Source organism: Bos indicus x Bos taurus, chromosome 6 (assembly GCF_003369695.1).
Source record: "Bos indicus x Bos taurus breed Angus x Brahman F1 hybrid chromosome 6, Bos_hybrid_MaternalHap_v2.0, whole genome shotgun sequence".
Taxonomy (NCBI): domain Eukaryota; kingdom Metazoa; phylum Chordata; class Mammalia; order Artiodactyla; family Bovidae; genus Bos; species Bos indicus x Bos taurus.
In genome coordinates this window covers 78146919-78219007 of record NC_040081.1, presented here as the reverse complement: position 1 = coordinate 78219007, position 72089 = coordinate 78146919, and positions in this window count along the sequence as shown.

Below are 72089 nucleotides of genomic sequence, written 5' to 3'. Positions count from 1 at the left end.
TGCAAATCTTTATCACATTTCTCAATCCCCTAACCCATTTCCACTCATTCACTTATTCATTAACTGATTCAAAATTCTGCATTAAGTTTCTACCATGGGGCTTCTGCCGTGGCTCAGATAGTAAAGAGCCTGCCTGCAATGTGGGAGACCTGGGTTCAATCCCTGGGTAGGGAAGATCCCCTGGAGAAGAAAATATCAATCCACTCCAGTATTCTTGCCTGGGGAATCCCATGGACTGTAGCCTGCCAGGCTCTTCTGTCCATGGGGTCACAAGAGTTGGACATGACTTAGAGACTAAACCACCACCATACACACATACATATATAGATTGTAGGTGCTCTGTTCTCTGTTCCCTGTTTCTTCTCATTCTGGAATGTAGGTTAAAAAGCAACCCCTACACTAATTATGCCTTTCTTATGGAAGAAGCATAGTCAAGAAGCAAAGACCCTCCATGAAATCACTTTTAATGCTTTAGCTTGCCAAACATTATGACTATCCATGTTCTTTTGGCCAATCAAGTCTCACTGCAAGTTTAGAATAAATGGAACAGGGAAATATTTTCTCCAATTGCAGGGGCTGGGGAAGGAGGAAAGAAGAAGTAAATATTTGTGAAATATAATGTATTAGCACAATTTAAGAGATCTGGGTTCTATCCTTGGGTTGGGAAGATGCCCTGGAGGAGGGCATGGCAACTCACTCCGGTATTCTTGCCTCAAGAATCCCCATGGACAGTGGAGCCTGGTGGGCTACAGTCCATGGGGTCACAAAGAGTTTCACATGACTGAGCGACTAAACAGCGCAGCACAGTACATCGTCTTAGTTACAAATATTCATTTCCTTTTCCCCTGCACAGAAAACACACCCCAAGGAAGACATCTTAAATGTCTTACCCAATTATGGCATCAGACTCTAAATCCATCATTTTGTGATAAATCTCTACTTTATCTCTAAATGATGGCACTCCTCCAGCTCACACATCCATCATAAAATGGTAGAATATCCACCAAAAAGCATTACTGTTTGAAAAGAGAGTAATGAGAGAGACACAGCAATCAATCACTGGTCCAACAATATCTGAAATTCAGCTAGACAAATACTACAGAAATCCCTCTTCTTGGTAGTTGAGCATGTTTCTCAATTAGTTTTTGGTTCTGTCCACTAGGAATTCTTCAGCTCATTTTTCTCCATGGGTCTAAACCTTGCCTTCTGGGAAGTTTCATTTTGATTAGTCTCCTTGGCAACATGTGATAAGAGTTTTCTGCAGCTTTCTTTCCAGTAGAAAGTGGAAGCCAAAATTCATTTTACATACTGAATAGTCACAAACTCTTCATATAAACTAGTAGTGATTTTAAGGTAAAAAATATCTCAAAAACGGGGTTGAATTATATTTTCTACCAATTTGATGCTAGTCGGCTTAATATTCTATTAGCCATAGAAACACCTATTGTGGAGACATGCTTTTCTTCTTATAGTAATTATAGATATTTTCAGTATACATGGTTTTCACTTGATCACACTCTTAGCTTAAAATTTTCTGAACTGTTTTACTCAGCCAAAAGGATTTATTAGAGGCCATGTAATAACCAGGGAGGCCCCATATAATAATAAATAAAATACATTAAAAATCTATTCTGAGACTTTTAACAAAGAACCACACTTATGACTTATATTTTCCCTTGAGCATGTGTCTCAATAGCTATGTCCATGATTTGTTCTTTGATCTGAAGATATATTCATGAGGTTTTGGGCCTCAAATCATTTCTCAATTTTGTATTTATTATTTATAGAAGAGAATCCTTTATATTTCTTAACTTTGCAAGTCTAAGATATTAAAAAAAAAAAAAAAAAACACACAAAACTCTAATTTTGCTCTTATCCTTTCTTGAAAGCAAGAAGACCCCCTACACACACACAACCTGGGCTCATTTCTTATTGGTATCACTTTATCCAGTGCAGCATAATACCTAGCCTTCATAATATTATTTAATTTCCAAAACCTATTGGTCAAAGCCATAGTTTTATTAGACACATTATCTGCCTTCCGAATTATCACAGTCGATTTTTTTTTCCCCTAACTACATAATATAGGGCAGTTTTAGTGTCTAATGATAGTTTGGGGGAGGAATTTTTTCTTCCTTCTACTGGTCCCAAAGCCAATATTAAATGCACTAATTCTTTGTTTTAGTAGAACAACCCTTATATGTGCCAATTAGTCAGCTTTGATAATCTATGTTGTGTAACAAACATACCCAAAGCCACATGGTTAACAGTGGAGGTTTATGTTTCACTCTTTTTGCATGTATTCTGAGGGGTGGCTGTTTCTCTGCTCTTATCTTTGGGTAACTTTGAGGTTTCTACATGTGTACTCCAATTCTGTAGGCTAGGGTGAAGGGACAGCTCCAATCTAGAACATGACTTTTCTTGTACCAGAGGGGAAAAGCAAGAGAAACTAAGCCAAAGCATGTTGTTGTTTTTAGCTCCTGCTCAGCTATGGCATATAGCAAATCTTCTCACACAATGTTGACACAAGTTAGTCACTTGGCCAATGGGATGAAAAGTTAAAATCATTCATTAGGAGGTTAGCAATAAAAAAGAAAAGGAGAATAAATATTTGTAAATGGTAGTAAAACTAACCACAGAGTGAATGTAAAAACAAACCAAGTTCCCAGGGCCTATAATAATTAGAATTCCGATAAACAAAGAAGAATCAAAGAGGAAGAATCAACTAGTGAGATAATAAGAGTATCAAGGAAATAATAAATTATGTGAACAAATAAGAAAGCAGTTAAATAAAAATCAAGCACCTAACTCTGACAAGAATAACTAAGAGGTTAGGGAAGTTGATGCCTAAAAGATATCTATGTGCTGAGGCAACATGATGACCATTGGTGAATCAGATATGAAAACTTTCAGTAGACTGAAGGAACTTTTGGCAGGTCAGAAATCTATGTTAAAGAATAAATAGGAGATTGTGAAGTTTTAGAGGATTGATAAATTATATTCTCTCTTCCCTACCAGTTTCAGAATCAAATGATACATATACATAAGAGTAAAGCTATTGAGATTAAAAAAAAAAAACACACACACAAATTTATAACTACTAAAGCTGAAAGTGTTTGTTGCTCAGTCATGCCCGACTCTTTGAGACCTCATGGATGGTAGGCCATAGGCTCCTCTGTCCATGGAATTCTCCAGGCAAGAATACTGGAGTGGGTATCCATTCCCTTCTCCAGAGGATCCTTATCCAGGGATGGAACACAGTCAGTAGCAGGAGCTCAGTAAACATGAGATTCCATCAGTAGCTTTGCCTATGATGGGAAGGACCAATTGCTGGCCTTGGCCAGTGCCCCCGGGGATCAGGTTGGTTTGAAGGGAAAAGCTGAGGCCCAAAAAGGAGGAGGGGGTGGCTGCATGCCAGCCTGACCTGTGCCACAGTGGGTAGGGTAGAGGGACCAGCTGGGCTGGGTGCCAGACAGAGACCAATTAATGAGCTTTAATGAGGTGGCATGCCTGGTCTCATGACCTCCATGAACTTCTGGTCAATCCACCATGGAGCAAAGGAGGAGAGGGATGCAAGTGCGAGCCAAGGGCTAACAGAGCTGATCAGGGGATCAGGGTTCAAGCCTTATCCCATGTGATGTTGAAGTCTCTGGAGCCTCTGTCTGTCAAATGGGTATAGCTGGGTTGAGGGCCAAGACTGAAGCTAGACCTGTGGCCAATATATGCTTCCTTACATTTTCCTTTTCCTTTGAAGTACAGTATAAATCCACAGGGTAGATTGAGTCTGAAGAACACGCTTCATTTATCTATCAAGGTATCAGGAGAAAAAAAAAAAGTTTCTCTCAGCCCTTTTAACCATTTCAAGTTAGTACATCGAGAAAGTCACTTTCAGGAGTCTTCAAATGGCAGATCTGGGACCTCAATCCCAACACATTTTCTACATAAAGAGCATAAACAGTGGAAGAATACATCTATCCTCTCAGTAGATGTGGTGGAGACTATTAATTTTCTCCAGTGTCACATTTCCCTTCATAACTTTAGAACTGTACCTCTTTCCAAGGAGAACAAGACAAATGGACATCTAGAGACCAAATTGCCCAGCCTTTCTTTCTTCTGGTATGGTTCAGATTAAGTGATAGAATGATATGAACAAATTCCAGGTCCCATTCTTAAAAAGAAAATATATTATCGTCTACTTCTCTTTCTCCCTATTTGGTTCAGAGAGATGGAAACAAGCAGAATATGAGAGATCTAAATTACATATCAATGATAACAGAGCCACTCCACCAGGCTGCATCTCTGGATCATCTTTAGGGTCAGCCATCTAACCACCACAGAAGCGTCATATCCCTCTGAACTTTTGCATGAAAGATAACTTAAATTTTCTCTTATTGATTGACTGTAATTTGGGGATTAATTGTTACATCCACTTATGATACACCACAATTAATGCATAACTTGGTACTTAATATCATACTCCATATAAAACTCTCAAATAAAGTATTGGCTTCTCAGGTGGGTTGTAAGCAGCAAGGACAAAAAAAGTTAGTTTTAAGACCTGGTAACCCTTATTATGTCATGACAAAATATTTGGTCAGCTGCAGCAGTGTGGAAGGCAAACCACATGCTTTCCAGACATATAAGTAGTTCAGAAATGGTAAGTGTGAGGTACTCTCTGACATAAACTTGTGCTTTTTATCAAGATCTTGAAAGACACTAATGGAGACAGGCAAGAATTAGCCAGGTTTCAAACAGAGGCCAAATGGAAGTTTTCTCCCAGAGGACATTTTCTCATCTTATGGTTTACAATTTGAATTAGCTATAAACTGGTAGTGTGAGTACCCAACAGCACTGAAAATACTAGTTTTCCTATAGTATTCTGTCTACTCAAAGCAGATAAAATTACTTTCCAGAGACTTTTTCTAACACATCTCCTTAGGATTTCTCATATATGCTGGCAAAGATCATTATAGTGTTTATTCCCAGCCAAACTATTTTTTTTCCTATTAAATAGCTTCATGCAACCTTAGTTACTTTGAGGAAGGAAGAATAGACATAGCAATGTAAAGAAATAAAAGCATGAATTATTATAAACAATCAATACACTCTAGACATAAAAAAAAGATCTTCAGAAGGCAAACCAAAAGCTTGGATAAACCAGTCAAGAACCAGATTCTAACCAAGGAACTTTTCCACCACCAACTGAGAAAGTCTTTATAATTCCTGCCCAAGTAGGAGTCCATCATTAGCATGAACTAGGAAGAGCTATGTGTTGCCTATTCTATCCAATTTCGAATGGCCAAAATAGCACTTTTATTGACTATATTCTCTTTCCATTATACTGTGTATTAGTGAGTTGTGTGTGCATGTGTGTGTGTTTGTGCTTGTTTGTGTGTGGACTAGGGACATTAATTTCTCTATCAGTGTATATGTTACCAAACCTTAAGGTTACTCTTTAAAGAGTAACATTCACACTCAATGGAGAGCATTCCATATTACCTGGAGATGGCAAACTTTGTGCAGAATGGAAATTTGTACTACCTTTAGGAGAAAAGTGTGGGAGACAATATGCATTAATACTTGAGTAACCAGAGGAGAAGAAACTGCTCATCACTCTTCACTACATATCCATCCACCTATTAATGACCTACCTCTCTCCTTGACTTTGAGCCAAAAAAGCTTAAATACAAAGAAAATTTCTGAGTTTCTCTTGTGGTTAAGTGGCCACAGTCTCAACTGAATTGAGAGTAGAGGAATATGTGCAACACAGGTGATATCTTGAAAAAAAAAAAAAGCTTCTTTCCTTCCATTTCCTCTTTTCTCTTTCCTGCTTGCTGGATAATGGTGACAACAAGAATAGACAAAGAAAATAGAGGTCCCTCAGCCAGAGTGCTTAACCCTTGAAATTTCTGCCAACCTCTAAGCCTAATTTTGAGAGTGAAATAAACCTCTGTTATTGATAGGTCCAATGAGTCTTTGCAGGTTTTTTGTTTTGTTTTTTACGTAAAGGACATTTCACTCATACTCTTAACTAATTCAAAAGCCATCTATGTATATTCAGTTCCGTTTCTCAAAATCACCAATAGCATATATCACTCATCTTAAATAGAAGATTGAGTGAGGGGGACTCAGTTCAGTTCAGTCACCAGCTGTGTCCTACTCTTTGCAACCCCATGAACTGCAGCACTCCAGGCCTCCCTGTCCATCACCAAATCCCGAACACTACCCAAACTCACATCCATTTAGTCGGTGATGCCATACAACCATCTCATCCTCTGTTGTCCCCTTCTCCACCTGCCCTCAATCTTTCCCAGGATCAGGGTCTTTTCAAATTAATCAGCTCTTTGCATCAGATGGCCAAAATATTGGAGTTTCAGCTTCGACATCAGTTTTCCAATGATCACCCAGGACTGATTTCCTTTTGGATGGACTGGTTGGATCTCCTTGCAGTCCAAGGGACTCTCAAGAGTCTTCTCCAACACCACAGTTCAAAAGCATCATTCTTCAGTGCTCAGCTTTCTTTATAGTCCAACTCTCACATCCATACATGACCACTGGAAAAACCATAGCCTTGACTAGACAGACCTTTGTTAGCAAAGTAACGTCTCAGCTTTTGAATATGCTGTCTAGGTTGGTCATAACTTTCCTTCCAAGGAGTAAGCATCTTTTAATTTCATGGCTGCAATCACCATGTGCTGTGATTTTTGAGCCCCCAAAATACAGTCAGCCACTGTTTCCACTGTTTCCCCATCTATTCACCATGAAATGATGGGACCAGATGCCATGATCTTAGTTTTCTGAATGTTGTGCTTTAAGCCAACTTTTTCACTCTCCTCTTTCACTTTCATCAAGAGACTCTTTAGTTCTTCACTATCTGCCATAAGAGTGGTGTCATCTGCATATCTAAGGTTATTGATATTTCTCCCAACAATCTTGATTCCAGCTGTGCATCATACAGCCCAGCATTTCTCATGATGTACTCTGAATATAAGTTAATTAAGCAGGGTGACAATATAGTACAATAAAAATTGTCTTCCATACAAAGTAGGAATATTATTCCTAGTTAGGTGTAGAAGTAGACAGTGGTTATACAATAGCTCTATCAAGAATTAGTGATGACAAGAGGAATACAGAAATGAGGCATATTTGGAGAAATTAGAAAGCTCTTTTAAATGAGGATAGGCTAGAACATATCTCTAGTGTTGCTATTTTATGAATTCTGATAGATTACACCATAGATCAGCAGATAAAATCATGAAAAACTAAAGATTTGATTATTTCACTTCAGATACACTGGCTTCCCAGGTGGTATTAGTGCTAAAGAACCTGCCTGCCAATGCAAGAGATGTTAAGAGACACAGGTTTGATCCCTGTGTCAGAAAGATCCCCTAGAGGGGGACATGGCAACCCAATCCAGTATTTATGCCTGGAGAATGCCATGGACAGAGGAACCTGGCAGGCTACGGTCCATAGGGTTGCAAAGAGCTGAACATGACTGAAGAGATTTAGCACAGCAGGTACACTAAGTCAGAGTTGTTTAGATTAAAGAAAGGGTCAAAAGTTAAAAAAAAAAGAAAAGATACAAAGTATGGTGCCAAACTGAAAGAAAAGTAACAAATTCTGGGACTCAGACATCCTGAATTTCAAAAATGAAATTTAAGTTTCACTAAAAAAGGAAGCCTTTGCTAATAGGCAGGAATGGCACCCCACTCCAGTACTCTTGCCTGGAAAATCCCATGGATGGAGGAGCCTGGAAGGCTGCAGTCCATGGGGTCGCTAAGAGTTGGACACAACTGACTGACTTCACTTTCACTTTTAAATTTCATGCATTGGAGAAGGAAATGGCAACCCACTCCAGTGTTCTTGCCTGGAGAATCCCAGGGACGGGGGAGCCTGGTGGGATGCTGTCTGTGGGGTCGCACAGAGTCAGACACGACTAAAGTGACTTAGCTTTAGCATTGAAATAACTGGCAAAACTTAAGCTGAGAAGGAACACAACACCCCTAATGCCAGGGTGAGTTTCAATCACCTGGGGACACAGTTGTTACCGGGCAAGAATCAAGTGGGCATAGCCAGAACCACTACCCTACCTTCCTCTCTCAAGTAAGTGAGGCTTTGCTTGGTTATTAGCTGCAGCTACAATACCAGTATGAAAATAAATGAGAATTGCATAAGCAAATGGTAGTGATAATTTGTGTTAGAACTATGTGTAGACATAATGATGTTTGGAATCATTGAGACATATCACAAGTGTTGCATGGATTTTTCTACATCTTTGAAACTTTTAAGAAAACCAAGCATATCTTTGATTTAATAAATTACTCAATTCATTAAAGTTTAAATACAAGAAGCACTGAGAGTTTTACCAAAAATAAATAAAAAATAGGCAGTATGCTGATGGCAACAAAGCTAGAATTATGATATGGTGGACAGATGGAAAATAGAAGAGATATGCCTTTACAAAGACAAGGAAGGACAAGGTCAGTCACATATATGGCAGATTTGGGCTTTGAGAAAGTGAGGTACTTTCTTGCCATCACTGTTTAGTGAAAATGAAGAAAATATGGTTGCAGCTACAGGTTGATTTATAAATTTGGTGATGGAAAGAATCCCATTGGACAGCTTTAGTTTTGTTAGTGAAATATGAGGTAAAGTCATTATTTTAAAAGGAAGAGGAGAGGAGGAGACATCAGTAAGTTAAGAAGAGAGAAAAATCATGGTCACAAGATGAACAAGCAAATTTTCTAGGTAAAATAGTTAGGTGTGCTGTAAGTATGAAGTTACCAATTGAATCTGTGTTTATCTAATTAAAATGAAATTATATAACCCTGTCTGTTAGTGTTCTCCTATAGCATTCAGCAGCATGAATGCAATTGTAACTAAATGAGACTTTTTCACTGAACCAAATGTATATTTCCCTCACCAGCCACACATGAGTGGAGTCTAAGGAGCCAAGTGTCTGACTTTATTTTGGGGGGCTCCAACACGATGACACATGGTGATTGCAACCATGAAATTAAAAGACACTTACTCTGTGAAGGAAAGTTATGAGCAACCTAGAGAGCATATTAAAAAGCAGAGACATCTCTTTGTCACAAATGTCCATCTAGTCAAGGCTATGGTTTTTCCTGTAGTAATGTATGGATATGATAGTTGGACTATAAAGAAAGGTGAGTGCTGAAGAATCGATGCTTTTGAACTGTGGTGTTGCAGAAGACTCTTGAGAGTCCCACAGACTACAAGAAGATCCAACCAGCCCATCCTAAAGAATATCAGTCCTGGGTGTTCATTGGAAAGACTGATGTCGAAGCTGAAACTCCAATATTTTGGCCACCTGATGCAAAGAGCAGACTCATTTGAAAGACTGAGGGTAGGTGGAGATGGGGACAATAGAGGTTGAGATGGCTGGATGGCATCACTGACTCAATGGACATGAGTTTAAGTAAACTCTGGAAGTTGGTGATGGACAAGGAGGCCTGGAGTGATTCGGTTCATGGGGTCACAAAGAGTCGGACACAACTGAGCAACTGAACTGAACTGAACTGAAGGAGCCAAGAAGTTAAGAGCACTTTCCAGGAACTGATCAGAAACTCATAGCAGGAACTCTCATGCTATGTGGTAAGATAGGATGTGAAGCAAGGAGGGGACTAATCGATGACGAAAAAGTCACAGAATCTGCAGACTGCAGATCTCGATGAGATTGAAAACAATGTATTATCACATGGTAGATAGAACTAGTCAATCTAATCACACTAGGACCACAGCCTTATGAAACTAAGCCATGCCCTGTGGGGCCACCCAAGACAGGTGGGTCATGATGGAGAGGTCTGACAGAATGTGGCCCACTGTAGAAGGGAATGGCAAACCACTTCAGTATTCTTGCCTTGAGAACCCCATGAACAGTATGAAAAGGCAAAATGATAGGATGCCGAAGGAGAAACTCCCCAGGTCAGTAGGTACCCAATATGATACTATAGACCACTGGAGAAATAACTCCAGAAAGAATGAAGGGATGGAGCCAAAGCAAAAACAATACCCAGTTGTGGATGTGACTGGTGATAGAAGCAAGATCCAATGCTGTAAAGAGCAATGTTGCAAAGGAACCTGGAAAGTCAGGTCCATGAATCAAGGCAAATTGGAAGTGGTCAAACAGGAGATGGCAAGAGTAAACATCGACATTCTAGGAATCAGCAAACTGAAATGGACTGGAATGGGTGAATTTAACTCAGATGACCATTATATCTACTACTGTGGGCAAGAATACCTTAGAAGAAATGGAGTAGCCATCATAGTCAATAAAAGAGTCCAAAATGCAGTACTTGGATGCAATCTCAAAAACAACAATAATCTCTGTTCGTTTCCAAGGCAAACCATTCAATATTACAGTAATCCAAGTCTATGCCCCAACCAGTAACGCTGAAGAACCTGAAGTTGAACAGTTCTATAAAGACCTACAAAACCTTTTAGAACTAACACCCAAAAAAAGATGTCCTTTTCATTATAGGGGACTGGAATGCAAAAGTAGGAAGTCAAGAAACCCCTGGGGTAACAGGCAAATTTGGCCTTGGAGTACACAATGAAGCAGGGCAAAAGCTAATAGAGTTTTGCCAAGAGAATGCACTGCTCATAAAAACACCCTCTTCCAACAACACAAGAGAAGACTCTACACATGGACATCACCAGATGGTCAACACCAAAATCAGATTCATTATATTCTTTGCAGCCAAAGATGGAGAAGCTCTCTACAGTCAACAAAAACAAGACCGGGAGCTGACTGTGGTTCATATCATGAGCTCCTTTTTGCCAAATTCAGACTTAAATTGAAGAAAGTAGGGAAAACCACTAGACCATTCAGGTATGACTTAAATCAAACCCCTTATGATTATACAGTGGAAGTGAGAAATAGATTTAAGGGACTAGATCTAATAGATAGAGTGCCTGATGAACTATGGAATGAGGTTTGTGACACTGTACAGGAGACAGGGGTCAAGACCATCCTCATGGAAAAGAAATGCAAAAAAGCAAAATGGCTGTCTGGGGAGGACTTATAAATAGCTGTGAAAAAAAAAAAAAAAAAACAAAGGAGAAAAGGAAAGATATAAGCATCTGAATGCAGAGTTCCAAAGAATAGCAAGGAGAGATAAGAAAGCCTTTCTCAGCGATCAATGCAAAGAAATAGAGGAAGACAACACAATGGGAAAGACTAAAGATTTCTTCAAGAAAATTAGAGATATCAAGGGAACATTTCATGCAAAGATGGGCTCAATAAAGGACAGAAATGGTATGGACCTAACAGAAGCAGAAGATATTAAGAAGAGGTGGCAAGAATACACAGAGAACTGTACAAAAAAGATCTTCATGACCCAGATAATCACGATGGTGTGATCACTGACCTAGAGCCAGACATCCTGGAATGTGAAGTCAAGTGTGCCTTAGAAAGTATCACTATGAACAAAGCTAGTGGAGGTGACAGAATTCCAGTTGAGCTATTTTAAATCCTGAAAGATGATGCTGTGAAAGTGCTGCACTCTATATGCCAGCAAATTTGGAAAACTCAGCAATGGCCACAGGACTGGAAAAGGTCCGTTTTCATTCCAATCCCAAAGAAAGGCAATGCCAAAGAATGCTCACACTACCACACAATTGCACTCATCTCACATGCTAGTAAAGTAATGCTCAAAATTCTCCAAGCCAGGATTCAGCAATATGTTAACCTTGAACTTCTAGATGTTCAAGCTGGTTTTAGAAAAGGCAGAGGAACCAAAGATCAAATTGCCAACATCCACTGGATCATAGAAAAAGCAAGAGTTCCAGAAATACATCTATTTCTGCTTTATTGACTATGCCAAAGTCTTTGACTATGTGGATCACAATAAACTGTGGAAAAGTCTGAAAGAGATGGAAATACCAGACCACCTGAGCAGCCTCTTGAGAAACCTATATGCAGGTCAGGAAGCAACAGTTAGAACTGAACATGGAACAACAGACTGGTTCCAAATAGGAAAAGGAGTACATCAGGGCTGTATATTGTCACCCTGCTTATTGCACTTCTATGCAGAATACATCATGAGAAATGCTGGGCTGGAAGAAGCACAAGGTGGAATCAAGATTGCCAGAAGAAATATCAATAAACCTCAGATATGCAGATGACACCACCCTTATGGCAGAAAGTGAAGAGGAACTAAAAAGCCTCTTGATGAAAGTGAAAGAGGAGAGTCAAAAAGTTGGCTTAAAGCTCAACATTCAGAAAACGAAGATCATGGCATCTGGTCCCATCACTTCATGGGAAATAGATGGAGAAACAGTGGAAACAGTGTCAGACTTTATTTTTCTGGGCTCCAAAATCACTCCAGATGGTGATTGCAGCCATGAAATTAAAAGACGCTTACTCCTTGGAAGAAAAGTTATGACCAACCTAGATAGCGTCTTGAAAAGCAGAGAAATTACTTTGCCAACAAAGGTCTGTCTGGTCAAGGCTATGGTTTTTCCAGTGGTCATGTATGGATGTGAGAGTTGGACTGTGAAGAAAGCTGAGTGCTGAAGAATTGATGGTTTTGAACTGTGGTGTTGGAGAAGATCTTGAGAGTCCCTTGGACTGCAAAGAGATCCAACCAGTCCATTCTAAAGGAGATTAGCCCTGGGTGTTCTTTGGAAGGAATTATGCTAAAGCTGAAACTCAGGTACTTTGGCCACCTCATGCGAAGAGTTGACTCATTGGAAAAAGCTCTGATGCTGGGAGGGATTGGGTCAGGAGGGAAAGAGGATGACAGAGGATGAGATGGCTTGATGGCATCACCGACTCTGTGGACATGAGTTTGAGTGAGCTCAGGGAGATGGCTATCGACAGGGAGGCCTGGAGTGCTGCGATTCATGGGGTCGCAAAGAGTTGGACATGACTGAGCGACTGAACTGAACTGAACTGAGATATAGTAGAAATACTAGCTCTTTCTCTCTCAGTGAGCATCCAATACCTCTTAATGATCCTCACTTTCAGTTGATGACCTTTATTTATATTCTTCTGGGGGGGAGGGGTAAGAATCAGAAGAGAAAGTTCACAAATCCACGACTATCACCATCCTATCTCCCAACTGATCTTGCTCCCTACTTATATTTTCCTCCTGTTGACAGGGATAAACTGTTCAAAATCCCACCCAAGTTCAAGTCCTTGACTTTGATACTGGATCCCATCACTGCTCTGATGCTTGTCCTTTCTCTCTTGCATCTTTGATTCTTTCTTGTGACTTAAAACATCAGCCAAAAACATATGCTCCTATTTCGCATTTAAAAAAAAAAGTTTTTGAAAATTTCAACCTCACATTCATTTCCAGTTACCAATGCATTTTCCTGCTTTCTGCTTAAGATAAAACTCTTTAAAAGTAACCTATGTACCCATAATTCTCAATTTGTCTCTTTTCTTTAACTCAGTCCAGTCACACTTTTATCCTGGCTACCCCAGATTAACTGTTATCTACAATGTCACCAATGGCCTCCAGGTTGCCAAAATCAATAGAAAATTCTTAATTCTCTTCCTAATTTATCAAGTGTAATGACACTCAATTTTTCAGCACAAACTCATACCTGTAATTTCTTCTCCCTTGATTTCTAAGGTACATGTCTATTTTAGTTTTCTTATTTCCTCAGAGTTAACTTTTCCATAGTCTTCTTTGCAGATGTCTCTTAGTCTTCCCAGCTTCTAAAATAGCGGCACTGTTTCAGACTCCACAACTCCTCGATCTACACTCACTTCCTTGCTTATCTCATTCAGCAGCATAACCTTAAATGATAATAACATGCTGACTAGACCTATACTTGTCTCTCCAACAAAATTTCCCTCATAAACCCAGATCTCATACTGGCCACTTGACATCTCCATGTTAATTTTACTCCCCTCACTCCACAAAAAAGAAAAACAACAACAAAAGAAACTTAGTTTTCTAACTCATTCTTTACCACTAGTGCCACCTGGGAAGCCCTTATAATTCAGTAACTGAAGGTTAAATATCTCAGAATCAACCTTGATTCTATTTTTTGACATCTCACTTGCATCAATATAACACCTCTCTTAACTTTAAAATGTGCATCGAATCTAATCACTTTTATATAACTCTTGTATTACAACAACCCTAGTCTAGTCTAACAACATCTTTCACTGAATAATCACAACAGATTTCTGTTTTCACTGTCTTTTGTTCTTAAACCTATATAGTATGTTCTCTGCTGCATATACTGCTGTTACTGCTAAGTCACTTCAGTAGTGTCCGACTCTATGCGACCCCATAGACGGCAGCCCACCAGGCTCCCCCATCCCTGGGATTCTCCAGGCAAGAACACTGGAGTGGGTTGCCATTTCTTTCTCCAATGCATGAAAGTGGAAAGTGAAAGGGAAGTCACTCAGTCGTGTCCGACCCTCAGCGACCCCATGGACTGCAGCGTTCCAGGCTCCTCCGTCCATGGGATTTTCTAGGCAAGAGTACTGCAGTGGGGTGCCATTTACCATTTTAAAATATGTTATATCCTGTAATTCCTGTGTTTTATCCTGTAAGACTCTTCAATAGTTTTCCATCTTAATCAAAGTAAGGCCCAAAGTCCTTACAGTTGACTACAGGCCCTGTATTATTGAGTCCCCTGACATCTCTCTGGACTCTGAAATACTCAGTAGTATAAGAAATTGTGCTTTGTTTCATATAGTCTTACTATCTTGCTCTGAAGCACTGGGCACAGTAGATATTTTGAGGTTGAATTTAATCATGCAAAATAGGATTTTTTTTTTTTCTCACTAGTAGCAAAAGATTTAATCTGCTTCTTTAGGAAAAATAAAATCATCAAGTACAATTTACTACAAGGATAATCTACAAGCATGATCCTACTGACACATCAAGCACATTATACCCTGGAGCCTGATCATCAGAACAAAACCTATGCTATCATTTTTCACAATAAAATAAATTTTTAAAATTTAATTCTCTTTCAGCTGCCAGAGTACTTCTCTGCTTTCTCTTTGTCTACTTCCTTTTTCTTTTTTTTTTCTTAACCTACTTTTATCTCCTTACTTCCCTTCTTGGAAGAAGATAAGATTTTTTTTGGATACCCTATTTCTGCTCAATGACAACACCTTCGTCTTTCTTCCTATTTCTTCAAAAGTATTACTCTGTCAAATAGCCCCATTTTACTCTGTGTATTCAATTTCTGTCACTCTTTTTTTTTTTTTTTCTCTTTTTTCAGCTGCTAAACATGCACAAGATTATTCCATCCTGAAAAAATAAAATTTTGTTGACACTTTTTACCCTGTATCTTTGCAATACCTTTCATTTTCTTTTTTCTACTAAGGTCCCTGAAAGATTACTGAGTCTTCTTTTTCTTACATCACATTCATTTCTTAAATGTTTTTGGTCCCCTAACATCTATTTCTGCCTTATTGACTATGCCAAAGCCTTTGACTGTGTGGATCACAATAAACTGTGGAAAATTCTTCAAGAGATGGGAATACCAGACCACCTGATCTGCCTCTTGAGATGCAGGTCAGGAAGCAACAGTTAGAACTGGATATGGAACAACAGACTAGTTCCAAATAGGAAAAGGAGTACATCAAGGCTGTATATTGTCACCCTGTTTATTTAACTAATATGCAGAGTACATCATGAGAAACGCTGGACTGGAAGAAACACAAGCTGGAATCAAGATTGCTGGGAGAAATATCAATAACCTCAGATATGCAGATGACACCACCCTTATGGCAGAAAATGAAGAGGAACTCAAAAGCCTCTTGATGAAAGTGAAAGTGGAGAGTGAAAAAGTTGGCTTAAAGCTCAACATTCAGAAAATGAAGATCATGGCATCTGGTCCCATCACTTCATGGGAAATAGATGGGGAAACAGTGGAAACAGTGTCAGACTTTATTTTTGTGGGCTCCAAAATCACTGCAGATGGTGACTGCAGCCATGAAATTAAAAGATGCTTACTCCTTGGAAGGAAGGTTATGACCAACCTAGATAGCATATTCAAAAGCAGAGACATTACTTTGCCAACAAAGGTTCATCTAGTCAACGCTATGGTTTTTCCAGTGGTCATGTATGGATGTGAGAGTTGGACTGAGACGAAGGCTGAGCACCGAAGAATTGATGCTTTTGAACTGTGGTGTTGGAGAAGACTCTTGAGAGTCCCTTGGACTGCAAGGAGATCCAACTAGTCCATTCTGAAGGAGATCAGCCCTGGGATTTCTTTAGAAGGAATGATGCTAAAGCTGAAACTCCAGTACTTTGGCCATCTCGTGAGAAGAGTTGATTCATTGGAAAAGACCCTGATGCTGGGAGGGATTGGGGGCAGGAGGAGAAGGGGACGACAGAGGATGAGATGGCTGGATGGCATCACTGACTCGATGGACATGAGTCTGAGTGAACTCCGGGAGTTGGTGATGGACAGGGAGGCCTGGTGTGCTGCAATTCATGGGGTCGAAAAGAGTCAGACACGACTGAGTGACTGATCTGAACACTTTACTAAAATCATTTTGGGAAAAGGTCACTAAGGATATCCTTATTGCTGAGTGCAACAGAAAATGTGCACTTCCATAACACTACCTTCTTCTCCTACTTTCTTCTGTTACTCTAACTTTCCTCTTAGTCTCCTGTGTCACTTCCACTCCTAGGACTCACTCAATTTAACTTTCTTGATCCCTTAAACCAAGGCATCCTGATGTTCACTCTTGACCTAACATACCACTGGAGCCTGGTAATAGAGTTTATCACCTCGATTTCACATGGCCTCCAGGTCAAACCTAACAACTCTATGATGGTGTTTCCAGACTACACTATCTAGCCAGATGGTGTACATGAGTTTTGGCAAATAGTCAATAGTTCTGAAGTTGGAGATCATTGTCAATCTCGAAACATTCATCAACAAACATTGTAGCAAATTAATCCTATTGGTCACAGACCAATAGGTCTGTTTTTGTTAGGAAAATGTGCCAACACACAATGGTGCCTCTGAGATCTCCAGGGCAAGTGAGAGGATTCTTGGAGGGTGAGATGTTGGTTGTCATGGAAACACTTTAGGTACATAGGAACAGAGAAAGCTATTTTCTATTTTGAAGGAGGCTTAAGAACTGCTTTCCTAATACAAAGAAAGACAATAAAACTATGATATGTCAGTTTTTCCTGGGTCTATGGAAGAGGGAGTGGTGCCCATATTCTAGACAAGTGCAAGTGAAAATTTAAATTTAAACTAATGAAATTTTACAAAAAGTGAAAGCACAGACAAACCTCTTCCATAGGACTTTCAGTTCAGTTCAGTTTAGTCGCTCAGTCAAGTCCAGCTCTTTGTGACCTCATGAATTGCAGCACGCCAGGCCTCCCTGTCCATCACCAACTCTCGGAATTCACACAGACTCACGTGCATCGACTTGGTGATGCCATCCAACCATCTCATCCTCTGTCATCCCCTTCTCCTCCTGCCCCCAATCCCTCCCAGCATCAGGGTCTTCTCTAATGAGCCAACTCTTCACATGACATGGCCAAAGTATTGGAGTTTCAGCCTCAGCATCAGTCCTTCCAATGAACACCCAGGACTGATCTCCTTTAGGATGGACTGGTTGGATCTCCTTCCAGTCCAAGGGACTCTCAAGAGTCTTCTCCAACACCACAGTTCAAAAGCATCAATTCTTCAGTGTTCAGCCTTCTTCACAGTCCAACTCTCACACCCATACATGACCACAGGAAAAACCATAGCCTTGACTAGATGGACCTTTGTTGGCAAAGTAATGTCTCTGCTTTTTAATATGCTATCTAGGTTGGTCATAACTTTCCTTCACCAAAAAAAATAAAAAACAGAATAACATTAGCAACAATAAATTTTCACACAGCCCTGATGGTGCCATCTTCCTCCTCAGACCTACCATGCAGGGGAGAGAGGCAGCCTTGAAAGTGTTCCTCTAACAGCCACCTGGTGGAGGACAACCCTTCCCTTCTTGCTCCAGCCTGCCATTCCCATCTTTTCACCAGCTATTTGCCATTGGAAATTTGTTCACCACAGATCCCTAGCTCTTTGTTGTTCCTGGAAAGTTGCCCACTTCCTGCAATGCTATCTCCATCTCCTCTCTGTTTAGAAGTATTTTCCTCATTCTTTAAGGATCCAATCAAATCTTCACTTCCTAGAAGACTTCCCCAACTACAATTGCTTTTGCTGGCATGGCTATATTCATAAAGTCTTGACAGTCTGCAAATACCATTTGACCTCAATAAAGATAGCCATGTATTTCTGCTTTTGTTTTTAATTTAAAAAATTTTTTTAAACTTATACTACTATCCTTCCCACTGCTGTTAGCTTCTTTGAAGGGTCAAAATGAGTCATGATCATCTTGGTCTCCACCTTAGTATGTAACACAAAGTAGATTCACAAGTCAATGCTTATTAAAGTCAGAATCATAAAATCACGTACTACAAATCACCAATGAGAAATATGATACAGTGAAATCACATTCTTTTCAGTAGAAATTTCTAGTTCTATAGATAATTCTCAAGGTTCAACTTACCATGGCTATTTGCAATTTACTTCTGATTCTATATAGTCTACCCAATATCCATAGTTTATGTGCTGCGTATTCACCTTTCATGTGAACATTTTCACCTGTGACCTCTTTTTACTTTTCTACAATAATCTGAAGATGTGCATCAAAGATAAATTTTAATAGGTGGAATAACTGGAGTGGCATGGATCCTGAAGGATTCAAAACACTTAAAATACATATGGAAAGTATCTAGCAAATATATAGTTTTCTTCAACTCTGCTTCTCTATAGTAATTCCCTTGGCTAAAATATAATACCTCTTATAGCAATATATAATCACTTGCTTTGAAAAATGTATGTTACAGAAATATTTATATTGAGACTATTACACATTTAAGGTATATTCTGTTTTCTGACCCCAATGGTTCTGTTACAGTTCAACCAGGGACCATTAGCACCTTAGCAAGCATGCACACAGCACATACCATTAATTTTCTTCCTACCCTCACCTTAATGTGGCCACCCTGAAAATTTAGAATTTCTGAGGATGTTTCAGAATCCCTAACGTGTTTCTTGATCATAGTGAATAAGTGTTTTACTGTCTTTGTTACGTTCAGCCAATGTTTAAAACTATGCCACTAGTTTAAAACAAAGTTAAAATTTTTCAGCCAAAAACATTTGAATAATAATTCTGATAGAAACTTTTCTGGGTGGTTCTTAAAGACAGAAAGAGATATACTAAGTGTTTACAGCTGGCTGAGAAAAATATCTATCAACAGACAGCCATTTTCATTTTTATGAAGACTATACTTATAGCTACATGCAATAAGAGTTTTTGAGTAGAGCAAATTCAAATTTAACAAAGCCAGCCTTGTACTTTTGACTATTAGTTGGATTTTACTGTTGCTGATATGAGATTTTTAGAAACAGCAAAAAAGAGTCAATTTTCACAGCTAATACAAATAATTTCAAAAATATATACAATATTACAAGAATCCAACAAATGATGACATCTATTTTCCCCTAAATATAAGGACGGAAAATCCAATATGTCATTCTGTTATATGAAAGGCTTTTGCTTAACCAGAGATGAGAAGAAAAAAGCTATTTCTATTGGTCTATAGATAAAAACAAACAGTATAATATTTAGTGAACCACATTGGTGAAAAGATAACTTACTGTATTAGAGAAGTGAAAGATATCTAGTGAGTAGATGAAAGTGAGTTAAGTTAGCAAGTTTAGAAAGAGTGTTTGCAGCAATGTGACCTTTGTGAAGAAAGCTGAGCGAGGAAGAATTGATGCTTTTGAACTGTGGTGTTGGAGAAGATTCTTGCGAGTCCCTTGGACTGCAAGGAGATCCAACCAGTCCTGGGTGTTCATTGGAAAGACTGATGCTGAGGCTGAAACTCCAATATTTTGGCCACCTCATGCAAAGAGTTGACTCATTGGAAAAGACCCTGATACTGGGAGGGATTGGGGGCAGGAGGAGAAGGGGATGACAGAGGATGCGATGGCTGGATGGCATCACCAACTCACTGCACATGAGTTTGGGTGAACTCCAGGAGTTGGTGATGGACAGCAAGGCCTGGCGTGCTGCTATTCATGGGGTCGCAAAGAGTCGGACACGACTGAGTCGGAATGAACTGAACTGACTGAACTGACTTTTGTGTGGTAAGAAAGAAAATAGGGAAAGAAACAGAATTGCATTATGTTTTAGAATGAAGAAGCGACTTCCCATGTGGCATTAGTGCTAAAGAACCCACCTGCCAGTGCAGGAGACCTAAGAGATGTGGGTTCGATCTATGGGTTGGGAAGATCCACTGGAGGAGGGCATGGCAACCCACTCTAGTATTCTTGCCTGGAGAATCTCATAGACAGAGAAACCTGGTAGGCTACAGTCCATGGGGTCACAAAGAGTTGGACATTACTGAAGCTACTGGGCACAGAATGAAGAAAGGGGAACCAAGAGCACAGCTGTTGGTTAAGTAGTAATCTAAAGTAGGATTATGGTTTCCATAATGCTTAATAGCACAGCATGGCTCCTTGGTGAATTGATAACAACCCCCCCCCCCACACACACACACATCATCTTATAGGAATTACAATGAAAAATATTCACAAATTAAGTAATTATTATTCATGTGAAAGATATACTTAGTTCTACCTTAGAAGAAAATCTCTCTAGGAAAAAATAGTTTTGAGACTTTTTTAATGTAGTGGCATACAAAAGAAATAATTTTTGCTTGCACACTGGGATAAATGGACAAGGTGGGCAATTAGCACAAGGCTCCCCAGGCCTTGCACAGCCTCTTTATGGGATGAGAAGATCAGCATTTCCAGGGGACCTTTAAACCCTACCTGCAGACCAGTATTCTCTGACTCATCTTCAGACATCTCTCATACATTGATATGTATGAGAGCAAAATTTGCCATCCTGAAATGTGTCACTTTGACATGAGGATTAATTTAGGCTGACTATGTTTAAAAAACCAAAGAGTCAGGAAATTTTTCTTGTTTCCTCCCCCTTAAATGCCTAAAAGAATTTAGATCAAGAGCCCGTCACTAATGTAAATTGGTCAAGCCATTTTGAATAAAAGTATGGAGGTTTCTTAAAAAACTAAAAAGAGAATTACCATATGATCCAGCAATCCCACTTTGGGGAATAAATCTGAAAAAGAAAATTCTAATTTTAAAAGATACATGGCCTTCAGTGTTCATAGCAGCACTATTTGCAATCACCAACACATGAAAACAACCTAAATGTTCATTGAGAGATGAATGGATAAAGAAAATATGGATGGACCTAGAGATTCTTATACTGAGTGAAGTAAGTCAGAGAAAGACAAATATCAAAAGATATCACTTATATGTGGAATCTTAAAAAATGATACCAGTGAATTTATTTACTAAACAGAAATAGACCCACAGGCATAGAAAACAAATTTACAGTTAGCAAAGGGAAAAGGGACAGGGATAGATAATAAATTAGGAGTTTGGGATTAGCAAATATAAACTACTATATATAAAATGGGCTTCCAGGTGGTGCTATGGTAAAGAATCTGCCTGCCAATGCAGCAGACATAAGAGACCCTGGACCAGTCCCTGGGTTGGGAAGTCCCTTGGAGAAGGAAATGGCAACCCACTCCCATATTCTTGCCTGGAGAATCCTGTGGACAGAGGAGCCTGGTGGGTTACAGTCCCTGGCGTGGCCAAGGGTCAGACACGACTGAAGCAAATTAGCACATGCTCACATATAAAATAGATAAACAAGGAGAATCTACTGTATAGCACAAGGAACTGTATTCAATATCTTGTAATCAACTATAGTGGAAAAGAATCTGGAAAAGAATATATGTGTGTGTATCTATCTATCTATATATGAATCACTTTGCTGTATACCAGACAACTAACACAACATTGTAAATCAACTATATTTCAATTCCAGGTTCAATGCACGATACTGGATGCTTGGGGCTAGTGCACTGGGACGACCTAGAGGGATGGTATGGGGAGGGAGGAGGGAGGAGGGTTCAGGATGGGGAGCACATGTATACCTGTGATAGATTCATTTTGATATTTGGCAAAACTAATACAATTATGTAAAGTTTAAAAATAAAATAAAATTTAAAAAAAATAAAAATAAAAAAAAATAAAAAGAGCTTGTTCCTAGAACAGAGCTATTACCAGATGTAACTGCAAAAATATGTGCTGGTTATGACAGGAGAAACTCAGCAGGGTTCAAAGACCAGAGTTCACTCTGTGTCCCATTTTCTCTATATGGGGCAGCAAACAATTGTCTACCAAATATTTGTTTTTCCTTCTCCATGTGAATTTCCTTCTTCCCTTCTGAAGTCCCAACCACAACCCTCAGCATCCTCTTTAGTCTTTAGCTGCAGTTGTTTTTTAAGGTGAGGGTTTCAGTCATTTGGGGGAGTTACTCAGTTTTCTTGGGTCTCTTTCATATTACTTTTTTTTTTCCTCCTGTTAATCTGTCTCAAGTAAATTCAATTCTTAGACTATCCAGAAGAACCAAGAAAGAAAATGTATTCCTCTATGATAGTATCAGTTAAGAAAGAATTTGTGTTTTGAATAAAAGGGTTAAATAAGGCTTGAGTACCTTGACTTTCTGGACCACACCTGTGGTATCTGCTGCCATTTTTGTTGCAAACAATTTGAATAAATTGAACAGTAGCACATGCACTTTACAAACTTGTCCAAATTACTGGCATTACCTATGGAATAGAATTTTGGATTGAAGAATAAGTCAACTTTCTGTGCATTTTGGCTGGTTGTTGCAGACACTGTAGCAGCTTGTTTCTTGTATTGATTTTCCTATAGTGTACTATCAGTCAAAAGGGTTTAGTTGGCTTAGAGTCCCAGAGGTACCAAAATCAAAATATAGTAGTTACATTTAAGTATTTGCTTTCATAGCTTTCCAATTTTTTTAAATATCATGGTTATCAATTCTTTTGAAAACCAACATACTATATTACTTTTGCTTCAATTTTAGGTAAAAGGTTAATGACTACACTTTGTAAATTACCTTTGCAATCTAATAAAGCACAGGTAAGTATATCTTAACTCAAAAATGAAAGCTAACACAGATCATAAATGTTAATCTATTGACAAATTTATAGATATGCAGAAGCCACAAATTCCTTTTTTATGGCAAAAAATGTCTTGAGATATGTTGCCTCAAGCTAAACCCTCTCACTGACAATCACAGTGCTTATAATGGAGTAGTTTTCTCTTTTGTACTGCTGGTACTGCTGCTGCTGCTGCTGCTAAGTCGCCTCAATTGTGTCCGACTCTGTGCGACCCTATAGATGGCAGCCCACCAGGTTCCCCAGTCCCTGGGATTCTCCAGGCAAGAACACTGCATATATAAAAAGATCAAGCAGTTGATAAGTAGCAAAATCGCTTCACCAGAGATCTTTAATTGTAATCAGTTATTTTTAAATCATCAAATAAATAAGACAGACATGGTCAAATTAGTGACCAGAAACGCATATAGTCATTATTTTACAAAGTCCAAAATGCACTTATCCTACCAAATGACAATGTGACAGTTTGTGCCTTTGATATTAAAAGCATAATCTATAATTCAGACACAGGATCTAGGGCATTTGTAGATTCATAATATAAAGGTGTATAGTTGGAATATGGCAGGGGTTGAAATGCATAAAGTGCTTTAGGGTTGTGTCACTTCCACCCTTGCATTGCTGTCCTACAATTTTTCTGACATTAAATTTGTTTTTCTCTCTCCCTTTTTTTACTTATTTTTTTGCCCCTCTAATTTAATATTGGTCTTTTAACTCTTTAAATTCTCCTTCTACCTTTTTTCTTTAAGTGGGTAAACTAGCTAGTATTCAATTATACAAAATAAATCCCTTTTGTATTATATAATTTATTTTACTTGGGGAAATGGAGGCATCATAAAGTTACCAAGGGTTAGGAAAGCCCGGACTAAAAAAGTAAGCATTTTCTATAGAAACAACATAAGAAAAAAAAATTCTCTTTGATAATTTAGCACAATTCTTGTAACAACTTTAAATCGGTAATGCTGCATCTTCATTAACAGTAAGTAATTTGTTTTCTGAGCTACCCTACAAATATCAAGAAAATAAATATACTCAGCTAATCCTATATGTGTTTATTTCAACTGTACTGTCAACAGTAACAAAAAGTGAATATCTGAATTGTCTGATATACAAATATAGATTGAAAATTGTATATAAGACAACAGAAAGATGTATTATAGACTGAGAGAGCCTTCCCAATTAGAAAAACAAAATACTAATTTTATTTTGTATTTAAAAGCTGGCCTGAAGAGGTCCATCAAGGGTTATAGAGAAAATCTTTGCTATAAAAACAGTGCAACTTTATATATACTGTTAGTAGTAATGATAGAACCAGAAATATTGACACACAATTGTAATAGAACAAATCATAAAATGAGCATAACAGTGGCTTTCTCTTGTTGAAAAAGAAAAGGGAAGAAAAGTAAGGTAAGGGACAAGAAGGTATGGGATGATATGACAGTTTTGAATATAATAAATTGGTTACAGAAAAATAATTAGAAGATGATGACAAATCGGTTTGAATCATTGTCAGTGTTTTTATGCTGTTAAAGTTTATGACAATTTGCTTCTCTTGCCATGCTTAAATTTTAGGGTATTTTCCACATGAATTGTATACATGTACACGTGGGAAGGTCAGGAAGCAACAGTTAGAACTGGACATGGAACAACAGACTGGTTCCAAATAGGAAAAGGAGTACATCAAGGCTGTATATTGTCACCCTGTTTATTTCACTTATATGCAGAGTACATCATGAGAAACGCTGGACTGGAAGAAACACAAGCTGGAATCAAGATTGCCAGGAGAAATCTCAATAAGCTCAGATATGCAGATGACACCACCCTTATGGCAGAAAGTGAAGAGGAACTAAAAAGCCTCTTGATGAAAGTGAAAGAGGAGAGTGAAAAAGTTGGCTTAAAGCTCAACATTCAGAAAACGAAGATCATGGCATCTGGTCCCATCACTTCATGGGAAACAGATGGGGAAACAGTGGAAACAGTGTCAGACTTTATTTTTCTGGGCTCCAAAATCACTGCAGATGGTGATTGCAGCCATGAAATTAAAAGACGCTTACTTCTTGGAAGGAAAGTTATGACCAACCTAGATAGCATATTCAAAAGCATAGACATTACTTTGCCAACAAAGGTTCATCTAGTCAAGGCTATGGTTTTTCCTGTGGTCATGTATGGATGTGAGAGTTGGACTGTGAAGAAGGCTGAGTGCCGAAGAATTGATGCTTTTGAACTGTGGTGCTGGAGAAGACTCTTGAGAATCCCTTGGACTGGAAGGAGATCCAACCAGTCCATTCTGAAGGAGATCAGCCCTGGGATTTCTTTGGAGGGAATGATGCTAAAGTTGAAACTCCAGTACTTTGGCCACCTCATGGGAAGAGCTGACTCATTGGAAATAACTCTGATGCTGGGAGGGATTGGGGGCAGGAGGAGAAGGGGATTACAGAGGATGAGATGGCTGGATGGCACCCCTGACTCGATGGACGTGAGTCTGAGTGAACTCCGGGAGTTTGTGATGGACAGGGAGGCCTGGTGTGCTGCGATTCATGGGGTCACCAAGAGTCAGACCCGACTGAGCGACTGAACTGACTGACTGACTGACATGTGGGAAAATACGTATCACAAACAAGAAAGTACACGTTTGATTTTTTAGGGCTTATTTGTATAATTTCTGAAATATTCTAGGAACAAAATATTTGCATTTTTAAGGATGTTAGCACAATGATTGTTGGATAGTATCACAAAAAAAAAAAAATCAATGCAATAGATTTATGACCTTTGCTTTTTTCAGTCTCTTTTAAAAAATAGCCATGCCTTTATAAAATCACAGTGACTGACTGAATATGACTTATATCTTATCTTAATTTTAAAAGAATGTTCTATATAATGTCCCTCAGTAGACTTTCTGCACAAAAATTAGTTAATAATTCTGCCACTACCTCATACAGTGCAAACTCTAACAAAAGCAATGTTTTCATGTTCTGATAAGATGTTCTAATAGTTGTGTGCATGAATAAAGTTTATTTAGTAAGTAACTGTTAATCGCTCAGTCGTGCCTGACTCTGCAACACCATGGACTGCAGCCCACCAGGCTCCTCTATCCACGAGATTTTCCAGGCTAGGATACTGGAGTGGATTGCCATTTCCTTCTCCAAAAGTTTATTTAAAACAATCTAAAATTTACTTCTAAATGTTCTTATTGTTTGAAACAAAGAAAGACTAAGGAACTATTGACTTTCTGATTTTTGACATCATTTTCTGCTGCCCCTAAAATGATATCATTTTAAAATATAATCCCCTAAACAGCAACATATTCTTTGCACATTTCTAAGGGATCTCTGCTTACTCAAAAAACACAAATGCAAAACTGTGAAGTGAGAAAAGTAGTGAAAACTCATGAATTTGAGTCCAAAGACTATATTTTTCAAGTTCACCAAAGAGGTTTAGTTTTATAGCACAGGGATACAATTACTTTTCATGGACAAATTTGTTTTCATTTTGGGTCTGCTCCACCTGGAGTATTATTGATACCTCTGGGTCCTTTACTCTATACTTTGAAATGCATATTCCTAATACAGTTTACTATTATAAAAAAAAATTGAAGCTTAATCACTTAATACTGTTATATAAATTCATATAATACTTGAGTGAGTATAAACTAAAACACAAATATGAGGGTTTTTTGAAACATAGCATACATCCATAATTAATAAAATTATTAAACTTTAGTAGAAAAGTATCTTGATTCACATTATATATTCACAATCTGAGATACGTATGTCACAAATGTATCATTCTGAGTCTTGCATCATAGAAAACAGACTTTTGAAAAATTAAAGAGGTATATCAAAAGGAGAATTCTTTCATATGCCACTCTTTTGCTGCCATGAGAACCTGCAACACCCAACCACATCCATGACTTCACACATCTTTGAAGCTGTACAAGCATGCATTATTCGCTTCTGAGGAGTTCTCCTTTAAGATGTCAGCCCCTGCCATAGCAGCTTATTAATTTTTAAAACTACAACCTGTAGTTTTCTCAAAAAACACATCCTTTTATGAGGTCAGTAGTTATATGCATTGTGTTACTTAACAAATGCAAGTATTCTTACACCAAAATTTCCCCCTGTTTTCAGTAGGGTCTATACTCCCCAGTTAGAATCAATCTTATGTTATAGGATATGGGATCTCCATAAAGACACTCAGTTGATAGCAGGCTCAAATTATTAATGGATTTATATAAGATTTATAAGGAACAGAACAAGCTATATAGATGTGGCTATAGGTCATGCAAGGATTTATTCAGAAAACGAAGATCATGGCACCTGGTCCCATCACTTCATGGCAAATAGATGGGGAAACAGTGGAAAGAGTGTCAGACTTTATTTTTTGGGGCTCCAAAATCACTGCAGATAGCGACTGCAGCCATGAAATTAAAAGACACTTACTCCTTGGAAGGGAAGTTATGACCAACCTAGATAACATATTCAAAAGCAGAGACATTACTTTGCCAACAAAGGTCCTTCTAGTCAAGGCTGTGGTTTTTCCTGTGGTCATGTATGGATGTGAGAGTTGGACTGTGAAGAAGGCTGAGTGCCGAAGAATTGATGCTTTTGAATTGTGGTGTTGGAGAAGACTCTTGAGAGTCCCATGGACTGCAAGGAGATCCAACCAGTCCATTCTGAAGGAGATTAGCCCTGGGTGTTCTTTGGAAGGAAGGATGCTAAAGCTGAAACTCCAGTACTTTGGCCACCTCATGCGAAGAGTTGACTCATTAGAAAAGACTGATGCTGGGAGGGATTGGGGGCAGGAGGAGAAGGGGATGACAGAGGATGAGATGGCTGGATGGCATCACTGACTCGATGGACATGAGTCTGAGTGAACTCCGGGAGTTTGTGATGGACAGGGAGGCCTGGCATGCTGCGATTCATGGGGTTGCAAAGAGTTGGACATGACTGAGCAACTGAACTGAACTGAACTGAATGACAAAATCTGAGGAAAAAGGAACTGTCTAAGAAGGGCAGGGTAGGGAATCTAAGGATATAGAGTGAGAATACTGAGAGAAAGAGGCAAGGAAAAGTGGAGAGGAGTGTGTTGAGGAGACTGGAGGACAGAATGGTATTATATTTAGTGAAAAAATAGATAACCTATAAATAAATGTCCATACCAATGTGATCATTCTGTTGAGACATTTGATGCAGAAAAGAAATGAATAATAGGCTGTTTTATATTCTTTTTAATACTGAAGTGAGAGAAATGATGGACCCCAGTTTGTCCTCAGTCGTCTCTTACTCTGTGTTCAACCAGTCTCCCCAGCTGCTGTCCTAACCAACAAAAATCAGCCTCAAATGCACCAACATAAGTTTGCCAGCATCTTCCACAGAGGTGGAAGTTTCCACAGATGTGGCCATGATCAACTTCTTTATGGTCTCCTTTGCATGGCTGATGATCTTACTTTCTCAGATATTCCCACAAGCTCTGCTTATCCTCTTGTCTACCCATACAAGTAACTTAGGCTGTTAGAATGAGTGAATACTCTGATCCTCCAGCTTCCTTTCCAGACTATCACTTCCTCAGTTCCTTCCACATTTGTATAAATTTGATCTCCATTAAACCTCTAACTTCCTGATGCCAAAGAAAGGAATAACCCTTGTGGCAAGCACACGTGATTCTGATAATTACAGGGAATGGATTCGATTTTGCCAACAGTCACATGAATTTAGGAAGTCATTATGTACTCAAAGATTCAGTTTCCTCATATTAAAAAAAAAATAAAGATAAATTCTATTTCATGGGACTTTTGTAAGATTTAAACAAGAAGATACATTTAAAGTAGGCTAATAAATATTCAGTTCAGTACAGTTCAGTAGCTCAGTCATGTGTGATTCATTGCGACCCCATGGACTGCAGCATGCCAGGCCTCCCTGTCCATCACCAACCCCTGGGGTTTACCCAAACTCATGTCCATTGAGTCATTTATGTCATCCAACCATTTCATCCTCTGTCATCCCCTTCTCCTCCTGCCCTCAATCTTTCCCAGCATCAGGGTCTTTTCAAATGAATCAGCTCTTTGCACGAGGTGGCCAAAGTACTGGAGTTTCAGCTTTAACATCAGTCCTTCCAGTAAACATCCAGGACTGATTTCCTTTAGGATGGATCGGTTGGATCTCCTTGCAGTCCAAGGGAATCTCAAGAGTCTTCTCCAACACCACAGTTCAGAAGCATCAATTCTTTGCTGCTCAGCTTTCTTTATAGTCCAACTCTCACATCCATACATGACTACTGGAAAAACCATAGCCTTGACTAGATGGACTATTGTTGGCGAAGCCATGTCTCTGTTCTTTAATATGCTGTCTAGGTTGGTCATAATTTTTCTTCCAAGGAGTAAGTGTCTTTTAATTTCATGGCTGCAATCACCATCTGCAGTGATTTTGAAGCTCCCAAAAATGAAGTCTGCCACTGTTTCCAGTGTTTCTCCATCAATTTGCCATGAAATGATAGAACCAGATGCCATGATCTGTGTTTTCTGAATGTTGAGCTTTAAGCCAACTTTTTCACTATCCTCTTTCACTTTTGTCAAGAGGCTCTTTAGCTCTTCTTAACTTTCTGCCATAACTGTGGTGTCATCTGCATATCTGATGTTATTGATATCTTTCCTGGCAATCTTTATTCCAGCTTGTCCTTTTCCAGCCCAGCATTTCTCATGATGTCCTCTGCATATAAGTTAAATAAGCAGGGTAAAAATATTCAGCCTTGACATACCCTTTTCCTATTGGGAACCAGTCTGTTGTTCCATGTCCGGTTCTAACTGTTGCTTCCTGGTAGCTATACAGGTTTCTCAAGGGGCAGGTCAGGTGGTCTGGTACTCCCATCTCTCTCAGAATTTTCCACAGTTTATTGTGATCCACACAGTCAAATGCTTTGACATATTCAATAAAGCAGAAATATATATATATATTTTTTCTGGAACTCTCTTGTTATTTTCAATGATCCAGCAACTTGGTCTCTGGTTCTTCTGCCTTTTATAGAACCAGATTGAACACCTGGAAGTTCCTGGTTCATGTATTTCTGAAGCCTTGCTTGGAGAATTTTGAGCATTACTTTGCTAGTGTATGACAAGAGTGCAATTGTACAGTAGTTTGGGCATTCTCTAGCACTGCCTTTCTTTGGGGTTGGAATGAAAACCGACCCTTTACAGTCCTGTAGCCACTGCTGAGTTTTCCAAATTTGCTGGCCTATTAAGTGCAGCACTTTAACATCATCATCTTTTAGGATTTGAAATAGCTCAACTGTAATTTCATCACCTCCACTAGCTTTGTTTGTAGTGATGTTTATAAGGCCCACTTGACTTCACAGTCCAGGATGTCTGGCTGTAGGTGTGTATCACATCATCGTGATTATCTGGGTCGTGAAGATCTTTTTGCACAGTTCTTCTGTGTATTTTTGCCACCTCTTCTTAATATCTTCTGCTTCTGTTAGGTCCATACCATTTCTGTCCTGTATTGAGCCCATCTTTGCATGAAATATTTCCTTAGTATCTCTATTTTTTGAAGAGATCTCTAGTCTTTCCCGTTCTATTGTTTTCCTCTATTTCTTTGCATTGATCACCGAGGAAGGCTTTCTTTTCTCTCCTTGCTATTCTTTGGAACTCTACATTCAAATGGGTGTATCTTTCCTTTTCTCTTTTGCTTTCCGCTTCTCTTCTTTTCATAGCTATTTGTATGGCTTCCTCAGAAAATCATTTTGCCTTTTTACAACTCTTTTTCTTGGGGATGATCCTCATCACTGCCTCCTGTACAACATTACGAATCTCCATCCATAATGCTTCAGACACTCTGTCTATCAGATCTAATCCCGTGAATCTATTTGTCACTTTCACTGTATGATCATATGGGATTTAATTTAGTTCATACTTGAATGGTCCAGGGGTTTGCCCTACTTTCTTCAGTTTAAGTCTGAATTTGACATTAAGGAGTTCATGATCTGAGCCACAGTCAGTTCCTGGTCTTGATTTTGCTGACTGTATAAAGCTTCTCCATCTTGGCTACAAAGAATATAATAAATCTGATTTCTGTATTGGCTATCTGGTGATGTCCATTTGTAGAGTTTTCTCTTGTGTTGTTGGAAGAGGGTTTTTGCTATGACCAGTGCATTCTCTTGACAAAACTCGATTAGCCTTTGCCCTGCTTCATTCTGTACTCCAAGGCCAAATTTGCCTGTCACTCCAGGTGTTTCTTGACCTCCTACTTTGGCATTCCTGTCCCCTATAATGAAAAGGACATCTTTTTTGGGTGTCAGTTCTAGAAGGTCTTATAGGTCTTCATAGAATTATTCAGCTTCTTCAGTGTTAATGGTCGAGGCATATACTTGGATTACAGTGATATTGAATAGTTTTTGCCTTGGAAATGAACAAAGATTATCCTGTCGTTTTGGAGATTGCATCCAAGTATTGCATTTTGGGCTCTTTTGTTGACTATGATGTCCACTCCATTTCCTCTAAGGTATTCTTGCCCACAGTAGTAGATATAATGGTCATCTGAGTTAAAGTCACCCATTCCAGTCCCTTTTAGTTCGACTGATTCCTAAAATGTCGACATTCACTTTTGCTATCTCCTACTTGACCACTTCCAATTTGCCTTGATTCGTGTACCTAACATTCCAGGTTCCTATGCAATATTGCTCTTTACAGCATTGGACCTTGCTTCTCTCACCAGTTACATCCACAACTGGGTGTTGTTTTTGCTTTAGACCCGTCTCTTCATTCTTTCTGGAGTTATTTTTCCAATGGTCTCCAGTAGCTAATTGAACACCTACTGACCTGGGGAGTTCATCTTTCAGTGTCCTATCTTTTTTGCCTTTTCATACTGTTCATGGGTTAGGGTTAGAGCACTAACATATTACAATTTATAAAATATCATCCTATTTTATCTCATAGATCTTCTAGCACAGAGTTCAATATTGATCATTCTTTTGCTCACTTGTACACATTTGAAAAAAAAATTATATAACTCCTGTGGAAATATGCTGCTGCTGCTGCTGCTAAGTTGCTTCAGTCATGTCCGACTCTGTGCGACCCCATAGACGGCAGCCCACCAGGCTCTGCCGTCCCTGGGATTCTCCAGGCAAGAACACTGGAGTGGGTTGCCATTGCCTTGTCCATTGTGTGAAAGTGAAAAGTGAAAGTGAAGTCGCTCAGTCGCGTCCGACTCGTAGCGACCCCATGGACTGCAGCCTACCAGGCTCCTCCATCCATGGGATTTTCTAGGCAAGAGTACTGGAGTGGCTTGCCATTGCCTTCTCCGTGTGGAAATATAGACCACCCAAATAGGAACAAGTCAAGGATATTAGATGCTGCTCTAAAGCAAGAGAATAAGCTGCCATCACTTGCTTTTGGCAGAGACTCAAGACAGGTGGGAGTGGGAAGCTTTATAGTGAAAAAAAGGGCAGGCTCTAATTGGAGATTGTTGGTCTGCTTATTCTGGAGGCAGGCTAATAGAAATGGGGCATCTTGATTGGTTAGAAGAGTAAACTTCTCTCATTTTGATTGGCCCTAAATTGTGAGTGAGAGTAAAATAAGGGAACTATTTGGGGGAAATTGGTAAAAGCATTGTGATTTGGCTTCTGGGAATGATTACTGTAGAGTTTGTGGATTAGAGTTTAATTTTAATATTTGGTCTGTTCATTTCTATTTGCATATTCAGTCTCTTACTCCTTTTATGATAGAGGATCCCTCATAGTAATAAATGTTTACTTTCATGCTAATCTATGCCTATGAAAATGAGTTTCATAATAAGTTTATATACTCAAAAATATATTTCTACACTGGAAATAAATGTTTTTTAAAACATCTGTGTATAGATTTTTATGTAAAATAGATGGGCATATTTTTATTGATTTATGCTTTCTGTTTGTGTTGGGAGAAATCTCAAATCTGCTACTTTGAATTAGTTTTGAAAACCACAATGGGAATTATTTACAGACCATCATAGCTATGAGAAGTATGAAAACCTTCTAACAGCATTCTTCATTCACTGATTACAGCCCTGAGAGAAGAGCAATCTGACTGTGAAATTGTGTTTTACTGGTAATAATTAAATCTGATATGTAAAATAATTTATTAGCTCTACAAGGTCTTCAAAAACAATTTTGTTAGATGAATATATTATTGTTATCTTTAGGAAGAGATCAGAACAAATCATAAAGTATGTATAAAATCATAAAGTATCTTGCATATATCCAAGATGCTGGAGTAGAAGGATGTGCGCCCATCTTCTCCTGAGAGAACTCCAAAGTTAGAATTTGCTGCTGAACAACTGTTGACAGGAGAATGTTGGATCCCACCAAAAAAGATACCCCACATCCAAGGGCAAAGGAAAGTTCCCAACAAGACAGTAGGAGGGGCAAAATTTTGTTTAGAATCAAACTCCATATCTGCCAGAGACACTTGGAGGGTTCAAACAAAACTTTGTGCACAGTGGGAAAACCCACAGATACTGAGTCAGATATGCCTTTAAGTGTTCGACTCTCTCCTGTGGAGGTATGAGTCAGCTGTGGCCTGCCACAGGGGCATGGGCTCCGGGTGCAGCAAACTTGGGTATAGGATAAGCCTTCTTGGAGCAGGTCACCATTAACCCCACCATAGAGCTGCCAGAATTTAAATAGGACTAGGAAGCAGACTCTAGGAGGCGCAAACAAAACCTTTTTTGCACCAGAACCCAGGAGAAAGGAGCAGCAACCCCACAAGAGACTGACCCAGACTTGCCCATGAGTGTCCAGGAGTCTCTGGCGGAGGCAAGAATCAGCAGCGGCCTACTACAGGGTCAGAGGCACTAACTGCAGCAGTGCCTGCATGGGACCTTTTGAAGGAAGTCACCACTATCTTCATTACCTCCACCATAGTTTGGCCTCAGGTCAAACAACAGGGAGGGAATACAGCCTCACCCATCAACAGAAATTGATTTAAAGATTTACTGTACATGGCTCCACCCATCAACACAAGAGCCAGTTTCCCCCTCAGGAAAGCTGGGTCTCCTATCAGGAAGCTTCCATAAGCCTCTTGTCCTTCTCCATCATAGGACAGACAGAATGAAAGCCATAATCACAGAAACTAATCAAACTGATCACATGGACCACAGTCTGGTCTAGCTCAATGAAACTATGAGCCATGCCATGTAGGGCCACCCAAGATGGACGGGTCATGGTGGAGAGTTCTGACACAATGTGGTCCACTGGGGAAGGTAATGGCAAAGCAATTCAGTTTTATTGCCTTGAGAATGCCATGAACAGTATGAAAAGGCAAAAAGATAGGACACTGAAAGATGAACTCCCCAGGTCCGTAGGTGCCCAATATGCTACTGGAGATGGGTAGAGAAATAACTCCAGAAAGAATGAAGAGATAAGTCCAAAGCAAAAACAACATCCAGTTATGGATATCACTGGTGTTGGAAGTAAAGTCCAATGTTATAAAGAGCAATACTGCATAGGAACCTGGAATGTAAGGTCCATGAATCAAGCCAAACTGGAAGTGGTCAAACAGGAGATGACAAGAGTGAACTTCGACATTTTAGGAATCATTCAGTTAAATTGGACTGGAATGGGTGAATTCCAGTGTCTACTACTGTGGGCAAGAATCCTTTTAGAAGAAATAGAGTAGCCCTCATACTCAACAAAAGAGTCTAAAATACAGTATTTGGATGCAATCTCAAAAATGACAGAATGATCTCTGTTTGTTTCCAAGGCAAATGATTCAATATCACAGTAATCCGTGTCTAGGCCCCAACCAGAAGGAGATTCAACCAGTCCATTCTGAAGGAGATCCGTCCTGGGTGTTCATTGGAAGGACTGATACTGAAGCTGAAACTCCAATACTTTGGCCACCTCATGCAAAGAGTTGACTCATTGGAAAAGACCCTGATGCTGGGAGGGATTGGGGGCAGGAGGAGAAGGGGACGACAGAGGATGAGATGGCTGGATGGCATCACTGACTCGATGGACATGAGTACATGAGTTTGAGTGAGCTCCGGGAGTTGGTGATGGACAGGGAGGCCTGGCGTGCTGTGATTCATGGGGTCGCAAAAAGTCGGACATGAGCGACTGAACTGAACTGATGACCTAAAAAACCTTCTAGAAGAAACACTTCCAAAAGATGTCCTTTTTCATTACAGGGGACTGGAATGCACAGGCAAATATGGTATTGGAGAACAAAATGAAGCAGGGCAAAGACTAATCAACTTTTGTCAAGAGAACACACTGTTCATAGCAAATAACTTCTTCCAATATCACAAGAGAAGACTCTACACATGGTAATCACTATATGGTCAATACTGAAATCAGATTATATTAGATTATAATATTATGACCATATTCTTTGCAGCAAAAAATGGAGAAGCTCTGTACAGTCAGGAAACACAAGACCAAGAGCTCACTGTGGTACAGATCATGAACTCTTTATGGACAAATTCAGGCTTTAATTGAAGAAAGTAGGGAAAACCACTAGACCATTCAGGTATGACCTAAATCAAATCCCTTATGATTATACAGTGAAAGTGACAAACAGGTTCAAGGGAATAGATCTGATAGACACAGTGCCTTAAGAACTATGGTCAGAGGTTTGTGACATTGTACAGGAGTCAGTGATCAAGACCATCCCCAAGAAAAAGAAATGCAGTAAGGCAAGATGGTTGTCTGAAGAGGTCTTAAAAATAGCTGAGAAAAGAAGAGAAGTGAAAGGCAAAGGAGAAAAGGAAAGATATACCCATTTGAATGCAGAGTTCCAAAGAATAGCAAGGAGAGAAAAGAAAGCTTTCCTCAATGATCAGTGCAAAGAAATAGAGGAAAACAACAGAATGGGAAAGACTAGAGATCTCTTCAAAAAAATTAGAGATATCAAGGGGATATTTCATGCAAAGATGGACTCAATAAAGGACAGAAATGGTATGGACCTAACAGAAGCAGAAGATATTAAGAAGAGGTGGCAAGAAAGCACAGAAGAACTATTCAAAAGAGATCTTCATGACCCAGAAAACCACGATGGTGTAATCACTCATTTAGAGCCAGACATCCTGGAAAGTGAAATCAAGTGGGATGTAGGATGCATCACTGCAAACAAAGCTAGTGGAGGCAACAGAATTCCAGTTGAGTTATTTAAAATCCTAAGAGATGATGCTGTGAAAGTGCTGCACTCAATATGTCAGCAAATTTGGAAAACTCAGCAGTGGCCACAGGACTGGAAAAGGTCAATTTTTCATTCCAATTGCAAAGAAAGACAATGCCAAAGAATGCTCAAACTACCACACAATTGCACTCATCTCACATGCTAGTAAAGTAATGCTCAAAATTCTCCAAGCCAGGTTTCAACAGTACATGAACCATGAATATTCAGATGTTCAAGCTGGATTTAGAAAAGGTAGAGGAACCAAAGTTCAAATTGCCAACATCCGTTGGATCATTGAAAAAGCAAGAGAGCTCCAGAAAAACATCTACTTCTGCTTTATTAACTATGCCAAAGCTTTTGACTGTGTGGATCACAAGAAACAGCGGAAAATTCTTAAAGAGATGAGAACACCAGACCACCTTACCTGCCTCCTGAGAAATCTGTATTCAGGTCAATAAGCAACCAGACATGGAACAACAGACTGGTTCCAAATTGGGAAAGGAGTACGTCAAGGCTATATACTGTTACCCTGCATATTTAACGTATATGCAGAGTACATCATGTGAGAGGCCAGGCTGGATGAAGAATAACTTGGAATCAAGATTCCTGGGAGAAATATCAATAACCTCAGATATGCAGATTACATCATCCTTATGGCAGAAAGCAAAGAACTAAAGAGCTTTCTGATGAAAGTGAAAGAAGGGAGTGAAAAAGTTGGCTTAAAAGTCAACATTCAGAAAACTAAGATCATGATATCCAGTCCCATCACTTTATGGCAAATATATGGGGAAACAATAGAAATGGCAAGAGATTTTATTTTAGAGGGCTCCAAAACACTGCATATGTTGTCTGCAGCCTTGAAATTAAAAGGCACTTGCTCCTTGGAAGAAAAGCTATGACCAAACTAGACAGCATATTAAAAAGCAGAGACATTACTTTGCCAACAACGGTCCATCTAGTCAAAGCTATGGTTTTTCCAGTAGTCATGTATGGTTGTGAGAGGTGGGCTGTTGTAAAGAAAGCTGAGCACTGAAGAACTGATGCTTTTAAACTGTGGTGTTGGAGAAGACTCTTGAGAGTCCCTTGGACTGCAAGGAGATCTAACCAGTCACTCCTAAAGGAAATCAGTCGTGAATATTCTTTGGAAGGACTGATGCTGCACCTGAAACTCCAATACTTTGGCCACCTGATGCAAAAAACTGACATTTGAAAAGACCCTGATGATGGGAAAGATTGAAGGTGGGAGGATAAGAGAGGATAGAGGATGAGATGGTGGGATGGTGTCACTGACTCGATGGACATATGTTTGAGCAAGTTCTGGGAGTTATGATGGACAGTGAAGCCTGGGGTGCTGCAGTCTATGGGGTTGCCAAAAGTCGGATACAACTGAATGACTGAACTGATTGATACATAAAATAATTTCACAATAAATATGTGATTATACAATCTCTAAGTGGCTTTATTCTGGGTAAAACAAAGCTTCTGAATATAGGAGAATGTTACCTTTACATTCGTGAGTGCTAAATCTCTTCAGTTGTATCCAACTCTGTGCAACCCTATGAACTGTAGCCTGCCAGACTTCTTTGTTCATGAGATTTTCCAGGAAAGAATACTGGAGTGGGTTGCCATGCCCTCCTCAATGTTACCTTTCAGAACCTGAAAAAAAAAACAAAAACAAAAAAACCACACACCTTTGAATAAGAAAGTTCAAAAAGTATGTAATATTAATTTGTTTGATTAAAAGGAATCTTCCTTTAATAATAACAAAATATTTAAAGTAAGTTAAAGAAAATTATCTTCTTCATTTATTTCAACAAATACTTGGGGAATATGTGCAAATGTAGACCAAGGTTGAGACCTCAAATATGTTCATCTGACATTATATATATATATATTTTTTTTTTTTCTGCATGGCTTTAAAAAGTTGAACCAGCATTTTAAAAAATCAAGGAATTTCATATACAAATCTAGATTTCTTTCTTCTCAAACAACTCAGGACTGCATCTGAATAGGCCAGACAATCCGCTAGAAAAGAGAAGAGGCTGCTTCCGTTATAGAGGGTATGTCATCTTCTCCACACTTCTGACCACTCTCTACTCAAAGACTGTCTCTTTCAATTATCTGCTTTCAGAGCCCTATCACCCTGTTATCATTGGAAAATCATTTCTGTATACCTGTGCCTCTGTAAAGAATTGAAAAGCAAAAGATATACCAGTAAAATATCACATTTTAAGAAAAGGAGAGAAATAAATGTTCTTGTGGAAATCATGCTACTTCTACAATTAAATACACAAAGAGGCTCTGTAACAAAACAAGACAAAACTCAGTTCACTTTCTAATATTTATACTATCATTGTGGACCCTGCAAGATTTTGCACTAGGAGCCCCAGGGAAACAAGCCAGGCACTATGCTAGGTCCTAGGAATATAATGGTTAACAATATCGAGTGGACTTCATAGAGTATGCATAATCTAGCAGGGAGAAATCTATAAAGAATTCTAGTAAAGTTACACAAGTAACTATAACAAAGATCCATCCTTATCCATTTAAAAAGTAGAAATTTCAATGAGCTGCCTCTTAGTAAATCATTGGAAAAGCTCGAAAAGCCCAAAGACCAGAAAAATGTTGTTTGGTTCACCTTTATTTCAGATTATGAGATCTGAGGCTTTGATACCTCACAGGCCATTTCTTCCCATAATCACTACTTACGAAATTGTTGTCAGTTCAGTTCAGTTGCTCATTCATGTCCGACTCTTAGAAACACCACGGATGGCAGCGTGCAAGGCCTCCCCGTCCATTTCCAACTCCCGGAGTTTACTCAAACCCATGTCCATTGAGTCAGAGATGCCATCCAACCATCTCATCCTCTGCCGTCCCCTTCTCCTCCTACCTTCAATCTTTACCAGCATCAGGGTCTTTTCAAATGAGTCAGTTCTTCCCATCAGGTGGCCAAAGTATTGGAGTTTCAGCTTCAACATCAGTCCTTCCAAAGACTATTCAGGACTGATTTCCTTTAGGATGGACTGGTTGGATCACCATGTAGTCCAAGGGACTCTCAAGAGTCTTCTCCAACACCAAGTTCAAAAGCATCAGTTCTTCAGTGCTCAGCTTTCTTTATGGTCCAACTCACACAACCATACATGACTACTGGAAAAACCATAACCTTGACTAGATGGAACTTTGTTGGCAAAATTATGTCTCTGCTTTTCAATATGCTGTCCAGGTTGGTCATAACTTTTCTTCCAAGGAGCAAGAGTCTTCTAAGATCATATCATTTTGCAAAGTTCTTCTGTGTATTCTTGTCACCTCTCCTTAATATCTTCTGCTTCTGTTAGGTCCATACCATTTCTGTCCTGTATTGAGCCCATCTTTGCATGAAATATTTCCTTGGTATCTTTAATTTTCTTGAAGAGATCTCTAGTCTTTCCCATTCTATTGTTTTCCTCTATTTCTTTACACTGATCACTGAGGAAGGCTTTCTTTTCTCTCCTTGCTATTCTTTGGAACTCTGCGTTCAAATGAGTATATCTTTCCTTTTCTCCTTTGCCTTTCACTTCTCTTTTCACAGCTATTTGTAAGGCTTCCTCAGAAAATCATTTTGCCTTTTTGCATTTCTTTTTCTTGGGGATGATCTTGATCATTGCCTCCTTTACAATGTCACAAACCTCCATCCATAATGCTTCAGACACTCTGTTTATCAGATCTAATCCCTTGAGTCTATTTGTCACGTCCACCATATAATCGTATGGGATTTGATTTAGTTCATACCTGAATGGTCGAGGGGTTTGCCCTACTTTCTTCAGTTTAAGTCTGAATCTGACATTAAGGAGTTCATGATCTGAGCCACAGTCAGCTCCTGGTCTTGATTTTGCTGACTGTATAAAACTTCTCCGTCTTGGCTGCAAAGAATATAATCAATCTGATTTCTGTGTTGGCCATCTGGTGATATCCATTTGTAGAGTTTTCTCTTGTGTTGTTGGAAGAGAGTTTTTGCTATGACCAGTGTGTTCTCTTGACAAAACTCAATTAGCCTTTGCCCTGCTTCATTCTGTACTCCAAGGCCAAATTTGCCTGTCACTCCAGGTATTTCTTGACTTCCTACTCTTGCATTCCAGTCCCATATCATAAAAAGGACATCTTTTTTGGGTGTTAGTTCTAGAAGGTCTTGTAGGTCTTCAAAGATCCATTCAACTTCAGCTTCTTCAGCATTACTGGTCAGGGCATAGATTTGGATTACAGTGATATTGAATGTTTGCCTTGGAAACCAGAGATCATTCTATTGTTTTTGAGATTGCATCCAAGTACTATATTTCAGGTTCTTTTGTTGATTATGATGGTACTCCATTTCTTCTAAGGTATTCTTGCCCACAGTAGTAGATATAATGGTCAACTGAGTTAAATTCATCCATTCCAGTCCCTTTTAGTTTGACTGATTCTTAAAATGTCAAAGTTCACTCTTTCCATCTCCTGCTTGACCACTTCCAATTTGCCTTGATTCATGACCTTAACATTCCAGGTTCATATACAATATTGCTCTTTATAGCATTGGACTTTACTTCCATCACCAGTCACATCTACAACTGGGTGTTGTTTTTGCTTTGGATCTGTCTCTTCATTCTTTCTGGAGTTATTTCTCTAACCATCTCCAGTAGCATATTGGGCACCTACTAATCTGGGGAGTTCATCTTTCAGTGTCCTATCTTTTTGCTTTTTCATACTGTTCATGGCATTCTCAAGGCAAGAATACTGAAGTGGTTTTCCATTTCCTTCTCCAGTGGACTACGTTTTGACAGAACACTCCGCCATGACCCGTCCGTATTGGGTGGCCCTATACCGCATGGCTCATTGTTTCATTGAATTAGACAAGGTTATGGTCCATGTGATCAGACTGGTTAGTTTTCTGTGCTTGTGGTTTTCTATCTGTCTTTCCTCTGATAGAGAAGGATAGGAGGCTTATGGAAGCTTCCTGATGGGAGAGACTGACTGAGGTGGAAACTGGATCTTTTGTTGATGGGTGGGGCCATGCTCAGTAGAATTTTAATCCAATCTTCTATTGATGGGTGGACCTGCATTCCCTCCCTGTTATTTACCTGAGGCCAAACTATGATGGAGATAATGAAGATAATGGTGATCCCATGTAGGCACGGCTACATTCAGTGCCCCCCAACCCTGCAGCAAACCACCACCAGCCTACATCTCCACCAGAGACTCCTGGACACTCACAGGCAAGTCTGGGTCAGTCTCTTGTGGGGTCACTTCTCCTTTTTCTTGGGTTCTGGTGCACACAAGGTTCTGTTTGTGCCCCCCAAGTGTTTATTTCCCTAGTCCTGTGTAAGTTCTGGCAGCTCTATGGTGGGGTTAACGGTGACCTCCTTCAAGATGGCTGATGCTATACTCAAGTCTGCTGCACCCAACCATACCCAAGTCCGCTGCACCCAGAGCCCCTGCCCTTGCTGCAGCCTGCTGCAGATCCGTACCTACACAGAAGATACTCAAACACAGTTCTGTCTCAGTCTCTGTGGGGTCTTTGGATCCTGGTGCACACAAGGTTTGTTTTTAGCTCTCCAAACATCTCTGGCAGGTATGGAGTTTGTTCTAAATGCAATTTTGCCCCTCCTACTGTCTTGTTGGGGATTCTCCTTTTCCTCAGATGTGGGGTATCTCCTCCCAGTTGCTCTAGCACCCTGTAGCCACGGCTCCAGCACTGTTGTCTACACACCTTTATCTACCAAATTATCTTCCTCACTCCTTCATGCATTTCAACCTTCTAATTTGTGATCATCAAACTCACCTATGTCATGACTTCTTGGAATGCTCTTATGACTGGAGAACATTAAATGTTATTAAAACCTGGCTACCTCTTAGGGAAATTCTTCCACTGAATTGCTCTTAACAGAAAGTCTCTCTCTCTCTCTCTCTCTTTTTTTTCATTCCACAAAACTCAGGATCAAGAGATCGGTGTCTTCCTTCCTCCTCAATGCTTCATTCAGGTAATTAACCTCACCACCTTCTTCTGAGGGAATTGATGCTATTTAAAGTTGATGTTGATGTTCCCAGGTGACTCAGTGGTAAAGGATCCTTCCACCAATGTCGAAGACAAGGGTTCAATCCTTGGGTCAGGAAAATCCCCAGGAGAAGGAAATGTCAACCCACTCCAGTGTTCTTGTCTGGGAAATCCTATGGATAGTAGTGCCTGGCAGGCTACAATCCATGGGTGTGCAAAAAGTTAACACAACTGAGTGACTAAACAGCACCAGAGCTTGTGTCAACTTCCTGTGCCACCCTCTCTTGTGTCTTGTTACCATCTATTGAAATATTCCTTCCTTATTATTTGTTGAAGACACCTCTCAAGGCAAAGAATTTTCCTGCCTCATTATCATTCTCAGCAACTTCAACATGGACATAGATGAATTAACCACACCTAATCTCTTCAATCCTTGAACTCTCACCTCTATCTTAGATGCTTATCCCCCCACATTTAACACTCCCAACTCCTTTGTCCCTTTATCCCTCTCTTTCTTACCCCCAGAAGAGCTCTTGTTGAACTCTAACCTATCCATTTTGTTGCTTATAGTTGAGCACCTGAATATTTCTAAGGGAAAGAAAACCATACACTATTTCACATTAAAGTCAAAATTCTCAAATGAGCACAACTCTCAAATGAATTTCCTTTGATGTTTCCTTTGTGCATTTATTTCTAGTATTTTGTGTGTGTGTGTGTGTGGGAGGGCAAGGAATAGAAAATTTATTTGTAAGTTAGCAATCTGAAATATACTATTACATCCTTTCTCCACATACTCAACTCCATTCTGTTAAGTAGTTATGATCCACTTACTATTTTATAAGACAATTGAAGATATAAAACATAATCTATTGGTAGAAACTGATAAGAATCTCAAAAAAGTCATTTTTTTTTTTTTTAATAACAGGACTCTATTCTTTCCATGAGCATTTTGCCACCAGCTGAAACTCCAATACTTTGGCCACCTGATGTGAAGAACTGACTCATTGGAAAAGACCCTGATACTGGAAAAGATTGAAGGCAGAAGGAGAAGGGCACGACAGAGGATGAGATGGTTAGATGGCATCATTGACACGATGGACATGAGTTTGAGTAGGCTCCGGGGGTTGGTGATGGACAGGGAGGCTTGGTGTGCTACAGTCTATGGGGTCACAAAGAACTGGACATGACTGAGCAACTGAACTGAACTGAACTGAACAGATTTTATATCCCAGAATTCCTTGACTTTAGATAGGTCCTCATGACTTAGTTCTAGCCAGGGAGATCTAAATAGAAATATATGATATATTCATAAAGCACATTAGAAGATTTGGATGTTGCCTTCTTTTTCTCCATTCTCCAACTTACTGCCTAGAAATCAAAAATAATTGTACTGACTTTTATGCTAAAAGACAGAAATGTTTTTCAAGTAAAAGAGATGGACCAAGTAAAAAGGAATGAAAAAGACTCATTGAATGTCATGATAAAATATTATTTGGGGTCTTTATCAAATATTGTTTCAATGGAATGAGAGGATTAGAACACATAGACTGGGATAGAGTGAGTAAAAGTTGGAACAAGAGAAAACTTACAAAAATTTTTTTCAGAAGTCTGATAATGAAAAAGATGAGAGAAATGGAAAAGTAAATTGAGGAAGAAGTGGAAATTAAGCAGATTTTTTTAAAGGGAGTTGCATGATCATGTTCACATTCTTTTTTTAACATACTGAAGGTATCAATGTTAATTTTTAACAAGCTAATAAAGCTAGAAGTGACTAAAAGAAGGATTAATGTTTTCTCCCCATCTCTTCTGTTCTTCCAGCCCCATAAGCAACCTGTTTGTTGTCCTTATTACCATTATTTAAAACGGCATTGTTTTCACTTTCTCTTCTGTAAAGTGGAGATGTTAGTACCAATATCAAAGGCTGATAAATATTACATTTTCTATTATCCTTGGCAGGTGGACCTGTGACTGGTTTGCTTACTCTCAGACCCACTCCCTGTTATCTCATGCTTTGCTCTACACCACAGATATCTGACTTGTCCATTTCCTGGAATCCTTTGTCTATTGGCTTATAATTAGTTTCAGATGCAGTGGCAGAACATTAGAGGAGAGAAAAAAAATCGGGATATTTATCTTTCTCTTTCACTGGGCTCCATGCCAGGTCTTGGCAAGAGCTCTCTTTCACTGTGGGAGCAAACTTGGAGACTAGCAGGCCCTGACTCTGGTAGCACCATCTTGTCCCATTGTACCATGTGGATGGTAATTGCTTTTAGCTAAATTCTGGATATCTTATTGTCACCAGGTTTTTCATGTCTTTTGTCACCTTTATAAATAGTTTCCAGTGTTGTTGGGTTGCTCAAAAATTCTGTTTGGGGTTTTCATAAGATGTTACAGAAAACCCAAACAAAATCTTTGGCCCACCCAATATATTCTCTCTAGTACCCTATCTGGCATGAGTTCTCTCTTTCTTGTTTTGCCCTGATTGATACAGCCATTATCATCATCATCATCAGAATGAGTCAGTAAACAGGAATAAGTTAAATATATAAATAAGTGCCTAAAGAAAGGAAAAGAAAGGTCCTTATAGTCAAAGCTATGGTTTTTCCAGTAGTCATGTACAGATGTGAGATATGGACTATAAAGAAGGCTGAGTGCCAAAGAACTGATGCTTTTGAACTATGGTGCTGGAGAAGAATCTTGAGAGTCCCTTGAACAGCAAGGAGATCAAACCAGTCAATCCTAAAGGAAATCAACCCTGAATATTCATTGGAAAGACTGATGCTGAAGCTAAATCTCCAATACTTTAGCCACCTGATGCGAAGGGTCGACTCATTGGAAAAGACCCTGATGCTGGGAAAGACTGAGGGCAGGAGGAGACAGGGGTGATAGAGGATAAGATGGTTGAATGGCATCATTGACTAAATGGACATGAGTTCTTCCCAGGTGGTGCTAATGGTAAAGAACTCTCCTCCCAATGCAGGAGATGTAAGAGATATAGGTTCAATTCCTGGGTTAGGAAGATCCTCTGGAGGAGGAAATGGAACCTCACTTCAGTAATGTTGCCTGGACAATCCCATGGACAGAGGAACCTGGCTGGCTACAGTCCATAGCATTGCAAAGAGTCTGAAATGACTAAAGGAATTTGGCATGCATGCATGCTGGCAGATAGTAAAGGACAGGAAAGCCTAGTGTGCTGTAGTCCATGGGGGTCACAAAAAGTGGGACATGACTGAGTGACTGAACACCTAAGAAAGAAAAGTATAGAGTGCAAAGCCCAGGTAAGCAGAAAGGCTGGCTATTGGGAAAAGAAAAACTCTCTTTCTATTTAATGGGAAAAGGAAAAAAAAGTGGGGTGGGGGGGTGGCATGTAAAAGCAGGTAAATAGTCAGTCCAGTTTATTTTGTATTATTTTTTGTTATTTTTATACAATCCATTCATCTGGGCCATGTTTGATGCAGCTGAGACCAGGGTGTAACTGTTACCTTATCTCTCAGTAACACCTTAGCAAACTAGTGAGTCTCTGAGGAAAGATAACTAAATTGTGTTATGCAGATAAAGCCTTAGAAAGCATCCCATAGTACCTAGGTCCCAGAGTGTGCAGCAACAGAAGAATAATATCCATGTAACACAAGATCTTTGAAAAGTAAAAATAGTTATATGGAATTTCTAGGCAGATGGGGGCTTAGGCTCAAAAAGTTCTCCAAGCACAATGTTGTGTGAGTAAAAAAGAGAAACAGTTCTCTCTGCCTGAGTATGGTACTGCAAAAGAGAAGACTTTTGCTGAACTTTGTGGACCCAGATGAGAACCAGCAATGATTGAGTAGGAATCTATATAGATTGACTATGAGAACCAGCATGAAAACACAGGATTCAATAGAAGTCAGCACAGAAAAAGCACACTTAGAACTAAATGCCCAGACTACCCTCCAGTGCCCTGAGACTATGTAAGGACTGTGGAAACTTGGCGCAGTACTCAAAAAAGGAAAGACGGTGAAATAATTTGGATTATAAGTTTTGACACTCTTTTGGAATAGGGCTCCAAATTTTTTTAAAAAAATTATAAAAATTAATTTCTATTTATCACACATCTGAATTAGTAAAATGAGATTCTACCTGTGACTTAGCAAATAAAAATAACTGAAGCTTCTTCCAAATGTTCAACTTATGTCAGACAAATAAGTTCATGCAATGGAAAATTTTATAAAGTATTGCATTGAAGATACAGATGCATCTATTTTTGGTTAAAAAAAAAAAAAAAAAGCCAAGCTGGGGAAAAAAGAAAATGTGTCCTCATTTTGTAATGCTTAAAAAATATTTTGAATAACAGGCTGAAATGAACCAGAATAATACCTTGAATTCTTATGAATAGTTAACAATTTGGTTATTTTGTAGTTTTGTTTTACTTTGTTTTCCCACACACACAAAAATTATATGTGTGAAAACAGATTTAATTATGAAATGAATTTTAAAGAATTTTTCAATTTTTTTTCAATTGGGAAGAAATAGATAAGCTTATATGAGACAAAAACTGTAACAGGTAAAATGTAAGACTAGGGGGTCACACCACACCCATTCCTTATCCTGAACATCTTTCATTACGATTTCTCAGCTTTAAATTATTTGCATCGTGGTTTTCTCAGTATCTTCATTGGGTATTCAAATGGTAAATTAAAATAACTTAAACCCTTTTGGCCATATTTATAATGGAATTTGAAGTTATTTATAAGCTTTCTTCAGATACAGGTAAATCCTTACTTGGCTGTAGAATGCATTAGCCAACACTTTTTTGCTGCTTCTCTTAAAATGAGAAAAATAATGATGTACCAGCAAAGGATAAGTTGAAAGCGTTCAACTTATTTGAACTTATTGTTTACTTATTTGTAAACTTATTGTTTACCTAACAAGTTACTCACCAACTCAGATTATTTAGCAGCTATCTTTCTAGACTGAGTACTCATGCTTCACATCCAAGAACTATGAGCTTAACTGAAAATTGTTGTAAGGCACTTGATATTATTTAATAGAAATACAAATAATTTTCCACATGTGACAAAAATTGCAGTGTTAGTGGTTAAAAAGAATGAATGAGTTATCTTTACTATATGTGTATAGTCTAGTAAAATAGACTGAGGAGTAAGTCAGTGAACCTTTCACTGGTGTATGACACAATTAAATAAACTCTCAAATAGTAAGAGTCATTCATTGAAAATTTCAGCACTGTGAGGAGCTGCCTCTTTGGAAATTTTATTCTAACACTTCTCTTCAGGGATTCCTCTGACAAAGCTCATTAAGCTGTGAAATATTGGTTCACATTTATATCTGTATCTCTCAATATATATTTCTAATTTGTTTTTGTTTTTATAAAAGAAAATTCCCCGTACAAAGAAGCTGTTATACAATGACATTTCTCCATTCAACCTAGATCTTACAGACATTTATTTTAGGCATTAAGCAAAATAGAAATAAAAAATCTTATATGGTAAGTAATGTAAAACATCATTTTTTTATAATAAGATACAGATGCTTTATAGAGTTGAATGTGAAATTTCCATGAACTTTAAAGAATGGGGCAAGGGGACACTATACAGTCCACAAGGTGTCCCTGGTTTATTATCCTATGCCATTAGAGATACACTGCAAAAACTTTGAGAAACATAGTTATGCCTTCAATTCTTTGGTCACTAATTTTTACATTCTTTGAATAACTCAGCAATTTTGTTCAATTTTGTCCACCAGCAAATAGTACCTCCTTAAGGAACCACTAGCCCTTACCCCTCATAATGATTCTCTCACTCTAAACAGAGAAAAGGGCCAGTAATTCTGGCAGCTGTGTCAACTACTAACTAATAAAGACTTTAGTGGGCACTTTGAAAATACTAGCAGAAAATATTTATGTCTCTTTTTCCCATTGCTTTCAGTAATTTAGTTCTCTCAGAAAAAAGAAAAGAATTTTCAAAAATGTCTGTCTGCAGTATAAGAATAATAGTGTAGTGGTTTGTCGCTCAGTCACGTTTGACTCTTTTTGGCCCCACTGACTGTAGCTTGCCTGGCTCCTCTCTCCATGGGGATTCTCCAGGCAAGAATACTGGAGAGGATTGCCACACCCTCCTCCAGGGGATCTTCCCAAACCAGGGATTGAACCCAGGTCTCCTGCATTGCAGGCAGATTCTTTATCATCTGAGCCACCAGGGAAGCCCAAGAATGGTGGGGTGAGTAGCCTACCCCTTCTCCAGGGAAACTTTCCAACCCAGGAATGGAACTGGAGCCTCCTGAATTGCAAGCAGATTCTTTACCAACTGAGCTAGTCAGTGGTAATATTGCAAAATGCTAATAAATGGTGAAAATATGAACATAATAGTAATCATAAAGGGCATAGAAATAAATAAAAAAGCAAGATAGAAAATGGCTTATTTTCAGTAAAGAGTTAAAAATACTATTTTTTAAGAAACTCAAATATAGAAATAATTTAGAAGATGCCTTTAATGCTTTTATAACCTGTGCTTCCATATAAAGTTTGTATTTGGAATATTTGACTGCCTTTTTAAAAAACCTAGTACTAAGTACTTCTCAGTTCAGTTCAGTTCAGTTGCTTAGTTGTGCCTGACTCTTTGCAACCAAACCCATGAATCGCAGCACACCAGGCTTCCCTGTCCATCACCAAATCCCTGAGTTCACCCAACCTCATGTGCATCGAATCTACTGACTTAATAATTCCCTGGATATGGGAAAACAGCCATGCCTGTCAAGTGTAGCACTAACCATCTCCTTTGTGCAGCCATGTTTGGTATTTCAGGTCTGTTTTGCATTCTTTTCCACAGCAATTGTTGAAGACTGTTCTTGAAAGAGAGAAGCATAGGATTTCCTGCAAATTTCTGTCTCATTGATTTATTAACTGATTTCTATAAAATGGCTGTTTTAATACACTAATTACTAGTGATGACACAGAGAATAACAACCCTATAAATGATCAGAAAAGTCATTTTTGATATGAAAGTAATTATCTTTTATCATTAAAAGTCTACACAGACCAGTTCTTTCTTTTCTAGGATACTGCATAACAGAAGTTATAAATCAGTATCCTAAATACTTTCAGGGTGTTGAATATTGTTGAAATCAGTGAGAGGATTAAGGCAAGTGCATGTTTTATAGGTCTAATTTTTTTCCTTTTGATGCACAATTGAAAGAATATCACTGATCTTGTAACAATATGACAAAAATTATATTATAAAGCAATTATAAAAAGTTTTATATTTTTAAAAAATGCATTAGGGCTAAACAGAGATATCAAACTATAATTTCAATGAAATAGTCTTTATATAAAACAATATATTACTAAAGAAAAATATTACCTAAAATCAATTTTGAATCATTTCACGGGTGGATGAATTCAAATTAATATTGATATTACTATGCTTCACACTTAACTAAAAGAAAAATAATGTTGCTAGAAAATGTTCATATAATGATGTTGCTCTGGTTGGCTTTCTGCCATTTAAGCAAATAACAGTGGCTTTTTGTTAGGCTGTTAAAATTAAATTTTGGTATGAAAAATTATCCTTTAATAATTACTTTCATTATATGGAATTTTCCAATAGGTCAAAGTACATTTGAAGAGCCTATCTTTTTTTTTCTTTCTGGATTAATTATATGTCAGGAAATTAGATAGTCACAAGGGAGATTTTTTTTCTTTTTATGTCCCTTGATTTTTCTTTAACATATTATGAATTTATCTTTTTTCTTTGGTTTTATAGACAATGATACATGTAATATACATTTACCTTTTCCAATTCAGCATTCCAAAACAGTTACCTGCCAAATCATATAAAATTAAGAATGCTCACAGTTCCTACATCACCATGAACTATTATGATCTATACCTCTCTGTCCATTTTCTTCGAGACAGCCATTGTGAGAGCATGAACCTTTTAATGTCAACACTACTGTTCATACCATCATGGTCCACCCTGAACCACACAGAGTTCTTTCATCACTAACAAAACATTTTACTAGTTTTCATTTTTACAATTCATTTTTTTCTTTTTTTATATATTTTTTTTAACTTTACAATTGGCATTGAAACATGTACAATTCATTTTTTTAATGAACCCTTTGTTTGGATATGTTAGTCATTTGGAGACTTGGAAAAAACAGCTTTTTTCCCATAAGAATACAAGAGCTCTATTCTTTTTCTAAATTGAATTAGAATTTATAGATTTCTTTTCCCTTCTCTGCTTTTCTTTCTCTTCCTTCCTTTTTTCTTGCATCCTTCCTTTCATCAAAATACTCAGAGAAGCAACAGATAATTGTACTATATTGTAGCTCACTTCCCAGATGGCACTAGTAGTAAAGAATCTACCTGACAACACAGGAGATGTGAGAGATCTGGGTTCAATCCCTGGGTTAGGAAGACCCCCTAGAGAAGGAAATAGCAACCCATTCTAGTATCCTTGCCTAGGAAATCCCATGGACAGAGGAGCCTGTTGGGCTACAGTCCATGGGGTTGCAAAGAGTTGGATATGACTGAGCACACATGACACAAATACTAATTTGATGACTCTATGTGAAAATTCTTCCTCCTAATTTGTATCCCTGGTGAATCCTTTAACACTTCTTCAGGTAAAATACTTTCATTTTACCCACTGTATCAATCTGGGATCACCAGAGAAACAAAATCAATAATATACTTATATCTGTCTATATAAAGAGCTTTATTGTAAGGATTTGTTTACACAGTTATGAAAACTATGTCCCTCAATCTGCTGTCTGCAACCTGTGGACCCAGGAGAGTTGGTAGTATAAGACCCAGTCCAAGGGCAGCAAAAACCAATGTCTTAGCTCAACAATCGGGCAGAGAAAGAAAATTCTTGCTTTCTCTACATTTTTGTTCTATTCAGACCCTCAATGAATTAGATGATGCCCACCTACACTGGAAAGAACAATCTATTTTACTAAGTCTACCAATTGAAATGTTAATCTCATTCAGAAATAACCTCACGCTCAGAAATAATGATTAACCATATAACTGGACACCCTATGACCCAATCAAGTTAAACAAATAAAGTTAACAATATTCACATATTATTGTTCTATCTGGCTCTTTTCCCCTTTGCTGGAACTGGAAAAATACATGACCTCATAAAATTATGTCAAAATATACTCTTCATGATTATTTTCTCCTCAAACTATGACATGCATCTCATTTGCTTCCATTACACTTTTTTTTTTATTAGAATTCAATGATAAGGTATATTATAGGAAGTCAGGAGTAATGCAAAACATCAGCAATTTAGTCACTCAGTCCAGTCTAACTATTTGTGACCCCATGGACTGTAGCACGCCAGGCTTCCCTATCCATCACCGACTCCTGGAGTTTATCCAAACTCATGTCCATTGAGTTGGTGATGCCATCCAACAATCTCATCTTCTGTCATCCCCTTCTCCTCCTGCCTTCAATCTTTCTCAGCATCAGGGTCTTTTTCAAATGAGTCAGTTCTTTGTATCAGATGGCCAAATTATTGGAGTTTCAGCTTCAGCATCAGTCCTTCCAATGAATACTCAGGACTGATTTCCTTTAGGATTGACTGCTTGGATCTCCTTTCAGTCCAAGAGACTCTCAGGAGTGTCCTCCAATACCACAGTTCAGAAGCATCAATTCTTCGGTGCTTAGCTTTCTTTATAGTACAAGTCTCACATCCATACATGACTACTGGAAAAAACATAGCTTTCACTAGATGGACCTTTGTCAGAAAAGTAAAGTCTCTGCTTTTCAATATGCTGACTATGCAAAAAAGCCCTTGCCAAAGGAGAAGGAGGTGGGAGAAGGACGTGGGAGGAGGAGATCAAAATGATAGAGTAGGAGGACATGGACCTCACCTCCCACATGAACACATCAAAAGTACATCAACATGTGTAGTAATTCTCATAGAAAACAAACTGGACACTGGCAGAAAAACTCTTCTACAATTAAGACTGTCAAGAAAGACCCATGTGGAGTCAGGTAGGAAGGAAGAAGATGCAATCATGTTGGGACCTGTACCCCTAGGAGGGGTCACAAAAGAATAGGAGGACTGCATAGGCTTGGAGATCCTCCCTACTGAGAGAGCTTTTTGAACCATATGTTAGACACCAGAGCCCTGGCATCCAACACTGAGAAAATGAGTTCACTTTGTTGGTTTGAGAAGCAGTGGGATAACAGAGGGCTGTAAGGCACTAGACTCCACTCATGAACAGTGTACATATGCTTGCTTACTCCCAGGAACAACGTGGAGGAAGCAGACTGAAACAGCCCAGCACTCTGACTGGCTTTCTGTGACCACTCCAGCACATGCCCTCTCCCACACTAAGTACCCATTTCAGCACTTCTAGCTCCAGTGAAGCTCCTTACTAGGGCAGAAGCTGTAGCAGGGAAGGAAACACAGGTGGGTGGAAAGGAGCTGTATGGCTGTCTGGGACATGGCAAAGCACTAAAGGGGGCAATGTTGGCCATTAGTGGCACTGACAGAGATGATAGATTGGGAGATGTCTAGAGCTCTTACTGGGCTGAGACTATCCTAGCATACTCACTGCCTTACACTGGGCACCCACTCCAGCTCTTCTTGCTCCAGCACTGCTCCTCTCTGGGGCAAAAGTACGATAGCTAGGAGTGGAGAGAGCACATATTTAGAGAGGACAGAACTGGCTTGGACCCTACCCTCAGGGCTTCTGCTATAGCACTTTGGGTCTAGTCTTCACCCCTGAGAAGGAAGGGATAGCCACTGAGCATAGAAACCCTAGCTCATACCTGGCTCTGGCCCCAGCCCCTCTGCTTCCAGTACGACTCCCACCAAGGTGATAGCTGCCAGTATACCTTGAGGGGAAGATGTAACCTGTACTCACTTCATATCCAGCTTTCCCAACAAAGCCACAGGGCACAAATAGACTGCATAGAGATGCTTACACAAAAGGACACCCCTTCAAGACTAGCACAGGAAACTGTTTAACCTATTTTTACAGAGACAGGGAAGGAAGAAAATGAGAAGGTGGAGGAATTTGTTTAAAACAAATAAAGAAGGAAAAACTTCTGAGAAAACAACTAGTGAAACAGATAGATAATTTACCACATAAAGTTTTCAAAAACTGAAATGAAAAACATACCAAAAGGAATTAACAGAAGACTAAATGACACAAAATTATTCATGTGATCTAGAAGTTAAAATAACTAAAATCATCCAATCTGAGCAGCAAAAAGAAAAACAAACTTAAAAATGAGCTTAGTTTAAATTACCTCTGAATCAACATTATGCATACTAACATCTACATTATAGGGACCCCAGCATGAGAAGAGAAAGAGAAAGGGTTTAAAAATGTATTTGATGAAATTATGGCTGATAACATCCCAAACTTGAAGAAGGAAATAGATACCCAGGTACAGGAAGCACACAGAGTCCCAAATGAGATGAACCCAAAGAGAGCCACACCAAGATACATCATAATTAAAATGGAAGAAGTAAAAGTGGGAATTCTAAAGGTTATATGAGAAAAATAGTCACTTACAAGGGAATTTGCACAAGACTACTGACAAGGAATTAATTTCCAAGATACATAAACAGCACATAAACTCAAAGAAACTGAAAAACCCAACCAAAAAATGAGCAGAAGTCAGTAAGACATTTCTCCAAAGAAAACATGCAGCTGGACAAAAACACACAAAAAGATATCCAACATTGCTAATTATTGGAGAAATGCAAATCAAAACTACAATGAGGTATCACCTCACATCAGTCAGAATGATCATCATCAAAATGTCTAAAAGTAATAAATGCTGGAGAGGGCATGGAAAAAAGGAACTCTCCTACACTGCTGGTAGAAATAAAAATTGGTATGGCCACTATGGAGAACAGTATGGATGTTTCTTCAAAAACTAAAAAGAGCTACTACATGAACTAACAATCCTATTCCTGGGCATATATCCAGAAAAAAACTCTAATTTGAAAAGATATATGCACCTCAATGTTCACTGCAGCATTATTTACTATAGCCAAGAAATAGAAGCAACCTAAATGTCCATTGACAGATGAATAGACAAAGTAGATGTGGTGTATACACACAATGGAATACTACTCAGTCATAAAAAAGAATAAAATAATGGCATTTCAACAACATGGATGGATCTGGAGATTATCATATTTAGTGAGGTAAGTCAGACAAAGAAAGACATATATCATATAAACCACTTAAATGTGAAATTTAAAAAAAATAATATAAATGAACTTATTTACAAAACAGAAATAGACTTACAGACATAGGAAACAAACTTATGGTTACCAAAGAGGAAAGGTGAAGGGGAGTTAATTAGGAGGTGGGAATTAATATACATAAACTACTGTGTATAAAATAGATAATCAACAAAGACTTACTGTATAGCATAGGAAACTCTACTCAATATTCTGTAATAACCTATATGGAAAAGAATATGAAAAAGAAAAATAACACAATGAAGTATCACCTCATACCTGTCGAATGATTGTCATCTAATATACTGCAAAAAACAAATGTTGTCAAGTATGTAAAGAAAATGTAGTACAGTGTTGGTAGCAACATAAATGGGTTCAACCACTATGGAAAAGTATGAAGTGAAGTGAAAGTCACTCAGTCATGTCTGACTCTTTGTGACCTCATAGACTATACAGTCCATGGAATTCTCAAGGTCAGAATACTGGAGTGGGTAGACTTTCCCTTCTCCAGGGGATCTTCCCAACCCACAGATGGAACCCAGGTCTCCCACATTGCAGGCGGATTCTTTATCAACTGAGCCACAAGGGAGGCCCAAGAATACTGGACTGGGTAGCCTATCCCTTCTCCAGCAGATCTTCCCCACCCAGGAATTGAACTGGTGTCTCCTGCACTGCAGGCAGATTCTTTACCAACTGAGCTATCAGGGGGTTGCTAAAACAACTACTAGCAATTAGTAGCTGCAATTTAGTTGCTAAAACAATTACTAGCAATTTAGTTCTACTAAAAACAGGACTACTAGCAATTCCACTCCTGGTTATACATCCAAAGAAAATGAAAACACTAATTTGAAAAGATATGCACCCCAATGTTCATAGCAGCAATATTTATAACAGTGAAGATGTGGAAGCAACCTAAGTGACCATCAACCAATGAATGAATAAAGAATATATAGTATGTGTGTGTGAATATATATACATATATATATTCATAATACATATATATATATATTTTTTTTAGAACATAAGAATTTTATTCCATTGGCATTTGAAAATCAGAGCTGGGGAAAGGAAAGCACTCTATTGTTTTATACATGAATCTTAAACATTGCTGAGCTTTACTGTACTTACTGTTTATAGATGTAACTATCAGAATCAACTCCTAATAATCAGTATTTATTTAGAAATGTTTAATTTGAATGATGTTTAGAACCATTGTAACTTTATTTTTAAGATAGTTTCATTATTTGATTGTTCTATAATATTACAGTGTTCAACTCTCTACAAGGTTTAATTAATTATGTATCATATACACACACGTATGTGGGCTTCCCAGGCGGCACTGTTGGTAAAGAATCTGTCTGCCAATGCAGGAGAAGAGACACAGGTTTGATCCTTGGGTTGGGAAGATCCTCTAGAGGAGGGCATGGGAACTAACTCCAGTATCCTTGCCTGGAGAATCCCATGTACAGAGGAGCCTGGCATGCTACAGTCCACAGGTTTGCAAAGAATCAGACACTACAGAAGCAACGTAGCACACACACACAAACATATTTACATATGCATCTTACAAGTAACTGTCTTTTTATAGAATATATAGGCAAATTAAAAAGTTAAGCCAGAACTAATTTTTTCTTTACTGTTAAATAGGGAATTGTTAAAGGCTCTGTCATGTTATTTGTGTCATAAATGCACAGATTTTTATAAATTTAAAGTAAACAGAGATAACATATATTGATTGCCTTCCTTATACTGTGTAATGAATGATTGAACATATAACATGGGCATTGCTTTCAGTAGGAAAATATAAACAGAGCAATAACAGTTCAGTAGGGTGAGTGATTCTTTTTCAGATTAAAATTCAAATAGCAATCTAATGCTTCACAGTCAAAATTTTAGGTGCTTTGCCCTTGGTCGCAAGGAAAAGACTACTACTTATGGCCATGAAGAAGAGCCAAGCATAGAAAAACAAAGAGAATTCAAGGAATGGAAACAAAGGGATAAAATATTTGATGACATTGACACTCCCAAGGATGAATCAAGCATAGAACTGTACAGAGCACACAGGAATGGAGTAAGCGCAAGAGACTCCACTAGAGGGAATTATGTAGAAGTGCAAAGAGAGTGCGATAATGGCAAGCAATTGACCATAATGAATGCAGCAGAAATGCTCATAATTGAAAGATAGTCAGCAAAAAACATATTGAAAATCCTGACTGAATCAGAATAAAATTAAGAATTGTAAGTTGATGATCAGAATACAGTGAACAAAGATTTTTACTGTGCATGTTTATTATATGTGCTGAGTCGCCTCAATTGTGTCCAACTCTTTGTGACCCTATGGACTGTAGTCCACAAGACTCCTCTGTTAATGGGATTCTCCAGGCAAGAATACTGGAGTGGGCTGCCATTTCCTCTGCCAGGCGATCTTCCCAGCACAGGGATCAAACCCATACCTCTTACAATGCCTTCACTGGCAGGCAGGTTCTTTACCATTAGTGCCACCTAGGAAGCCCCAATAATGTACATTAAATAAGTATAGGTCCCACCATAGAGTATAATTGACTATTCTCTATAAATCTGTTAGAAATAAGACAATAATATTTGTTAAATCCTTAACAGTATTTAACATGTAGGCAATTTAATTATATTTATTATGTGCTTTAAAGTCAAGTGAGAAAAAAGAAATTTGGCACCACTTATAAAGTCCTATCACCATTAAGACTCATTTCTGTCTGAGTCTCTTATAGCTACAATTTTAAAAGTTATGATTAATTTTGGTGAAAGAAACACTACAAATAAATGAAAGAGGAAATGTATATAGACACTGACAACAAAAAGTATAATCATACTCAAGCCTAACTATTGAAATTTTTTAATCTGTCCCACAAGTAATTGCATATATCTATGTTTCCTTCTTCCTATGGAGTCTCTAAAAGTTGATTTTGCAAGCAATACCCCATTACACAAAACTGTCTGTGAAAAGAAGAAAAAGTTTAAGGAATCTTCCTTCTAAGGTACTGAATTAGCTCTTTTACATAACTATTGACAAAGTCACCAAATACAAACTGGCCAAATGAACTGTGTTTTCACCCATAAAAGATGATGACTTGATCATTAACATCTCAGATTCCTTTCTGGGAGAAAATAATATTGTATTAATTAAAAAAAAAAAGATTAGGTACATACTTAGCATTTTATGGGCTCAATTAAATGCTCTGTCCAACCCCCAATTCTGAAAATACAGACTTTCTTCTTGTAAGGAAGAAAATCAGACCTCATGTTCAATTCTTGTAGTCAACTTCCTACATAAATTCTCACTGCAGTAAATTCTCACTCAGGCAAAGAGGGATTGAGATCCTTTAACTATCTTTTATACAAAATCAGAATTTAGATCTCTTGCAGTTTTAGGAAAAAGAAGCATTCTCTTTATGTGTGATTAATGGAGTTACTGAAATAGAAAAATATGGAAATTTTAACAGTTACTCTTGTACCATTATGGTCATTATTAAAGTTATTAAATTCAAATTACTAAAAAGTAAAGAACAATTACTGGGTAAATTAGAAAACCATGGGAATGCAAGATTGTAAAAAAAAAAAAAGACTCAGAAGAAATTATAGAAGAGGTTTGAGTTTACATATTAGAATTTATTGTAAATGAATTTACTGTCAATAAGGTTAGAAAATATTAAGGTAGAAAAATAAATTATAAAGTATTGAAGCCTGACAGTGATATTACACAGGCATTGCATGTCTCTGCAACAAAGGGTCACCAAACTGATTTGAAATGCTTTGAGGAAGAATTGATAAAGCACATCCTGGAGAGATAAGATGGATGTAAAAACAGTAGGAGGTAAAAGAGATAATCCAGAAGTTATCAAGAACAATGAAAATAAATATACACAATATTATTTTGGAAAAATTTTGGGATGCTATTACATCAAAATTATCCCTCATTATGTACTATCTATAAGCTTTAGCAATAAAATCCAAGCAAAAGATAAAAAAGGGAAACAAAGTTTACTATTCATTGTCCAGTTAAAGGAGAAAACATATTGATAATCATAGAAAAAAACAGCTGTTTTTAGAAACTGATATTGTCTACGAAGGAAAGGAAACTGATGCTCTGAGATTATTATTTTTTTTAATTTTATTCTATTTTTAAACTTTACATAATTGTATTAGTTTGCCAAATATCAAAATGAATCCTCCACAGGTATACATGTGTTCCCCATCCTGAACCCTCCTCCCTCCTCCCTCCCCATACCATCCCTCTGGGTCGTCCCAGTGCACTAGCCCCAAGCATCCAGTATCGTGCATCAAACCTGGACTGGCAACTCGTTTCTTACATGATATTTTACATGTTTCAATGTCATTCTCCCAAATCTTCCCACCCTCTCCCTCTCCCTATGGTACATATACACAATGGAGTATTACTCAGCCATTAAAAAGAATACATTTGAATCGGTTCTAATGAGGTGGATGAAACTGGAGCCTATTATACAGAGTGAAGTAAGCCAGAAGGAAAAACATAAATACAGTATACTAACGCATATATATGGAATTTAGAAAGATGGTAACAATAACCCAGTGTACGAGACAGCAAAAGAGACACTGATGTATAGATTATTTTTTTAAGGAATTTATTTAAAGAATAATGGAAAGTTTTCAAGAAATTGACTTTAAGCCAAAACTTATTAATAAGTATGAATAGCTTGGCAAAATTATTTGGAGTATGGAGTAAAAGGAGTCAATTAATAGAGAGGTGTGCTTCAAGAAAAGAGAGATAAAATTTTAAAGACCTAAAAGAATTGCCCAGACCCTGACAGAAAGCCAAAGCAGAAAGAGTAAGTGGATAGTAAGAGTGACAAAAGATAAAACTAAAAATGTATCATGAGGGCAATGTTAAGATTTTTTTTCCTTTCTCTTAAATGCAATACAAAGCTATTGAAAAAATATAATCAGATAAATGGCATCACCCAATTTATATTTTATGATTATTTTGGCTGCTACTGGAAGATTGGATTAGTCGGAAACGATAGTACAATAGCAATTTTTATAGAAGATAAGGCAAAATGATTAAGACAAGTCAGGGGCGGGGGTAGAGATGGAGGTAACTTGTCATAGTTGAGCCATTATTTTTGTGGCAAAATGGTAGGATGTGGTGTTCACTTATATGTAAGTGTTGTTCTACTTTATCCCGTGAGCAACTAGTGGGTGGTGGTGTCACTTACTTAAAACGATGAATATTAGAAGAGGAACAAGTTTATTTGAAGATAAGAAAAAATTAATTTTGGTCATGTTAGGACTGAGGTAATCATGTATAGTAGATTGTTATTCATACTTCTTGCAGAAGGCAATGGCACTCCACTCCAGTACTTGCCTGGAAAATCCCATGGACAGAAGAGCCTGGTGGGCTGCAGTCCATGGGGTCGCTGAGGGTCAGACACTACTGAGCGACTTCACTTTCACTTTTCATTTTCATGGATTGGAGAAGGAAATGGCAACTCACTCCAGTATTCTTCCCTGGAGAATCCCAGGGAGCTGCCTTCTATGGGGTTGCACAGAGTCAGACACGACTGAAGTGACTTAGCAGTAGTAGCATTCATTTTTGGGTACTGAAACCCAAAAATGAAAACAGAACTAGTGATATACTTTTGGGAGAGATAAGGGTATAAATGGTTTCAAAGTCAGGGAGATGGCATGAGGTAGACAAAGTGTATTTAGTATGAGGGGAAAATAAAGGTACAATGCAAGGACCTGAGGCTATATGAAAAAGAAACAGCCAGCAAAAAAGACATAGAATAAAACAAAATTTAAAAAAAAAAAATCCAAAGCCAAAGAATGTATCATGAAATTAAATTAAAGAAGTCTACATTAATACAAAGAAATTGGCCAAATGCATCAAATAATGCTGAGATATATATGAAGTACCCTTGATCATATTGGGAAACCTGGGTTAAAAGACCTTATCCTGCTTTGGTAACTAGATAATTATGAGTAAATTAGAAAATCATTTTTCAATTCAATTTTCCTAAAGACAAACTACAGTTAAAAACCCATATTTCTCATATTGTTATGAAGGGAATAAGCACATTATAAACTTTTATGTTTGTGTAAGGTAGAGATTACCACTACTTTTTTTTAATTTATTGATTTTATAAAGATGATAACAAGACATTTCAAAGCAAGCCAATAATACTGAATTTATATAATTCATCAATTTATATAATTTAGCCCGATATAAAGTATATGCAGATGACACCACTCTTATGGCAGAAAGTGAAGAGGAACTAAAAAGCCTCTTGATGAAAGTGAAAGAGCAGAGTGAAAAATTTGGCTTAAAGCTCAACATTCAGAAAACAAAGATCATGGCAATCTGGTCCCATCACTTCATGGGAAATATATGGGGAAACAGTGGAAACAGTGTCAGACTTTATTTTGTTGGGCTCCAAAATCACTGCAGATGGTGACTGCAGCCATGAAATTAAAAGACGCTTACTCCTTGGAAGAAAAGTTATGACCAACCTAAATAGCATATTGAAAAGCAGAGACATTACTTTGCCAACAAAGGTCCGTCTAGTCAAGGCTATGGTTTTTCCAGTAGTCATGTATGGATGTGAGCGTTGGACTGTGAAGAAAACTAAGCATCAAAGAATTGATGCTTTTGAACTGTGGTGTTGGAGAAGACTCTTGAGTGTCCCTTGGACTGCAAGGAGATCCAACCAGTCCATTCTAAAGGAGATTGGTCCTGGGTGTTCTTTGGAAGGAATGATACTAAAGCTGAAACTCCAGTACTTTGGCCACTTCATGCAAAAAGTTTACTCTTTGGAAAAGACTCTGATGCTGAGAGGGATTGGGGGTAGGAGGAGAAGGGGACGACAGAGGATGAGATGGCTGGATGGCATCACTGACTCGATGGACATGAGTTTGAGTGAACTCCGGGAGTTTGTGATGGACAGGGAGGCCTGGCGTGCTGCAATTCATGGGGTCACAAAGAGTTGGACATGACTAAGCGACTGAACTGAACTGAACTGAAAAGTATGTTATGTAGATTCATTATCGGTCTAATAAAGTTTCAACAACTTGAAAATTGTTCATACAGATTGAGCCAAATTTTCTATACCAGGAAATGTTGATATAAAACTTGACTTTTAAACTTTATTGTTACAAATAAACGTATATGATTTTTTCAGCTATAATTATTTTCAACCTATTTGATGTCTGCAAAGATGGCTTTGGTACACAGACCTTCAAGTGGCCCACAAATATATCTCCGCCTCTCTCCTTAAGAGTGGGTGGGACCTGTGACTTCTTGTCACTAATAGAATATGATAAATGTCTGTGTTAGTTGCTCAGTCCTGTCTGACTCTTTTCAGCCTGCCAGGCTCTGCATTACAGGCAGATGCTTTACATCCTGAGCTACTAGGGAAGACCAGAATATGACAAAAATAACAAGATAAAACCTAACTGGCTAAATTACTGTGGGGAAATAAAACTTTCCTAGATTTCTTAATATTCAGGTAAAAAGCCATGTCTCCCAGTAACAAGTTCATAGACTATTAGAATTAGATCCATAGTCATTTGTCTAGTTAATTTTTCTAATTCAAAATAATAATGTAATTTCTTATCTCTTTAAAGAGCTAAATGGATATGGCCACCAGTAGGTGTCTGGGTTAAGCCCTCAAGGAGCCAGAAAAACTGCAAAGGTTATCTTCTTAGGTATTTTCATTTCAAGGAGGAATGAGGCCCAGGAACTTGAAGATTTCTCTAGATTGTAGACCAAACACATGGGGTTATCTGTTTTCAGAAGAAATTTTATTTACAGAGCTAAGGGCTAGAGTAAGGAAGGCACCCTTCACCAAGAGAGAAAAAAGAAAGAGAAGATATCTTGGCCCTCTATAAGCATAAAACAATGTTTTCCACACTCCTGTCTATGGGGGCAAGTTCTTCTTCCTTTGGAACAATGACATGCATCTATCTTATAGTCCTGGGGATAAAGATCGAAGATGTGAATAATTATGCTATTATTTACTGTGAAATATCTAATTTAAAAATCTGTTTCTAATTTAAAACATCTTATGTGGGCATTTAGGATGAAATCAGTAGAGAAATAGAAAAAATCCAACAGCTTCATAAGATTGAAATTTCTTTCTTGCTGATGTCCTCTACTGCTTTCTCAGCTTGCATATTCTGGTGATGCAAGAAACAGGCAATAGCCAGTTGGGAACTGAGGCCCAATAGGCTGTAAAAAATTGAATTTTATCAAAACTACTGAGCTTAGAAAACAGGTCTTAGCTCAAACCTTCCAGTGAGATTGCTGTTCAGTTGCTAAATCATATCCCACTCTGAGACCCCATGGACTACAGCATGCCAAGATTCCCTGTCCTTCACTATCTCCCCAAGTTTGCTCAAACTCATGTCCATTGAGTCAGTGATACCATCCAACCATCTTGTCTTCTGCTGGCCCCTTCTCCTCCTGCCCTCAATCTTTACCAGCATCAGCATCTTTTCTGAGTCGGCTCTTTGTATCAGGTAGTCAAAGTACTTCAGCTTCAGCATCAGTCCTTTTAATGAATATTCAGAATTGAAATTAGCCCTAGCCAAAACCCAGACTGTAGCCCTGTGAGAGATTCTGCAGAATACACCTCATGTAAGCTATGACTAGATTCCTGAAACAGTGAGATAATATGTGTTTTAAGAAATTAAGTCTGTGTCTAATTGTTACTAAGCAATGGATTATTAACACCATGGCCTTGGAATCCAGAGCACAAGTTAATAGTACCACACTGTATATTTGAAAATTGCTAAGCAAGTACATCTTAAAAGTTCTTGTCACAAGAAAATAATTGTAACTATGTGTGGTGATAGACGACTTACTGTTTTAGTCATTTTGCAATATATACAATTACAAAACAATTATGTCATACAGCTGAAACTAATATAATGTTATACGCCAATTATATCTCAGCTACAAGAAAAATCTAGAGTACAGATAATGAATAATTTCATTAGCAAAAGCTTTCTCACATGCATTATTATATAATGTGAACTGTGTCCTGTAGATTATCATTTTTTTTCTAATAAATTAAGGAAGTTGTCTCTTGGGAAGATACTTATTACTCACTTTCTATAAAGTTTCTATAAAATGTAAGGCTTTTATCTGATCATTTTAAATGCAAACTAATTTGAAAAATGATGTTTCAGAATTGAGGTAATTAGAAAAAATTCTGAGATACACTGGATGAAACATATGATTTTTTTAAGTTCAATACTTTAAAAAAATTATAAAGGAAGACCATTTCCCCAAAGTTTGTTTGTGTTAATAAATTTAATGTAAAGTACCTATTAAACTAAAATAGCACACAATTTCATGAAGTTTCTAAAGAATTGTTAGAAGACTGTGAAATGAAAACAGGTAAAATCTTACCAGTAAATTTAGCATATCTGTCCAGTTTTTGATCAATAAAACCATCCATATATTGCTTAAAGGCATACATGTATGCCCCAGGCATACATAATACATGCAATTTCAAAGTTTGGAAGAAAAATAAAAACTGTCACTATGAAGACTGCCACTAGCAAAGGAAAGAATAAAAGAAAAATAAGCCTTTATAAAATATAAATTATACTGTTTTCAAGATTCTCGTGTGAATTTCATTACATAAAATATGCAATGGCTAAAGAAAAAAATTATAAAAATTTAAAATTCTTGCCAAAGAAGTGTATGAATAAATATATATAAATGTTATATATTTTGTATTACAGATTATAGATTTTGAAGAGACCATTTTATTGTGTAAATGTTTTATTGAGTATAAGAAAGATCAAGCATGAAAAGCAGATAGACTACAAAGGATATCAAAAAATATGTTTTTAACTTAGCTAAAATCCTATTATTTTCTTTTCTCAGTTGATATAAAAATACATGCATTTTATATGAACATGAAGCAGCACAACAGAAATAGTAAATAATGTATAAACATCTGTCTCTTTTCAAGATGGCTATTCGCCTTATGTGATTATATGCTGGAAACACTTAATAGATAGAAAATTAGAGCTCTAGGACCTAATCCAAATGTTGTTTAGAAAAAGAAAAAAAGTTTATGATCCATATATTCATTTATAGGAGAAAACAATAATATACTTTTTGAGACATAATAATAAAACATATGGTGCTCTGACTGTTTAAAAAGACACAAACTAATCTTTTCCTTATCATTTCAAGGAAGAAAACAAGAGTATAAAAACTCCACAAATCTTTAAACAATGAAAGGTGATTGAGACATATTTGTTACTCTTTCTATCACACACAACTCTCATAATTGGAGTGATTCATATGCCCATATCATATTTCTATATTAGAAAAGCTTGTGTGTGGCTGTTTTAACCAAGGAAGTGACATCAGGAAAATTCTGTTATTAAATGTAATGCACATATGTGGAGAAAGGATTGGACAGGGATAAAAAGTAGCAGGTGATGTTTTAGTAGCTTACTGGTGAAGTTTAGGAAAAACAAAACATACGTTTGGATTGGTAGGGACAAAGCAAAAGGACAGGAGGAGGGGAACCCAAGATAAATAATATGGGTGATAACATTAGCTGGACTTACTGATGTCAAAGAAAAGAATACGTTAAGGCTGACTCCTTGGTTTGAGGTTTGAGCCAATAAATCTGGATTACTGATAAAGGAATAGTACTGATATTCTGTTACTTGATCAGTGTGGCAGATTGTATCCCCTGCCCCCCCAACCCCCCGCCAAAAAAAAAAAGTAGCAACACAATATTTCTGATCATACATCCACTTCTGGAAATAGTAGGATTTCTGATCCTGCACCCAATTCTGGAAGTAGCTTAGGGAGACTATTTCTTTCCTTTGAACCCAGTTGGCTCCTTTTGGCTACGTTACCAAATAAGAACGTAAGGTAAAGGATACTGCCTGACCCCTGAAGGTAGGTCATAAAAGGCAATCTCACTCTCAGGTCACTCTTGAGGTTCATCCTTGAAAGCCACCATCAGGTTGTAAGGAAGCAAAGACTACGTGGGAAGAAAGCTACTCAAACCAACAGCCTCGAAGCTGAAAGCCAGCAACAACCAACTGATATGAGAGTGAAGACACCTTCAGGTGATTCCTGATTCCAGCTGACACCAAGTATAGCAGTGACAAGCTATCATGGACTCCAGCCAGGCACCTCTGGCTGGGATTCTTTAGGCAAGAATACTGGAGTGGATTGCCATGCGCTCCTCCAGAGGATCTTCCTGACCCAGGGATCAAATCTGTGTCTCTTATGTCTCCTGTGTTGGTAGACGGGTTATTTATCACTAGTGCCACCCAAAAGGCAGACTTGTGAGAGAAATAAATGACAGTGTGCTTTAATCTACTCAGATATAGTTGCATGGTTAGTGCTTTTCTTATTTGTGTGTGTGTGTGTGTGTTTGTGGAGCAGGGGAAGTGGGTATGCATGTGCATGTGCTTTTGCAAGAAAGTCAATTTATCAGTCTGATCAAGAGTTCAATTTTCAATGTGAACCTGGGAAAGATATAAGTTTATGTATCCAATGTGCAGTTGGAAGTGAATGTGGAATTCAAAGGAAAACTTTAGCCCAGTGATGAAAATATAAAGGCATGGGCTTCCCTAGTATGCTCAGACGGTAAAGCATCTGCCTGCAATGCAGAAGACCTGGGTTTGATCCCTAGGTCGGGAAGATACCCTGAAGAAGGAAATAGCAACCCACTGCAGTATTTGTGCCTGGAGAATTTCACGCACAGAGGAGCCTGGCAAGCTCCAGTCCATGGGGATGCAAAGAGTCGGACATGAGTGAGTGACTCACACACACATAAATAAAATTACCAAGAGATCTAGTTAAAATAAGTTAATTTTTTAAGTAGCTAAAAAAATTACATTGAATAATTGGATTAAATCATCAAAATTAATGCTATGCTTTGCAAATTATCAGGTCTCATGTGTTAAGTATTGGCACACAATATGTTTCTGCAATGAGAATAATATAGTAATAATTACAGTAACAGATTATTTATTTAGTTTACTATATGGCAAACATTGTATTACAAAACTAAACTATCTGTATTTAGAATCTAGTTTTCTCATTAGATTAAAGCCATTTTTAAAAAAAATTTCCCTCACTAAAGAGATGTGGAAATGAAGTCTAAAGGAGAATGGTAATCAACCCATAATCATGTAAGCAGTGACTGGCAAAAATCTTAATTTTGGCTTAATTCTATGTGACTACAGCTAAATTATGCTGATCTTTTCATATAAAATTTTTCATTTATTCATAACCAAAATAGTTTTATATTACTTATATATGTATATATTTCTCACTCCATAATGTTCGATATTCAATGCTAATAAAAACAAAATCTATTTTTATTTTTTTTTAATATCCTACACCTTGCTCAGAGATTGCTGAATTTTCATTTACTCTCAGGGGATTCATCATTATGGGGTCTCATCTCTTTAATGACTGATTTTTTAAAACAATTCTGAAACAAACATTTTAGAAAGCTTGTAAAAATATGTATGCATTTTCAAGCAGTAATAAAAACACTATTACTTTCTCCTTGACATTATATTATGTGCTGTGTGCTTGTGCAACCCCTTGGATTATAGCCTACCAGGCTCCTCTGTCCATAGGATTCTGTAGGCAAGAATTCAGGAGTGGGGAGCCATTCCCTTTCCAGGCAATCTTCCTGACCCAAGGATCGAACCCAGGTCTCTTGCACTGCAGGCAGATTCTTTACTGTCTGAGCCACCAGGGAAGTCTGACATTATATTTCCCTTAAATTGTTTAAAGAACAAAATGCAATTTTACATCTTATAAACCTGAAAGTTTACAATAAAAATTATAAAATACAGGAATAAATATAATGTTCTGAAATAAGCAATTTATGATCCCACCGAAAAATAACAAATTTTATACTCAACTAATATGTCAACTGCAGAAGTCTCTGTTGTTAGTTTTTTATCATTTTTTATTTTTTTTTTTTACTTTACAATATTGTATTGGTTTTGCGTTACATCAGCATGCATCTGCCACGGGTGTACACATATTCCCCATCCTGAACCCCCCTCCCACCTTCCTCCCCATACCATCCCTCTAGGACATCTCAGTATACCAGCCCCAAGCTTCCTGTATCCTGCATCAAACCTGGACTGGCGATTCATTTCTTATATGATATTATACATGTTTTAATGCCACTCTCCCAAATCATCCCCCCTCCCTCCCTCTCCCACAGAGTCCAAAAGAGTGTTCTATACATCTGTGTCTCTTTTGCTGTCTCAGGACATTTTACAAAAATAAACATCTACATTTTTTTGCACTCTTTTAAAGAATTCAACTCTGACCAATTTTGAAGAAGGGCATCTTTGCAGATTCTGAGATGTAGCTATCCTTGTTCAGTTGTTGACCACTGAAACTGCAAAAGCCAGGCTTCAGCAATATGTGAACTGTGAACTTCCAGATGTTCAAGATGGTTTTAGAAAAGGCAGAGGAACCAGAGATCAAATTGCCAACATCTGTTGGATCATCAAAAAAGCAAGAGAGTTCCAGAAAAACATCCATTTCTGCTTTATTGACTATACCAAATCCTTTGACTGTGTGGATCACAATAAACTGTGGAAAATTCAGAAAGAGATGGGAATACCAGACCACCTGACCTGCTTCTTGAGAAACCTGTATGCAAGTCAGGAAGCAACAGTTAGAACTGGACATGGAACAACAGACTGGCTCCAAATAGGAAAAGGAGTACGTCAAGGCTGTATATTGTCACCCTGCTTATTTAACTTATATGCAGAGTACATCATGAGAAATGCTGGGGTGGAGGAAGCACAAGCTGGAGTCAAGATTGCTGGGAGAAATATCAATAACCTCAAATATGCAGATGACACCACCCTTATGCCAGAAAGTGAAGAAGAACTAAAGAGCCTATTGATGAAAGTGAAAGAGCAGAGTGAAAAATTTGGCCTAACACTCAACGTTCAGAAAACTAAGATCATGGCATTTGGTCCCATCACTTCATGGCAAATAGATGGGGAAACAGTGGAAACAGTGTCAGACTTTATTTTTCTGGGCTCCAAAATCACTGCAGATGGTGATTGCAGCCATGAAATTAAAAGACGCTTACACCTTGGAAGGAAAGTTATGACCAACCTGCTGCTGCTAAGTCGCTTCAGTCGTGTCTGACTCTATGCGACCCCATAGATGGCATCCCACCAGGCTCCCCCGTCCCTGGGATTCTCCAGGCAAGAACACTGGAATGGGTTGCCATTTCCTTCTCCAATGCGTGAAAGGAAAAATGAAAGTGAAGTCGTTCAGTCGTGTCGGACTCTTAGCGATCCCATGGACTGCAGCCTACCAGGCTCCTCTGTCCATAGGATTTTCCAGGCAGGGGTACTGGAGTGGGTTGCCGTTGCCTTCTCTGGCAACCTACTTGACCAACCTAGACAGCATATTAAAGAGCAGAAACATTACTTTGCCAACAGAGGTCCATCTAGTCAAGGCTATGGTTTTTCCAGTAGTCATATATGGATGTGAGAGTTGAACTATAAAGAAAGCTGAGCACCAAAGAATTTATGCTTTTGAACTGTGAGGTTGGAGAAGACTCTTGAGAGTCACTTGGACTGCAAGGAGATCCAACCAGTCCATCCTAAAGGAAATCACTCCTGGGTGTTCATTGGAAGGACTGATGTTGAAGCTGAAACTCCAATACTTTGGCCACCTGATGTGGAGAGCTGAATCATTGGAAAAGACCCTGATGCTGGGAAAGATTGAGGGCAGGAGGAGAAGGGGACGACAGAGGATGAGACGGTTGGATGGTATCACCAACACAGTGGACATGGGACTTCAGGAGTTGTGTGATGGACAGGGAGGCCTGGAGTGCTGTGGTTCATGGGATCGCAAAGAGTCAGATACGACTGAGCAACTGAACTGAACTGAAACTGAGAAAGACTGAAGGAAAAATATGACTGCTTTTTAAATGCAGATTCCCTTTTTATGTCTTTCTTTCTAACCTCCAACTTCATATTTTGATTCATGGTGAGTTTTAGGTATTTATAGGCCCTATTCATGTTGCATAAACATAATGCTTATTGACATTTTGTTGATCAATTTCTGCCCTTCTGTTTCAACACTTTGCATTCCATTACTCTTGATAAAGGAAAATCAAGTTTAAGCTATAAATTCTGTACCAGTGGAAAGCATTCAAATCTTTGGTTTGACTTTAGAATATAAGTCCAAGCTATTCAACAATTTTTATTGCTTTTCAACAGCCCTGAGGGTTAAAATTTTACTTTCACATAAGTTAAGATCTCTATGTCTAGAAAATATTTAGCTCTCTAGTTATAATTTCACTGAGTTTTGCATTTCACTCTTCTTAATATGGCTTAGTGACAATTCGCAAATAGTGGCAAATATATTTAATTTTATAATATTTTATAAACAAACATTTTTTCTGTTATTATATTCTGAAGTATTCTTTTTCATTTTTAACAGGTTTATTTATGCTTATCTTATATGCAGTCTTCCCTTATGTGAGATAAAAAAGGTAAATTTTAAAAGGTCATAGAAGTGATTGTGGGAAAATGCCATGCTGTTCCTCTTTTTCTTTTATTATTTTAATAATTGAAAAATAGTATGACTTAAAAGAGAGGAGAAAAATACACAGAAATATTTTTGCTAGACTATATTCATACAACACCAAAATAAGTACTGACAAGCACATTCAAGAAACCTACTGATCCCTCCATATGATGTCAAAAGATAATATTGGCAGATTTTTTCACCAAATTATCTCTTTCCTCTTCATAAACATAATAACTTCTATGATAAAGTACTGGCATAAATTTACTTAACTAATAATAATGTCTAAATATAATTAAAGTTCAGTTCAATCAAATCAATTCAATTTTTGTTTCAAATGTTATCAAATGTTATTCCTAGTTTAAAGATCCATTTTAACATTTAAAAATTTGTCTACAGCTTATTTTCTATATATGTCATGGTCATATTCTAACATCCATTTAAATAAAATAATTGTTTTCATATTTGTATTCATCTTTTCATTAAGTTTTCATACCACATATTATCACTGTCCTTACTTTTCTTCTCAGTTATATACATGAAGAAATTAGCCTGGATTCATGAAAAAATTGATAATATCCAAAACTGACAATATAAGGGAACTCTAAGAAAAGAATAATCCATGCAGTTAAGAAATTAGTTAAATTGTCTAACTGTAAATACATCCTGTTGAATTTGGCCAAAACAGGGCACGTTAAAATTTTCTTGGGAAAACCTCTTGTAACCTCCAGTTATTTTGCATTATCTATAATCACAGTCATTTCTGAAGAGAATCTATGAATTTGGATCTTAAAACCTTTAGATTGACCTGTTCAGATTCCAGTAGGTACAGGGAGAGGCTGAAGCAATGTTTCCAGTTAAAACAATGATGATGTGACCAAGTCTCCACACATTCAATCCATATTGTGATTTATTTCTGGAAATACTTTAACTGATAGTTATATAGCATGATAGATGAGATTATGAATTTTGAAGCTGGCCCTACTTGCTTTTCAAGATCATCACAACTTTGAAGTTTCATATCTTTAAGAAAAATTACATATCATGTGTTCCACTGAGTCCTTTGCATTGATTTAAATCTTTTCCCAGGCTTCCTGAGGGGAAATATCAGGAGGATCAGAAAGCCTCATTCATTAGAAATGTCTCTTGAATTCTTCCCATCATATAATTAGAAATCTTTTTGTTATAATACCAGTTAAGGTTCTTGTCACCGTCAGTCCAGATTTGTCAAGTAGGTACCCAAGGAGTCACTTTTTATGTGGTAGATTTAGTCCTTGGTCCCTTTTCTTTACTTCCCCCTAAATCACAATGATAGTGCCACAACTTTCGTCATGTTCCATTGAGGTACTACTGAAATGTGCAAAGTAAATGTTTTCACCCTATTGATCTTGAATTTAGCCATTGACTTATTTTGGCCAGAGGAAAATGGAGGAGAATGACAATAATTATTTCTGAGCTGAGGCTTTGAGAGTCAGCAGGTATTTTTGCTTGTGGTCGTGTGTCATTACCAAGAAAATGTCCTGGTATGTCCTGATCTCAGGATGAGAAACTGTGGGACCTGGGGACCTGAACCCGACCTGCAGTCTATAGCAAGTCTAGACAATTGGCAACCTGAAGGCAAAGAGCTTCAGCTGACCTGCAAAACTATGAAAGAGAAGCTATAAATGTCCATTGTTGTGAGCCACTGATATTTTGAGGCTCTTTGTCCTATAATAAAAAACTCAGCCTTTAGGCTCTCTTTCCTCTGTTTGATAGAATGCACCTCAGCTAGTTTTAACCACTGTACTACCACTGGAACTCTCCAGTTTATTGCTCAAATGTTTTATTTTTCCCAATCACCTAACAAAAAATTCCCATTTTAACCTGATTGTTCACAACCTGGCAACCTTTCCTGGCTTATCTTCAAATACACCTAAAAGTGAAACGATTTGTTCTAGCCCACTGATGGATTCATTGCTCCAAAAGCATTTATCATTTATTTCCTGGTTTACCCTGTAGTTCATTACTCACCTCCTTTCTTAAAGTTCCCTTCTTA